Below are 72,089 nucleotides of genomic sequence, written 5' to 3' on the forward strand. Positions count from 1 at the left end.
CCTTACAGAGTTGTTCCTGTTTGTTTTTTGTCTTTCTTTGGGTTCTGGAGTTGGCTCATGTGTGTTTTTAATCTCTTTTCTGTACTCTTGTGAAGAATGTTGTTGTTCTTTTTTCTTTTCCTTCTGTGTTCAGTACTTTCTTAAGTGTTTCTTGTAGAGGTGGTCTGGTGGCAGTGTAGGTTCTTAGGGATTGGATATCTGGAAAAGATTTCAATTCTCCCTCACTAATGAAGCTTAGTTTGGCTGGGTAGGTTATTCTTGGTTGAAATTGTTTATCTTTTAGAACTTTGAAGATAGGACTCCAGGCTCTCCTAGCCTGAAGGGTTTCTGTGGATAAATCTGCTGCTATTCTAATTGGTCTTCCGTGGTAGGTAGTCTGGCCTTTTTCTCTTGCTGCCTTTAGGATTTTTTCTTTTATAGCTACTTTGTTTAGGCAAATTATTATGTGTCTGGGAGTTGGTCTTCTCATTTGTTGTCTTGCAGGGGTTCTCTGAATCTCTTGTGTTTGAATTTTTTCATCCTTGATGAGATGAGGGAAGTTTTCTTGAATGATTTCATGAAATATTTGTTCCAGTGTGGCTTCTGTTTCTCTCTCTGCCTCAGGAATCCCAATTACTCTTAGGTTTGGTCTCTTGAAGTGATCATTCATCTCTTGCAGGTTTTTTTTTTTTTTTTTTTTTGAGTTGGAGTCTCACTCTGTCGTCCAGACTGGAGTGCAGTGGCCGCTCCCGGCCACCGCAGCCTCGGCCTGCTGGGCTCCAGCGATCCTTCCGCCTCAGCCTTCCTAGTAGCCGGAATTACAGGCATGCGTCACCACACCCAGCTGATTTTTTGATTTATTGTAGAGATGAGGTCTCACTGCCCAGGCGGGTCTCGAACCCGCGGGCTCAGGCAATTCACTCACCTCAGCCTCCCAAAGGCGCGGGATTACAGGCTGAGCCACCGAGCCCGGCCTCTTGCAGGTTTTATTCTGTCTTTTTGAGGTTCTTTTCCATGCTTTTGACAGTTTGAGTTAGTTCTGTGTTTTGGTCCTCGAGCTCTGAGTTTCTTTCTTCTGCTTGGCTAATTCTGCTTTCCATGCTTATTAGTCTGTTATTCATTTCCATCACAGTACTCTTTACTGCTGTCATTTCTGACATCAGCTCCTTCCTATTTTCCTCTTGTCTCTCCTCAATTTTTTAAATTCTCTCCATTAATATCTTGATGTCTTCTTTTGTTGCATGTGACCAGCCATTCTGGGGGCTGTTCAATGTTTGTGTTCCAGAATCTGTTTTCTCAGTGTCTGATCTCCCAGGGGTCTGTGTGAGACCTATATTCTTCTTTTGGTTTTCCTTCATTTGTGCGGCTTTTCCCCCTCCCTACTTTTTCCTTCCCTCCACATCACTGTCTTCTTTAATTCTGTTATTCAGGGGTAAAGGGATTGGTTTTACTTCTTTTTGTTCAATCTTCTATTCTTTTTGTATGCCCTCTTACTTTGTTCAATTCTGGAGTTGCACTGTAGGTTGGGGGTGGTCACTTTTGCAGTTTTGAGATTTACTTAAGGGAGCTGTGATTCAAAATCTATCTGCAGGTCCTGGTATTTGCTGACAGGTGTGTGGATAATCTGGAACCCACTTCCCACTGCCTTGGAATCTGTCCGTGCAGTGGGGCTGTAGGTTTACTCCCTGAAATAAAATGTGGTTAGCAGGAGGAAGAGAATGGAGCAGACAGTGGGTTGAAAAGGGGGGTGGAGAGATAGAGGAGTAAGGGGGGAAACAAACGTGTGCCAAAAAATGGAGAAAGAGACCTATACTGAAACAGATAAAAACAATAGACCACAACTACTGACGAACCAATTCCCATACAAAAAAATTAAAACATATAGTGATGCTAACATACAAGCTAACCAACCACCTTATTGTTGTGCTGTTCCTCTATACAAAGGTATGGTTTACAGAGAGAAGAAAAGAGGAGAAAAGGAAAGGGAAAAAAAAGGAACAATACAGTAGGAATAGAATTAAGTCATTAAACTAATGGAATCAATGAAGCACACTCTGAGACTTTTCGATTAAGTCCAATGTCCTTTCGGTTCTGATTTCTAGCTTTCTTTTCCAGCAGGTAAATTAGTTTGCAGTTAGGGTCAGTTGCCCCTGGTCTGCTGTGAAGGACAGTTCAGATCACCCTCCGTTCACCACTCTGGCCTATGTCTTTTTCAAGCTTGTTTCTCCCGTTTCGGTGGTGTTACCTTGAATCGTCAGTAGGTGGTGCTATCTCAGCTGCTTGCCCCAGAGGGGGTGGGGCCGGACAGGAACCGACAGAGACTGGAGCTGGATGCCTGCCTCAGGGTACAGGCAGGGGACTCAGGGCGGGCAGAACGTCTGGTTCACGGGAGACGTGGCAGTGATCCCAGCAGATCTTCCTGAAGGGTCTTAAAGGACTGAAGTTATGGATTGCCTCGAGCCTGGGTGGTGTGATGTGCTACTGGTGGCGACTGCAGCGGCTGTGGTTGCGGCGACTGTGGCAGTGGTGGCAGCGGCGGCGGCGTCTGCGCTGCAGTGGCTTTCCAGTCCGCTGTGATGTCCCAGTGGTGAAAATGGCTGAGCTGCAATTTTGGAGTCCGCAGCCCCCGGGGCGAGAGCCAGAGACCCACTGCAGTTCTCTTTTGCAGAGGGTTTCACAGACCAGGTTGCCCCGTCGCCATCTTACCGGAAGTCTCCCAGGTTTCATCTTCTAATTTATGATTGCTAGCATGCAAGATAGCTTCCAATTTTATATGTTGGTACAACTTAGTAAAGTTGTGTTTATTTTAATACTTTTCTAATTGTTTTTCTGTTGACATCAGATTGTTAGCAAATAATGCCATTTTTGCCTTTTTACATTCTATTTTCCTGATGACTTTTTCTTATCTTATTATATTGGCTAGTACCTACTTTTAGTCCTGGAGATTTGTTATGATCTTCCAAGTTATTAATTAAATCTTTATTCGTATCCATTTACCAGTTAGCTCACCTGTTTTAAAATTTTCAGCCACAATGTTTTTAATTTCAAAAATACTGATTATTTCTTTCCTTCCTTTTCTTCCTATTTTCTCCTTGTCCTCTTCTTTTTTTCTTAACAATGTTTTAAAAGTGATGCAATATTTATTCAGTTGTAGTAATTATAATAATAAGAAATAAAAAAATTGCTGTTTCTTTCAGAAATTCTGATTTCTGATGGGTTATTTCTATTTGAATTATTTTTATCAAACTGTTTTCCTTAAATGTTGCCTATTCTTGGAAATTTTTGAAGGACTTAGCTGAGTAGTTTTGATAGTTGGATGGTTGTTTCTTAAGTGCAAACAAGAATTTATGTTCTTTCAGCAATAAGTTTGGTTAAAGTCCAGGAACATCGACTCTAGCAGTATTGTGGTAGCAAGTGGAGGGAATGTCTGCTTCACTTCAATACTCTGAGCCTCTGGAGCAGAAGCTGTTTTCCTTTATAAACATATTTATCCTTGGCATCTGGAATAGCACTAGCTCAATATTTAATTCAAATCCTGCTATATAGGTTAAGCAAAGACTTATGTTAAACTTTAAAACATTCATTATTTTCTCCTAACAGTTGTAAATTTCATAGAGAATAATGAAATGGGAAGCACTGATCTGTAATTAAATCCTGGAGAGGAAGCAGGCTTTAATTTATTCTCTGCTTTAATGCCTATTCTCTCTTGGGCATTTTGCATCAATCACTGTTCGTCCGAAGCTGTGTAGACGGATGAAGAAGAGTCACTGGAATGAACATTCATGACATGTTTTGTAGACAGTGAATATAGAATAGTGATTGGAGTTTAGGATTCACATAAGGAAAGGATTGGAGATGAAGTTGTAGCCAAGCTGTGAAAATGTTTATATTTACATCTAAAGAGTTTGAACCCTGTCAGTAATGTAGTATTGATGGATTTTGAGCTAAGAAGTGTTGTGGTCAACACCTTGTTTACCTGGCTTTATTTAACAGTAGTGTCCATGACAAGTATAAGGAGAAAAGAGGAGATTAAGACTCTCTCACCGTAATCTAGGATGAGATGATGAGGGCCTGAGATAGAGTGAAGGAAGTTGAAATGGATAGAAATTGACATATAGAAGAGTCTGAACATAATTTAGGATTTTGTGATTTGATGCCTGGGTTACTAGAAGAGGTGACAGAATTACAGAACTTAATAAGGAGATCAAAAAGAAGTGCATGCTAGTCAGGCTCGGTGGCTCAGCCTGTAATCCCTTGGCACCTTTGGCAGGCTGAGGTGAGTGAATTGCCTGAGCCCGTGGGTTCAAGACCCGTCTGGGCAACTTGGCAAGACCTCATCTCTACGATAAATCAAAAAAGTAGCCGGGCGTGGTAGTGTGCGCCTGTAATTCCAGCTACTTGGAAGGCTGAGGTGGAAGGATTGCCGGAGCCCAGCAGGTCGAGGCTGTGATGGCCAGGAGCGGCCACTGCACTCTAGTCTGGGTGACAGAGTGAGACTCCAACTCAAAAAAAAAAAATAAAAGAAGCACATTCTATTTATTTCCAGATTTAGCTGTCATTTAAATATTTAGAAACAATCATGTTTTACATCTTGAATTATTTTATCCTTTTTGTCCACTGACCCTAATTGCATTCATTAATTATGAGTGAACAGGGGTAGAGAAGACAGTGCTTGAGCTATGTGCTGGTCAGACTTGGGGGCAATCTGGTTGCAGTGTCTGCCTGCTATCCTCTTTGTCACCAAAACTTTTCAGTGCATCTGACTAGCTGGACTCAGTCCAGCTTCCATTCTGGACCAATGGAACCAATTCAGAAGTTGATTCATGAAAAAAAATGAGACCTCTACCTGTCAGTCTTTCAAGAGAAATATTAACATTTTATGAACATTTTTGCCAGTAAATATTGCTTTAAAGATGTGTAAAAACCCTCTTTCAAGCCTTTCTAGTGTTTTTGACCTCTGTTGCTATTGGTAGATGTGCATTCAGGAAACTCATCTCATAATAGCATTGATTTTTTCTTTGTAAGTTATTTTCACTGTTTCCTGTCTAGCTAATGAACTGTATGGACTTAGTAGTTATAGGGTTGTCCTGAGGATTAAATAGAAGAATATAAGTAATATACCATCAAGAGTGCTTTGCTTAGTAAACCCTCCATAATTGTTAACCGTTAATACTATTAGGATTCATAGCCTGAAGAAGAACGTCTCTATTTTATGTTGATCATGTTATGATGTTTAAGGCAGGGTATCTCAAACTTTAGTATGCATTAAACTCATCTTACAAGTTTATTAAACACAGATTGCTAAGCCTCACCCCCAGAGTTTCATATTCAGTTGGTCTTAGGTTGGGCCTGAGAATGTGTATCTCAAACAAGTTCCCAGATGATGATGCTGCTGGCTGGTGACTAAACTTTGCAAACCAGTGGTTTGGGAGAGGTAGGGGAGGAGGAATGAGATTCCTGTTATAATGGAGCTAGTTACGTTGCAGTTAGGAATTCTTTTCTCTTTTGGCCATATGTTCTGAACCTTATTCTACTGTGCTCTTTGTTTTCTGAAGCAGCAGAAACCAGTCGGCAGGTGACAAATTTCATTACTTGACTTTCTTTGAATTTTCCCAGGGAGTACTAAGTATACCATTGTTAGTACTGGCAATTTTCTGTTATTTTAAGAATTTGTTCATTTTTCCAAGGTAGTTTTTCCTTGATGCCAGATGATGTGAATAGAAACATGATGATGATGTTTGGGTCTACCTTAGTATTTGATATACAGTAGAATGTATATTTTTCACTTAATATCTTAATTTGTGCTTTTAGTTCTTACTTTTTTTCCAATTCTCATTTAATTAGAGTTACAAATGGCTTCGCTTAATAAACACTTGTAAGCACAGCAATGTGGCTTTCGGCATCTCTGTAATGAAAGTTTAAACTACTTGGAACTCTAGCTTACATTCCTTTAAGTCTTTATGATCTAAATATTCTTTTCCATGATGCCAAAAAGGTTCTGTGTGATCATCTAAAGTTTGAAATTCTTTTTCAAATCAAAGGCACTGCCAAACTCATAAGCAACTGTGTGAAGAAAATGTGTGGAAACACCACTCATTACAGGTTGGTTTATAAAAAGAGCTGCAGATTGATAGGTCTTTGAAAAATGTTTGGTGACACAAAACTCTTTCAATCAGTTCCAAATCTGGCAACTCTCTTGTTGCATTAGATTTTCTTTCCCTCACTTTTCTTCTCTTTCTAACAGAGACAGACACATCCCTTTTCCTGCGTCCCATTTTAGATGACTGATGGAAAAGTAAACACCAAATATGAGCATGTGGGGATGGTTTATTTCTTTTTACATTGACTAGAAGGCAGTGTTGAAAGGGAGACACTGCTGTCATTTCACAATGTAGGAAATTTAGAAAAGGTGTTAGAGCTGTTTTAAATAATTTCTATTTTTGGATTATGCCATTCATGAGGGTATGTAGTTTTTCCTTTATAGAAGAAATTTGTTTAAAGTATATCTGAGATCTCTTGGTGACAAATAAACAATGTGTTCAAAAGAAAACCCTGTAATTTTTTCATTAGATGATTCATGCTTTAAAATGTCAGATGATCAGAAATGAAAGACCCAATGATCGGGTCATTAGAAACATATGGTTCTGGGAATTATTATGCATGCCAACTCTAAATATGGAATCTCAGTGCCTTCTTTTGTCCTTATAAAGATGGCAGAGTCTTTTGTGCCTAGTATTTTTCCTTTTGCATTTTAAACTCAGTGCCCTTACCTTTCTTTTACTTATGAGATAGTACAGCATGGCTACATGTAAGGACTATGGAATGAGTTTGCCTAGATTCATATTCCAACTCTACTAATGAATTGAGTGATACTGAGAAAGCTACTTGACATTTCTGTTCCTCCATTTCCTAATTCGTAAAGTGAAGGTAATAAGTACATTTACTTTGAAATATTGTGGTGAAGATTAAATGAGATAATACATGTAACATTCTTAGAACAGTTCCTGGCACATAATAGGTGCTCAATCAATGTTGGTTTTTATTATTTACTTTGACTAGACTTCTGAGTTTGATTTATCATGTCCCCCCCCCCCAAGAAGGAAAGATTATGACAATCTCAATGTAAATTGCTATTTAGGAAATTATTTGAGAATGGTTCAGACTTAAAATGTCTTAAATATTACAAATTTAGGCTGTCATCTTTCTATAAATCGAATATGTGATATTTTGGTCTTGGGTTTAAAGATAGATATACCTCCTTGACTGTTAGAAACTACTGTATATTATAGTAATTTTTCCATACATCAAGAATAGAAAATTCTGTTTTAGAACCGTAGGTTTGGATTTTTCTTTTTAGTGAGAAAAGCTCTATGATTTTTATTTCTGGTCTGTTTTCTCAGAAGCAATGTAAAGGTCATACTGAAAAGGACCACATGTTAATCATGTTGAATCTCTTTAAAATGGCTCAAGTAAAATACAACTTTGTGAAAAATCATTCTTTTGCATTGTGTGTTTGAACTTGAAATGCACATTGAAGACACTATTTTATAAATATTTAAAAAATGTGTCTAGATCACTGCTAATCCCAAATTTCTACTTGTACTTTGATTCCTCCAACTCATTAAATCAATAACATTCATTGCTTCTTAGGGAGGTCAGACCCAGCTGAGCACAAACAATAGAGTCATCATTTGGTTTTGAACTTTCAAGCAGTATTTGGAACATCCACAGCAAGATAGTAGTCTTGAAGCAAGCACCTTTTGTTTGCAAAAGCCATGCTTTTTTGAGATACAGAAAAGAAGGGGTCTATGTTATGATTTTTTTTTTAAACCAGAACTTGAATTGGGAGTCATAGAGCAGAACACAACAGAGAAGAGCACAGGTCAGAACACATGGGGAATTCCCACAGCATAGCACAAAAAAAGGAGCACATTTTTCCAGTACTAGAAAGAATTACTGAAAAGTAAGAAGGTCAAGAAAGCTGACAGAATACTTTTACTTCCCCATCCTGCTGCCATAAGTAGGATCTTAAAACTGGGAGCAGACAAGTAAAACATTAATAGATTTGCTCAAATGCAGAACATTGAAAGTCAAACTTAAAATAGCATGGGGCAGCAGTAGACTCTATATGAGGAAATGTCCAGCATGACTTTGGAGTGGCAGAGGACAAGTGGCTAATGGGAGAGGCTGAGGGTACCTGGAAGGAGTCCTGCACACTGCACTTTACAGCAGAGACGAGCAACTAAACGCTTCTTTCTATGTACCCCCTCTCCACTGCTCCATTTTGAGAGGACCAATGGACCAAGGAAGCAGGTACTAGAGGATGCAGAATGCAAAGCACTCATCCTCAGGGACAATGGCAATTCCATGGTCATCAGCAGTGAGTATATGACTGGCACCATAAAAAAAAACACACACCAGGTCAGACAACTCATTGTCACTGGCAGAAGATTCTCAGATTCTCAGACCAGGCACTGTCTCAACAGAAACCAGTGAGAACCCAGAGAATGGAGGAACTAGATGCTCCCCTTTGCTTCCACAATGCAATCTTGAGAAGAAGGGAGGGGTAAGAAGAAAGTTTTCCTTTTAATTGTAAAGTTAAAGGATTTTTTTTTTTTGGTTTGTTTTTCTATCAGTAAGAAGGCCTGTAAGGAAAGCAATAGCAGTGATAAAAAGTAAAGTAAATAAATTGTAGAATATAAACTTTACGCCTACCACAGAGGTATTAGCTAAGATAGCCATTCTATATTTAAAAGTACATGAAATTTGAGTTTTCTGAGGACTAGAGATGTGGCAGTATAAACATAACTCATTCAGCCCCAGTTTGAAACATAAACCCAGAGTCCCAGTGTCTGGAGATTTTTAATCTAATTGCTCACTTGACTTCAATTTCTCACCTTTAAATTCTGTCCTTTATTTTGCTGCCCAAACAATCATCTGCCTGTAGTCCTCCTCTTTGGCAAGCAATTCCCTAATTTAAGAACCTCAGTGATGCATTTGTTTATACCTGTTAGTACTGTGATTCACTCTTAAGGTTTATTTGTTTTTTGTTTTATTGTTATTTTTTGTTCCTTTTGAACCATTCTAATTATAACTTATGGCAAGTTGGGAGTAATTTGCTCTGTAATTTTTAGCTTCAGAAGATGACTATTTAAAGTCAATTTTCCTTTCACGCCTTAGTGTTACTCTAAACATAATATATAATTTCTGACCTTGACAATATAATTGTTTTAATAAAGAATCAAGCTGACAAACAGCAGGAAGTGTATATAACCCCTCAAATACTACTGCTAAGCTATTGAGTTCAATGACTATGCTGAAACTTGAGAAAAGCATGCTTACAATTTAACTCTGCAGTATATTGAAGTCTTGTATGTCAGTTTGCCTGTTTCATGGATTTGTAAGTTGAAAGACCTTGATGCTAATTTAATGCAAACAAGATAAAATATTCTTCACAGAGTGTGCTGGCCATATGTGGGATTCATTTGAGGATGTTTTTCATTTTCTTATAAAACATATCTCAGGACCATTGGCAGTTATTGTTCAAAAATGTAAATCACACAAATGAAGTGATATTGTGGTGAACAATAGATCCATTGTCTCTAAGGGTTTACATTTCAGATTTAGCTAGCCTAAACTAAATCTTTACTATAAAACAGACACTAAGCTCAATACTTTTGCATATATCATACATTCATTTAATCATTGATTCAGGTTTTTCTCTACCATGGGTTAGGCATGTGCTAAGTGCACATGAGATGGAAGAGATGAAGGGCATGGTTTAGGACTCAAGGAATGTAGATTGTGATAAGAAGATGGGCAAATAAAATAGGGCAATATGGGGAGAATGAGAATTTGACAACCTCAAGGATCTTGGTGTGACCAGAGCATAAGAGATGTGTTGAGAAAGTGGCCAGATAAAAAGTAGGGTTTAAGCCAGATCATGAACTATCTAATTTAAACCTTACAAGAACACTTTAAAGTAGGAAGTGTTCTGCATATTTTACAAATGAGGAAATAGCCCTGGGGAGCTTCAACAACTTGCTCATGGCTACATGATAAGTGGCAGAGTAGCCTTTTGACTCCAAATCCAGTTGCTTGTCTCACTACCACAAGTAGAGCTACTGGATTTTTTCCTTTTTCTTTTTCTTTGGTCTCTTAATGGCCCTTTTTGTTTTTAACCATATAGTCAGTCATTAAAGGTAAGAAAGTATTGAATTAGAATTGCTTAATGGTGGAGAATAATTATTTAGATAATTAAACTACTCAAAAATTATTAATAATAATTTTAAAATTCATTACTCTTAATATTATAGCAGGCAAGAAGTTTCTATCTACTTAACACAGCCATGTGTGTAGAGTTTGCATTGAGTTTAAGAAAAATACTTTTTAAAAAACTATATATTTTTCTATATTCTAAAACTATGTTTTTACCACATGTATGGGGCAGCCTTTAGCTCAGTCCTTCTAAATATCCACTTGTCCAGAAATCTGAGAGATGAGATCAAATAGCTGAGAGAACTGGCCTAATGGATGGGACAGGCGGAAGGGATAGCCTCGTGCATTTTTATATGGGATTAGCTGAAATCGTTTTGTAATTTCTTCTTCAGGAATAAAGATCTAATGCCACTGAATGACTTCATGTCTTAGAGTGACTTATAACAGCAGAAACATTAAAGAATTTAGTTTAGAATCCTTCAAACAAAAGGAATTTTAGCCATACCTTAAGCTCCTTAAAAGAAAATGTATTATTATTGGGCCTATCCTTTCTAGAAGAGGTTCACTGTTAGGCTTTAACTAGGTATTTATGTGTATACCATTTTTCTGGAATGTATGTAACCTATGAATTCTTAATAGGACCCAAGAAATTATAAAGGATTAAGAAACACATCAAACCCTAAACTGAGCAAGTGTATGTGTGTGTGTGTGTGTGTGTGTGTGTGTGTGTGTGTGTGTGTGTGTGTTTGTGTATTCATGTGTGTTTGTGGGTAGTCTCAGATTATTTTTAATCTGTAGTATTAGGTTCTTCAAAATTGATCCCAAGTGAGCAAGCAAAAAGTGTTAGGTGACATTTTAGGTAAACATTGAGCAAAATAAATTTTTGGCTTTTCGCTTTTTCATTTTAAGAGATTTTCATAAAGTAACATATTGATTCATATGTTTTCCAAACAATAGTTTCAACATTATGTTTCACACCAATAAAGTTTTAGAATCTATAACTTAATATTTCATATGTGAATTATAAATAAAATACTTTAATTAATCAATACCATGTCAGTCTCTTAGTTCACAAGAATAAATAGAACTCTTCTCTTTAAGTTCAACTGAATTGCTTAACACTTTCTGCTTTTTAAAATTTGTGATAAGCTACTAGATCTCTCCGTTCTACCCCCAAAATATACTAGATCTCTCTGTTCTGCCCCCCAAAATACTAGATCTCTCCGTTCTGCTCTCAAAATATACGAGATCTCTCTGTTCTGCCCCCAAAACTCTCCGTTCTGCCCCCAAAATATTTTCACATGATGCATAATAGAATATGAGTTGCTATTGTAACTGTGTGAGCTAAAGTAATATGCCTGTAATAGCAATGAAATTCAGAGCATTATTATGAAGTTTGCGTTAAATAAACAATGATCTACTATGTATACAGGTGATAAAACTATAAATAAAATTTAATTTTGTGTTAAACAGTAAAGTTAAAATCTGGGAATAACATCTGCATCACCTATAAAATTTTTGCACCTTCTCAATTGTTTCTTATAAGTATTGTTCTTTTTTAAGCATAGATCTAAAGGTTCTATAATTTTGCTCAAATTATTGGTCTACAGTAATTTTAAGTTTAGTAATACTGTGTCCAACCTAAGCAATACCTATTTTAGAATATCGACAAAATGTTAATATTTATATTTTATGATAGCTATGAGGAAACTTATAAATCTAGAAACTGTAATCTTGCTCTATGTTTCTTTTCTTCTTTGAGAGGAAAGTTTTATGGATTTTTGTGCATTTGGAGAATTTTTAAAATATTTTGAAGTTTAGCTGAAGAAACTGCTAATTTTGAAGGCAAAGAAAATATCTATATTTCTACATTTAACTTCTTTAAAAGAATTCTTTTAACTTAACGTGGTAAAATACATTTTAAACAAAATGTAAATTCAGGTTTTGAAAAACAGTATCACCTATTTGTTTGATTAAAGACTAACTTTCTATAACACCCAATGTTTTAATAACTTATGAAAACTTATCAATTTCACCTTATAATGCACCATGATATAATGCCAACATGTTTAAAAAATTGTGTAGCTTCTTATACATTATGGCTCCCTATTTGTTAAAATATTGAAAAATTGGCAATTTATTTGCAAATGCACATGAAGAATTGACAGTATTGGGAATAGTTTGCAATTCTTTAATTACCATTTCCTCTGAAAACTTTATCACTGCTAAATCCAAAATCCAGGTAATACAGTATATATACACTTAAATTTGGCAGCTATATGTTTGTGTGTGTTAATTGCATGATCATAGTCTTGGCTTAACTTTTTAGGAAAGCCACTTTGAGTTGATGCAGTTAAAAAGACAAAAAAACCTATGTGAGATGATTCCACTATTTTTAAAAAAACTGATGATACTCAATAATCTCTCTTTAAGATGGTTTCTGTATACTGCTTGTATCTTACACAAACAGATCCTGTTGATGTAGTGTGCTATTTGTTGTCACTCTGAGGTTATTGAATAAATGGAAGGACATGGTCTCATTAATAATATTCAGTAAGAATGTCCTCTTTATTTTGCCAATTATTTCCATTGAATTTAGGTATATTTGTTAGAATCAAATCATTAATTCCCAAATTAAAGCATTCTTTATCTTTCATTAATTTCAAAATACCTTTAGTCACAGTTTAAAAATTATGTCATTTTCATGATAAATATGCTTTCAATCAATACAATTTTTTCAATAGTAAGTTTTGCCTACTATGTTTTTCTTAACATATTTTTATAATTTCCCGATGACAGTTGATCACAAAGATTCACTCCAAAGTTGCAGTGATTTCAAATATGTTTATTTGTATGAGTTTTGAATATTTTCAACATTTTATGAGTGCCTATTTCTCTGTAGATTAACTTTTTGATGACAGAACAAATCTGCATCCATTCAAATGTAATAGCCCAATTATCAATTAGCTAAATATTAAGGTGCTTTAAAACATATTCTGTCTTAAAATGTTTATAATTTGGAGACAAATTTTTAGATATGATATCACTTATTTTAATGGATTTCATACTGTGTGAAGAATCCAGGCCCAAAACAAAATTATTCTTTATGAATACATTGACGCTAGATCTATGTTAACAAAATTCCCGTTGTTTTACCATATCACCATACACTATAGCTTGTTGTTCCATTTTTTTGCAAAACATTGAAACATAACATTTTATTCTGATATTATTGTCAACTAAGTAAAGTTAGTAAGAAAAGCACCCAAATTATTCAGAAAATATTGAACTATTGGAGAAGATTAGTTTGCAAATTTGTGTAAGTTCTTACAGATGCTGTTTGTTTCTCTAGTATGGGTGAGGAAGAGTCCCAGTAGAATAAGTTTAAGTCTTCATGGGAGTGAGGAAACCAGTTGAACTGATCTTTCCAGAAGCTTGTCTGTAAAAGGAAGATCAAAGGGATAATTGTAGAGATGTTGGATCAAGAATGGGAGAGATTTGTAGGCTTCAGAGAAGGTTTTAACAACAGGGAGGAAGAGGTTGCATTTGTCTAGAGAAAGAAGAAAGATATAAATTCAGAACCTGGAAAAAAGGGATATGTTATACTTGGAGACAGGCAGGGAGAAGGGGTAGGCATTGTTGGTGTTTAAAAGTACAGGGACAGGAAGTAGAGGGAGTTCATGCATTATTTATTTTCTCAATTAAGTAGGGGGCAAAATCATTTGTGAATTGCAAGAAGAGAAGGCAAGGCAATTTTGAGAGGTTTGAGATGAAAAGTTTTGGAATGATTGCTTTCAGAATTGAAGTGAGATAGTCAAGGAGGGCCAGGCAAGTAGTTAGCAGTGTGATGCTTAGACCCATTAATTTAACAAGCATTTCCTGAATGTTTGCTACATGTTAAGTTTTTGGCTAGCCTCTGGGGAAACAAAGATGAAAGAACTAATCCTGGTCCTTGGGAGTTCACAGACAACGAAACTGCTAGTTACCACGTGAGTGCCATTGTGGCAACTGAGAGGATGAAGGCCTTTCTCAACCTGGGAGGAGAGAGAAGCAGATAAATATTCCCTGAAGGAGAACTTCTTAGACCCTTTTATGCACTTCATATGCATTTCAAACAAGATTATCTAGTTTCCAAGCAAATTAACAACAGAAAATTCTTAAGGTGTAAGTTATGCACGAAATGACATCTGACAAGACAGTAGGAAATTAACAAACCACAAAAATTAAAAAATAAAGACACCAACATGTTAGCCAGATTCTTTCGGTTGTTAGTGACCAAAATACAATTCAAAGTAAAGAGGGAAAAAAATGAAGTTATTAATTTACACCATTGCAAAAACCTGAGAGTTGCTCCTGGTTTCAGGGATGGCCATTTAAGGGTTTAAAAAATATCATCACAATCTTTCTTACATTTTTGAGAAAGGATCCCCCTCTTACTCTCGCAGTTTGACATTGTCCACCTATATTATGCATTCTCCTTGGAGAAGGAAAATTTTCCCTTTTCCTACATCAGTGTGATAGACCCTCAAGTCTCAGGTTCAGGAAAACTTCATTGCCTGTACAATCTGCCCACAAATCTGATGAGAACATTTTGCCTTACCATTACAATAACCAAAAAAAATAATTGTTTATGTTTTTGTTAAAATTTGGGGTAAAACTAGCAAATCTACAATTAAAACTTTTCACGAATTCTTCCCATAGATTGGATTAGTGGAATATATTTTAGGCTTTCTTTGTCTGTTAACTCTAAAAGCTTCATCTTTATTAACAACATAGCCACTAAATACTTGAACATAATTCTGAATACATACCATGTACAACTCGGTGCTTAGAGTTAGTAATTTAAATAGTAGAGAAAAGAAATATACATTAGAATCTTAAATGTGGATGTAGACAAAATCATATGTGCTTGTTTGAGAAAGAATTTTTGAGGTATGCAGCTGTGAACAGATGAAGCATTATAAAACCTTTATTGCAGGGTCCTCCTTAACATTCAAGTGTATTATCCTATTAACAGAGATATTAAAGCTTTTGAATTTAATATAATTCAAATAACTATTAAACACCTTTTCTAATATTGTTTAATACTTTTAGGAAACTATCTGATAGTGAAAATTTAATATTTTATATGTCAAAACCTAGTAGCATGAGGCTAATCTTAGACTATTTACATTATGAGTAAGAGAATTGCTATTTTGGGGAAGTTTAGAAAATAATGTATATGTGTTTTCTGTTATTAATTACTGTGAATCATTTGTGTGCCCTATTGCATGTATTTGAATTTCTATACTCCTTTTTTTGTTAAAATAATGACCAAGTATAGCTATAAAACATATTGTTTCTTTACGTGGTTTACTTTAACTCCTTTATATCCTCATTGACATTCATCTGTAGGTGAGCAATTAACATTATTATTGGTGTTGCTCTTATAATAAGTAATAAAATACATCTCAGGTGAAGCATACCACAATACTGTGCTTTAGGTAGTTCAGTTTTATTGCTATGACTAATGACAATGATAACTATTATTATTTTTGCATCATTTAACATTAGTCTTTTTTGACATAAGAAACTATCACAACAATTAAGGTAATGAATATCCATCCATTTAGCAGTAATAATTTTTTGATGCTTGGATATTGAAGCTATGTTTGAGAGCAGTTATAAGGATGCAGACATCAAGATTCTTACTGATTACCAAATAAATGTCCTTGTATGGAAGATATGTAGTTCAATTTAAAGTTTCTGCACAACCTAGAATAGAAAAATGAAAGCTTTTGACTTAATCTTTTCAGTCAAAATATCTCCTCCCCTCCTTCCTAAAGTGGTCTTAATTAGATAAAATTACAGTTATGGTCTCTGACTTTTGTTAGAGCAGGGCATTCTGCCCTCTAAGTTTTTGGTTAGAGGTTGAAACTATGTAAAACAAAATAAACACCATCGTTATGTGCATTGCAGGTATGTTTAGCTTTGTAGGTAGTTTAGAATATTAAAGATTAGAATAAGAAAGCTAAGAATATGGGGCAATTTTTTGACGAAATGCTTCTAAACAACAACAACAAAAGCCATAGCAAAGATTAAGGGATAGTGCTTACTTACAATACAAAGAATGATAAGCAACACACATTAAAATTTTACCAAAGACATTTTCTCAAGTAAAGACTGAACATCTACGACCCCTTGGCCCTATAAAGTGGTATACAGATGAGGAAAGATCAACTGGAATGTCTTGATATTGCCAAGAGCAAGAGGAAGGCACACAAACAAAAGATGACTGACTTCTAAATAACTGTAAACTAAAGCCCAAAACTCACTCTGTCCTGCTTCTCGCGTGCATTGAGATTGTACTTTTTTTAAAACTTATTTTTAAACTTCTTTACTCAAGATGATAAAAGAACAATAGGAAAATCTAAGCAAAGTAAAATATGGATAGGAATACAAAAATGTATCTAGGGATGAGGTGAGAATGCAGACTCCTGTTGTGTAGTCCAGCACATTCAGAAGTGACTTCAAATTTGGTTGTGAGATCTCTAGCAGTAAGCAAAAATAAGGAAGCCAGATCAGTTACAAGCATCTCTATTTTCATAAGATTAAAATAAATAGTTATTCTAGAAAAGCAAAACTCTTCAGTGGCCCTAAAGGGAGACATTTCTTTTGTTAGTCCTCATTTATGTAGGGAAATGCTGGCTCCTCTTCTTTTGACTCCAGTGTTAAGCAGAATCTTCTGCTTTCCTAGAGTACTAAATAAAAGTTGGAAATCTCTCAGTATATTGTAAAAGATTTTAAGAAGTCAATATTATTTCATCCCTAGAAAAATGTTTCTGACATTTTGAATTATGGTAAGAATAGGGTATTATTTTTTAGAGGCAACCAAGGCATCTGCAGATCAGCAACAGGGTGCAATTGAAGAACAAAGCAGTTGTACTGTGTATGGTTGTGGGAGTTGCCATGAGTAGTAACTCTTTCCTGTGAAGAATCCCCATTTGAACAAGCAAAGAAGGTGATTACCACGTTTGCTCAGCAACAGGTGCTTTCTGAGAGCAAGGATGAGATTGCTTTAGTACTGTTTGGTACAGATGGCACCGAGAATGCCCTTGCCATTTGGAATAATCGGTATCAGAACATCACAGTTCACAGACACCTGATACTACCAGATTTTGATTTGCTGGAGGGCATTCAAAGCAAAATCCAACCATGTTCTCAACAAGCTAATTTCCTGGATGTACTAGTTGTGTGCATGGATGTGCTTCAAAGTGAAACTCTAGGAAAGAAGTTTGAGAAGAGTCATACTGAAGTGTTCACTGTCCTCAGCAACCTGTTCAACAGTGAACAGCTAGATATTATAATTCATAGCTTGAAGAAAGCAGAAATCTTCCTGCAATTCTTTTTGCCCTTCTCAATTGGCAAGGAAAGGGGCAGAGGAGATAGCAACTTGTGCTTGGAAAACCGTGAATCCTCCTTTCCTCAAAAAGGAATTAGTGAGCAGCAAAAAAAAGGTATTCAGGTGGTGAAAAAGTTGATGTTGTCTTTAGAAGGTGAAGATGGGTTGGATGAAATTTATACTTTCAGTGAAAGTCTAAGAAAATTGAGAGAGGTCCCATTCCTGGCTCTGCCAACTGACCATTGGCTCTAATTTGCCTTTAAGGATTGAGGCCTATAAATTGATTCTATTGATTCTGCAAGAGAAAGTTAAAAGGGGTTGGGCAATTGTGGATGCAAGAACCCTAAAAAAAGATGTGCAAAAAGAAACAATTTTTTGCTTAAATGACGATGATGAAATGGAAGTTCTAAATGGAAGGGTTCCACTATGGAGTGATATAATTTCTTTCTCTAAAGTGGATGAGGAACAAATGAAATATAAATTGGAGGAGAAGTGCTTCTCTGTTTAGGGAGAAAATTCTCTTTGAGAAATCAAACTCTAAAGGTCTTTGAAGCAAGAGATGATGAGGCAGCAGCACTTGTATTTTCCTCCCTGATTCATGCTTTGGAAGAATTGGGCATGGTGGCCATAACTTGATATGCTTATGACAGAAGAGCTAATCCTCAAATTGATGTGACTTTTCCTTATATCAAGAATGCCTATGAGAGTTTAGTGTATGTGCAGCTACCTTTCATGGAAGGCATACGGCAATGCATGTTTTTATACTTGAAAAATAATAAGAAATACACTCCTACAGAGGTGCAGTTGAGTACTGTTGATGCTTTGACTCCATGAGCTTGGTAAAGAAAGATGAGAAAAAAGGCACCATTGAAGACTTGTTTTCAACAGCAAAGTTCCAAATCCTCAATTTCAGAGATTATTTCAGTGTCTGCTGCACAGAAGTTTACATCCCCGGGAGCCTCTGCTTCCAAATCAGCAGCATATTTGTAATATGCTGGATCCTTTCACTGAGGTGACAGTGAAATGTCAGATTCCTCTTTCTAAAATAAAGACTCTTTTCCCTTTGACTGAAGCTGTCAAGAAAAAGGAACAAGTAACTGCTCAGGACATTTTCCAAGACAGTCATGAAGATGGTCCCATGGCTAAAAAACTGCAAAACTGAAGAAAGGGATACCCACTTTTAGTATCTCCAGCCTGGCTGAAGGCAATGTCACCTGTGTTGAAAGTGTGAATCCTGCTAAAACCTTCCATGTTCTGGTGAGACAGAAGAATGCCCACTTTGAGGAAGTGAGTAGCCAGCTGATAAATCATATTGGACAGTTTTTGAATACTAATGAAACACCATATTTTATGAAGAGTGTGGACTATATCAGAGCCTTCTGAGAAGACGAAGGCATTCTATTTTTGTAAGAGCGGCACTTTAACAGCTTCCTGAAAGCCTTTCAGAAGAAAGTGGAGACTAAACAGTTAAATCAGTTATGGGAATATGTCCTTCAGGATGGAATTACTCTGATTACCAAAAATGAAGCCTCTGGAAATTCTATTACAGTTGAGGAACCCAAAAGGTTTCTGGCTCCCAAAGAAAAACCAAATGAAGATGCAGCAGCCGTACTTGAAGAAGGCGGTGATGTGGATAATTTACTGGACATAATGTAGTTTGTGGATGTATGAGGAATCTCAGAGATTTGCCATCGCTGTGGTGCTGGGTATTCTACCAGAACAAGCTGGAAGAGACCATTCATGGGAAACCAGAAGCTCTGGAGAAGGTTTCTTGGTGGTGGATCTCTTAATTCTCTGTGAAATGTATACATACCTATGTAAGTGTTATTTAGACCCCATACAAGTTGATAAAAAACCATTGTCATTTTCTGGAAAAAAAAAAGAGTAGGTTATTATTTTTAATACTAACTAAATGCCAATAATAGCCAAAGTGTTGTCAAACTATGGAAATCAATGCTATTTAACATGTTTTATGTTTATGCTAGTTTGCACGTTACAGAGTGTATTCACATTTACTGTCACATCAAATTTTTACAGTATCTCTGGAAGTATATAATATTCTCCTTGTTTATAATGGTCTACCTACTAGTTTGAGGTTAAGGGACTTGCTTAAACTTACAGAGCAAGGAAGTACTAGAGATGGAACTCAAACTAGAACCAAATTTTTAACATAGGATGTTTTTCTCGCTACAGAAGCTACATTTCAACTCTTCAAGAAAAATCCCCCCATGTAATCATTTATCATAGATATAGACATTTATTTTCAATACTTATTTTATTTATTAAGAGCATACTTTTATTTATTTCTATAATCTTGATAATGTGAAATAGATTGGGGAATAATAGCTACCATATTATATAATTTCATTTATTATAATAGCCCTATAAGGTAAGTACCATTGTCTACATTTTGCAGATGAAGAAACTGATGTCAAGAGAAATAAAATAGTTGCAGAGCTGGTATGTAGCACAGCCAAAATTGTAACCGGGTCTGTCCAACCCCAAAACCCTCATTATTGGTCACTATGCCATGTGGCTTAGCAGCTTTCATGATATACATCAAGCAAGTTTCCATGATGGTAGAGTTAATCCGATGTGAGACCATTTCTCTGCCCTTACTAGGAAAACTTGCTAGAAAGCATAGCTTTCCACTCTGGCTACTGAGTCAATGCCTTCTTACTCTGTAGCACATATTAATGTTGGCAAACAGGGCAGTTTTCTTACATTAGTCTTTGTACCTATATTTCAGAGCACTGCGTTGGAGGTTGCCAAGGTAAAAAGCTGCCAGCCTGATTTCCATTATATTCCTAAAAGTGAATACTGAAGTGAAATGCACATCTGACCAGAACCTACACTTTAGAATTCAGTGCATCAGCACCTTCTTCACTGTGGCATTTGAAATAACAAATAGGTGCTGCTGTTTCAATTCAATTGGTCAAGGGAAATAATGATTTTACTAGGAAAAGGATAGTAAGAACAATGTAGTATTTTAGAATTCAAAGCACTCATTTGTTTCTGTAACTTTTCCCATCCATGCATACTCTTATGCCTTCAATTTATTTTTGTGTTCATGTTTTATTTGTTTCCTCAGGTACATGGTAGATGCTGCAGTGAGTACAAAAACATAGCCCCTAACCTTTGGGGAATTTATAATCTTGCTGGGATGAAAAGGAAAGATAAATATTTTAATTTAAAAAATCCCTCTGGTTATATAAGCTAAATGCCCAAGAAAAATAGAACCATGAAGATTAAATGCATTAGTAGGAAGACAGATACAAATGAAAACAGTAATGTCACTAAACTGACAATGAATAAAGTAGCAAGAGTTAGAAGGCTGTATAGAACCAAGTATTGGCAAAACTGTGGGTATACAGGCACCAACATATATTGCTGTTGATAGTGCATATTGCAGGATAATTCAGAGATTTAGGAAAAAAGTTTGGCATTACTTAGGCAATAAGCTTACCTATTCCTATGACCGTGCAATTCTCTGTGGTATACATCCACATAAAATTCTCAAACAGATCTGTAAGAGGTCATGTATAAAGATAATGTATTTTTGGTGGCTGTGGGTTCATTATCAAAAGTATAGGCAGAATGTGGACTATGATTAGAAGTTGCCTGTGGCAACTTGTATCGTGAAAACATCACAGAACAATAAAAGATGCAGAATGAGATCTATCACAGAATCCAGTAACAAAAATTAAAATGAATACATAAAAACAGTATATATTTTGCAAGAACACTTTTTAATAAAAAGATACATATTAAATATATTAGTATGGCTTCCTATGGGAAGAAAGAATTGAAATGAAGATTGGGAATAAAAGGGAAAATAAATATAACAGAGAGACTATCCATGAGCTAATAATTATATTCAATCATTAAATGAGGAATATGCTTAATTCAATACCCTCTATACTAGGAAAACAAAACAAAACATGGAGATTCAAGGGGGTAAGAAGTCACAACCTGAAGACTTCAGGAAATACTTCGTGGAGGAGGTGGTATTTGAGCTATATCTTGAAGAATGGGGAAAATTTTGAACAGATATTGGGGAAGATGGGAAACTGCCACAGGCAGCAGATAGTGGAATACACGAAGAGAGCCTTCCAGGGAGGAGGGTCAGCACCAGCAAATAAATCCTTGACAGTATAACGGCAAGTGGCAAGGTACATTAGTAAGAAGAGAGATAAAAATTGAAACAGTAATGAGCTGTCACTAAACTGATAACAAAGTGGCAAGACTTAGGAGATTGCATAACCTTCCTTTCATTTGAAAGAGAAGGGTTCACTTTAGTTGCAGCACAGGGTAGCTTGATGCAAAGTGATAATAGCCAATAGTTATTTAGTACCAGGGGTCAGGCATTGTGCTGAGTCCTTTATGCACTGTGTCTAATTAATCCTCACAGTGACCATATGACATAGAAAATCTCATAACCATCATCATCATCACCCTCATCCACCTCATGAAGCGGAAATCACATCTCAAAGTAGTAACTTTCAGTCACACATCCTGTAAGTGCTAGAATCATGGCAAAAAGCCAGGTATATCTGACCTAAAAAGCCACGTCTGATTTTACCATGCTAGATTCCCTTTCTCCAGAGACACCAGGACTTCTGAAAAATAGGGCCATGCTCTCTAGATGCAGAGGGACCTGGCGGTGAAGTGGTTAAAGTAAAAACTCAGTCTTAGGTAGGTATGGCTTTAATTACCCCCTACTACTGATTAGTTTGATAGCAAAAAAGGATATGTGAGAAGGAAGCTGCCCATATTTTAACGGGCTTCCTATATTATAAAGGCCTTTCTGCTCATGTGTCTCTCATTGAAATGATGGAGGGCTCTGCCAACATCAAGCTAAATAAGGAGAAAACATTTATAAGCACCCTTTTAACTCTGTTAGAGCTATGCATTCTGAAATCTTTCAAGTAACAAATGGGTAAGAACAAAAGGGGCAGAACTGGCCTTTCAACTACAAAGACTGAGGCTAAAGATTTAGAGAACCCCGTTTATCATACTGACTTGATACAGTTGAACTCCAAGCTCCTCTGCAGTTAAATGGGGAAAATGTCCACATCTACAAGGTAGGATTCTAAATCTCAGCCTACTGAACAGGAAGGTAGGACTTATCATTCTGGTCAATGTAGAAATAGAATTTGGTTCATTGATAATAAATAGGTACGTGAACATTCAGGCCGATCACTATGGCTGTTCTTGTGTCTTGTAAAGTGACATTTGCAACATGAGAAACAGTTAAGTATAAGAGCCCACCAATGGAAAACAAAAACCCAAATGTCTATGTGAACTAAAGTTTCAACAAGTCTGCTTTTTATTTATGCCTTCCTCTTTCTTGCATCTTTACCCATTTCTCAAATTCTTCCCTCGCTATTTACACATCAAAACATCTGGGATTGGGCTTCCAGCACCTGCTATAGGAAGCAGAGATTGTCCTGCTGAAAATATGTTTTTAAATGGCAAAATTTAAATTGGTATTACTTATTTAGCTTAAAAACAATATGTTTTAAAATCTGGTTCTTCTAAACAAATATGAAGCTTAACAAAACAATAGCAACAACAAAACAATTTTAGCAAAAGAAATGTCCAAACCTGAAGATCTTGATAAAAGAATTTTTAAAAATGAAGGATACAACACACAGACTGAAAACAGACTCTTCATAGTTTAGGTCTGGAAGACTCTACAGTACATCTGTTTAACATCTTGCAGTTTGAAGAACTCTGCCTTGAAAAACCTTCTGTACCAATGACACACAAAATAAAAGGTTATGTTATGACTTTCAGATGGAAACCTGCAAAAGTTTATCTGCTGGACTGGACCATTAACTCTTGCTACTTTTGATTCTGTTAAAAACATTTTTTGTGTGTGAATTATAATGAACTTTTAAAGCTTATCAGAGAACACCAGAAAGAATTTTTACTTAGAGTGAACATGCTGTGGAATAAATAGAATGTTGTCGTTGTGATGTTCAAATGGAACTTAAATTCCCCTATTAGAATTTTACAGAATACATTTTAATAATGAGTGTATATGCCTGTATATTGAGTTGGGAACAAAAGCATCATATCTGAAATATGAACTTTTCAGAACTTCGATCACTGCCAACATTTATTGGAAGGTTAGTTGAAAGAACAGGAGTCTATTTGCTTTCAGGTATGGCTACAGAAAAATGTTCTTATTGATGTGACAAAAATCATACTTGGTAAGGAGAAGGTCTAGTTAGAACAATGTAGTAAAAAAAAATTTTTAAATCTTCTTTGACGTCAGTTTGCTGCCAGAATTGCATCGTCTTTGCTTATAATTTACTTGGCTCTGGGGCCAGGGGATGGTTAACAAAAAGGGGGATAGTTCCTATGCACATCAGGTTCTCTTTTTAGCTGTCATGTGGATGTGCATTTTCTTGATTTGTAGGAAGGAGGTATTTCCTTTTCCTCAACCACCCAGGAGACTGGCTGCCAGCCTCTTGCCTCTGTGTCCCCAGTATCCAGCACACATATCACAGATATGCTCTTGAAAGCTTGCTGTGCAGCAAATGGGTGTGTGAGCAAAGGAGAGTAGTGTTTCCCTCAGAGACATACGCACCCTCTGACCCAGACGAAGGAAGAATCTGCTCTGTAGCAGGCTCGCTGGAAGGGATTTTCCATGTGCATTTTATTATGCCGAAGCTGACAGTGGTGACAAGTTCCACATTAAATAACTATCTGTCTTTTCTGAAATTTCACATTCTCTTCTGTTTGCAGGGAGAGTGATGTAATACTCTATTGCTTGTGTAAATATCATTTAATTAGAGAGTATCAGTTTTCCCTTATGTACCAAGAAAGCTGCATGCTCTGGTGCCATCATGACTTTGGTTTTGCTGTGATTACCTGAGCTTTTGGGAACAGTGGATATGTATACAGACACTATTGGTAGCCAGAAGTTCTTACTGGGGAAATAATTTTAGTAAACTGTTATTAATTTGTTTTAGGAAAAGCTGTAGAGTCCTCAGACGAATAAGATGTAGCAGAACACATGGTCTTTGTTATTCAATAACTATCCCTCTGCAAAGGAAACAAGGTCTATTTCCCATCTGAGAAGGGCTTACTAAAACTAGTAAATATGGAAAGAGGGCTACACATGTACTCTAATTTTATTGAATAGTTCTCCTTGTGCACTTATATATCTCTCTCCCCTTACCCCTCCCAGTACACTCACATAACATATCCACATAGATGTATTCCCTGCTGGTATTAGCATAATCATTACCACATTATAAACAAGCCCGTGGAAAAATAGCCTGAGACACTTAGATGACTTGTTTTATAAATGAAGGAAGGTAAGAGTGAAGAACCAGATATTTTTAAAACAAATTCTTCTTTTTCCTCCTTCTTTAGAAATAATAGCTTAGCTCTCTTAAACCTCAACTGATAGCATGGGCTGAGGATGTAGAGTTGAAGAAAGTTGTGACACATTTGGTATTCCTGGGAAAAGTTTTCCATGGAGCCCTCCTGCTGGAAGAAATTCTCATTTGGTGATGGAAATGTTGTCTTTCTTTTTTTCTTTCCTATACTTCTTTTTCTGGTTTAAAATAGTTCCTGTTGGTCAAGGTCTTTGGTTTTTTCTTCCTTTCTCTATTGTACTTTTTCCTGGAGTTGACTAGATGAGAAATCCTGACTTAATGGCTAATTCCAAGTTTGCTGCCAAGACCAGAAATAAAATATGATTTAAAATATGGCCTTACCTGAAAGTTTCAGGACATTAAATGATGCCAGATCCAGGTTTAGTTGTAAAAAAGCAAAACAAACAAACAAAAAAACCCAAAACAAAGGAAGAAGAATAATTTTATGAAGGTAAGAGCTGGTCCATGTGTCCAGGTTCTAAGAGGTCAGACAACAGGCTGAAAAGAGATTTAGTGGGCTGTTCTTTTTTTTCTGTCCTTTTTTCTTTTTCTATTTGATTTTTACAGGAATATAGAGGATAACTAAGTATGCTAAGACATAGAAGAATCATGGGTGTGTTCTTTTAAACTTCTGACTCAGAAAATACCCAGAAAACTGTGTGAAGAGGATGAAGACGGCATTCATGAACGTGGTTGAGGCAGTGCACTCCCTGTGGGCTTATTATATCTTCTGAGACCTAGTGATTTGTTTGTAAGATTGCCTTAATTTGATCAGATAGGCTTAGCCATGTGTGTCTGTAAAAGCAGAATCATATATAATGTGAACCTTATTAATTTTAACATCCAGGAAGTTAATTTTCAAGTACAGTTCTCTAAAGTCTTTCAACTTTGACATGAGATTTCTATTTGGAATAAATGTAACAAGGCTTTTTTTTCCTGGGCTAGTGCATGCTCAGATATAGGTCATTGCTACATGTAGTAAACCTTTGGGAAGGGAATGCGTACATATTACACTGCTGTGGCTGTTTGGACTACTGGAACCTTACTTTAACCCCTGCACAATATCCTCAGATTGCATCAAGTACTGTAGTTACTTAATGTTTTATTACAAATTATCTGATATGAAATGTGCTATTCTCATAAATTGACTTTTTCCATGATTAAGAAAGAAAATTAGATCAAAACAGGCCTATTTCAAAGTAATGTGCCTATTTTTCCATTATATGTTTGCAAAATTAATAAAGTAATTGATATTGCAAAGCCTTTGCCAAAAGACAGGGCATTACCAGGTCTTACAATTAAACCATGATGTCCAAAGGAACTTGCTTAATGTATTATTTATTGAACACTGATGGAACATTCAGCACAGTATAAGCCAGCAAAATTAAGCCAATATATTCACACTTTGAATTAAAGCCTTTAATTATTGTTTTCTATTGATAGTAGAATCTTAGATTCATAGAACAGAAAGGATGCTGGAAGATTTATGGTCTGACAAACTCATATTATGGGTGAGGAATCAGAGGCTTAGAGAGAAGAAGTGACTTATCCAAGGGCATAAAGACCCAGCTCGACACATGTTATCGAGTACCTTCTTTATATAGATTATTGCATTGATCTTGTTTGAGCGTGCAGTGAATATGAGACACTATTTCTACATGTAAGTATACAATTAACAATTCAGGTCATATATGATGGATACCAAATTATTGTCATCTGTTCTTTCTTACTGGCTCCAGCCTAACCCTCATACCTTTCTTACAAAGTTATAATGCCTGTATCTTTTTTTTTCTTTAGGTAGAGCATTTTATTTACTTTAAAACTTTTTAATGGACTTAGTCCTATATATCTTATATATCTTCTTTTGGAAACAGAGAGGGTAGGAGAGAGTGTTGACTTTGAGTGCCAGTTTGCTCAAGGTATAAAGATAATCTTTTAACATTTTTTCATTATGAAAGAAACAAATGGTTTTCATAAAAATGCAGATAATAGAGATAATCAAAGGAAGAAAATGTTTTCCTTAATTAAAAGATCAGTGATAACTTTTCTTTCTAGCCTTTTAGAATTTTATGTGTGTAGTTTTATAAAATATTAGACATAATATTCATTTTGATATATTATCATCATTTTCCTTTTATATATACGTGCATCCTTGGAAGGTTATTTTTAATCATTCCATTGTATTTGCTCTATTTTAAGATTGTTTGTATTTAATACTGAGTTACAGCTTTGTACATGAAACTTTGCACACATCTGATTATACTTTCAGAAAAAAAACTCATACAAGTGCAATTTATACTTTCCTTATCACATCAACTCTGAACTATTTTGCCTCATTTTCACATTATAATTCCAGCTATAATTTCTATAGCTTTTTTCTTTTTTTTAACACAAATCTTCTATTTAGTGATCTCAGCTGTCTTGTAGTCTTTACTTTTTCATGTATGCTAATTTTTGGCCTTTAAATAAGCTATTTATTTTTTCATTTTTTTATAGACTTTACTTTTCAAAGAAGTTTGAGAATCATGGAAATATTAATTGGGAGGTACAGAGATTTCTCATATATATCCTGTCTCATATCTTTCTGTAGATTATTTCACTGATCATGTTTGAGCTTCCCCTGTTACCAATATCTCCCACCAGAGTGGTACATTTGTTGCAATCAAGCTTACATTGACCCATCATTATCATCCAGAGTCCACAGTTTACATTAGGGTTCACTCTTGGTGTTGTACATTCTATGTGTGAGTTTCAACAAATGTATAATGATATGTATCCACCATTGTAGTCTTACATAAAATTGTTTCACTAAGAATCCTTTGAACTTGACCATTTTTCTCTCCCTTCTAACACCCAACTCATACCTTTTCTATCTGTTTATTGGAGAGAAGAATCATATTTTATATTTTTGTGTCTAGTCATAAACAAACATGCAATAATTAATTTGAGTTGTAGAAAAAAATTCTGCAGTTTGTTTGACTATTTTCAGTTCAACAGTCTAACACCTGAAAGTAATTGTCTTGGGTTGTTTCTATGAGCTTTGAAATCTTGACTGCTCACAAGGCAATTTAAATGTGAATGGTAAATTCCTCAATCTTCCCATCAATCAACACATTATTGAGCACTTTCTTTATGTAGATTATTGCACTGACCCTGTTTGAGTATGTAATGAAATATAAGAGATACTATTTCTACATGTAAACATATAGCTAAAAATATAGGTCATATGTGCTGAATACCAAATTATTTAGGGGCATATCTATGCTTGTTTGTGCATGATGTTCTGTGGGGAAATTGTTCCATTTAATTAATGACATGGATGCTGCCTATTGTAAATATGGCATTTGCTGTCATTTTATTGTTTGGACTTCTATTTGATATTTGATCTGGTGATCTAGACTTTTCATAGTCATGACTAATGAGTTATGGATAGAAAATATTAAAAATCAAACTTTTTTTGTAATAATTAAAAATAAACGAATAAGTCTTGGAATAGGGGCTACATTTCCAGTGCTGATACAATCATGCATTAGTATAATATGGTTGAACATATGAGCAGGAGTAACTATCATGACCAAGATGATCAGGAAAGATTCCTTGAGAAAAAGACATTTGAGCAGGGATTTGAAAGACAAAAAAGGATTTTGGTATATGAGTTGTGGAAAGTGAATTATAAGTATGGGAATAGCATGAGGAGGCAGTATAAACATCTGAAAATACATAATTGTTTCTGAAATGTTAAAGAGTCTAGTATAGCAGAAAAATGAAAGGAAAGTGAAAGATAAAATGGGAAAGATAGGTTGGGTCAGATTTTGAGGAATATTCAATGCCATTCTAAAGCAGTTCAGAATTCATCTTATAGGCATGGTAAGGCAGCCAGGAGAGAATGTTAAGAATGAGATGGCATAGTTGGGTTCATCTCTTATTAAAATTACTCTGTCAAAATGCAAATTAAAACCACATTGAGATACCACCTAACCCCAGTAAGAATGGCCATCATTAATAAAACAAACAACAACAGATGCCGGCGAGGATGTGGAGAAAAAGGAGCACTTCTACACTGCTGGTGGTAATGCAAACTAGTACAACCTCTTTGGAAGACAGTGTGGAGATTTCTGAAAGAGCTAGAAATTGACTTTCACCCAGCAATCCCCTTATTGGGAATACACCTGGAGGACCTCAAGTCATTCTACCGTAAAGATACCAGCACACACATGTTTATTGCAGCTCTATTCACAATAGCAAAAACATAGAACCAACCATACATCCCATCAAAGTTGGACTGGATAAAAAAGTGTAGTACATATACACAGTGGAATATTATGCAGCCATAAAGAAGGATAAACATATGAACTTTGCAAAAATTTGGATGGATTTAGAGTCTGTTATGCTCAGGATCTATCACAGAAACAAAGTACAGAATACCATATGTTCTTACTCATAAAAGGATCTTGAACAATTATCATAATACTATAAGAAAGGGATTGGCAGCAGTGGGAAACTGGGGGGCAGGGGATGTGATTGGCAGTTGAGGGAAGGGAGGGACACACCTCATTAACAAAGGTACCTGTATAATGAACATTTGTATACCTAACCTGAATTGTGCCCCACATCTTAAAAAAAAACTAAACTAAAATACAATAAAATAAAGAAGCAGAAAAAAATTAAAATAAATAAAATTACTCTGTCACAAAAGATGGATTGCAATGGCTAGACACTGGAGGCTGAGAGAACAGTTGAGAGACTTTACAAACAATAGTTAAAGATGACTATCAAAATCATACATTGTTATTTATGGCAGTGGTTCTAATACCTGATGAAGAGACACCTTTATTGAATTTAAACCACTCCATGTCCCATGTCTCTGCAGTGTCTTGCTCAGAGGCCTTCATTGAGTTCTCTTCTCAGGCCCTCGTGAATGCATAACAGATTCTTCTTGGACTCCCTCCTGATTGTCTTCTTTGAACACTTGTGTTTTCATGAATTGTCCTCCTATTTCCCACCTCAAAAAAAAGTCTTAGTGAGGATTTTTGGCCTTTGTGTTAAAAAGTTGCTTTCTGGTATAGGAAACTTTTTAACTACATTTCTGCTGAATATGCATTTCTATTTATATTCTTTTGGGATATCCTGTCTCTTTGGAGGGAGAGAATTGGCTTCCAGGCTGAATACTACTAGGAATACTATCACCTCTGTAAACATATTCAACCTATACTCACATATAACTTTAAAACATCTTTAAGCTATCTGTCATAAGGTTTGTAAACAGAGAAGTGGCTTAGTTAAATCATAGGGAAATATACAATCTAAAACAGACAGAAAAGAAATAAATATATATTATACTTGGTCATAATAAACATTGCCAATTCAGGCTGAAGTATACCCATCATTCACTCCATCCACACCCATGGACACCACATGTGCTCAGCCCTATGGATAGGAGGTAGTGGAAGGCATTCTTCCTGTCCACAAAAAGGAACCGTCTAGTTAGAGAGACAAATATAAATACAGATGACTGATTATAATGTGGTAGGCTATGCATTGTAATACCTACAAATAAGAATAATCTTGAGGACACAGTTAGGAGAGTGAATAATTCTGACCAGCACAGGAAGCTGGTTCAAAGTAGTGGTACTCAGTGAGCCAGCCTGAGAATGACAGAATGTGAAATAAAGGAGCCTCCACAGGTCAGCATTATATCTAGTTTGCAAGCTGTGAGAGGCTCCTTTCAGCTCAATTACAGAGTCTATCAGAATCATTAAACTTGAGTTACACCATCTTGGAATGCTTTATCAAACTTTAATGATCCAGATTTCCTAGAGAACAAAAACATCTATGAGGTGTTGGAGAATTGTTCTTGAGAGGTCATGGGTCACCGTTCCCCTTGTTGCTTGACACTTTCCCTTAACAGCATGACAACAAAGCAGTAACATCTGTTTCTGTGTGACTACACTGTGATGCATTGAATGGGACAGGCCGTGGTTTAGTGCAGCCTGTGACTTGTGACGAATTTCATATGGAGAGAATTCTGCTCTGTGGTTCTGAAATCAGGGGAAAGAGGAAGTTGCTTTTATTACTATGGCATAAGAGGCCCCCCTGCCCTCGATGCCTCTTTCTTTTTCTAATTTGTAACCATTTCCTGACTGATGTTCCTATTCCATGCTTTTTTCATAAGTTATCCGATGCTTACATCAGTTAATGGCCAGGGCTGCGCTCTGTGAGCCTGCAGTGGAGTCTCCGCACCTGGGCTCACACTACTAATAGATCACACAGGGCCTGGTGATGGCCTGCGAGGACAGCTGGAACGGCTCAACCCCCGTTCATCTGTCACGATTACCATGCGTTGGGGGTTTGCCTGGCTTGCTCCACTCATTTCCTTTGTCAGCATGACTAAGATCAAAGTGCAAGAAGGATACATAAATGATAACCTAAAACTTTGCCTAAACAACAGAGGCTACGATCTGGGCAACGTCTTCCATCACACTTTCCCCAAAGGCACGGAAGGAAAAGGGCAAATTATGTTTAAGTATAGCCTTTCTTGCACAGCCACTTCCAACCACCCCCCTCACTTTGTTTCCTGAACCCATCATAGTTGTATTAATCAATTGGTTCAGGAATTTGAGAGTTCCTGACCTAATCACAGGACTTGGGAAATCCTGATTTCTGTTTATATGAAATTGTGGCTGTGACTGCAGACTTTGTACCTGGCTGAGCTCACATCGTTCATTACCATTTCATTACTATTCAGAGTTTGAGATGGTTCTGGCTGTTATCCTGAAGAATGGGAGTGAATTATCTCTGCTTGTCATCGTGAGCAGAAGATAATTTACCTCCAGAATGCATTTTGTTTAAAATAATATGTACAAAAAATTATCATAATGGCAACAGTAGTTTATGGAAGTAATTAAGCAGGTAATAATTTGAGGCTTGTTTTCCAGATTAAAAAAAAATACTTTGCAATGTTTCTCTGTTTACTTTTGTCATGCTTATACTTTCTCTCTTCAAAATGAATATTGGTATATTTAAGAAAGGAAGAGATACGCTAAAGTTATGACTGCAAGTCAGGGATAACTGGGAATTAACAAGGAACAATTCATTTAGAAAAATATCATTCAGCTAACACAAAATGTATTTAGTTAGCAAAATTTATATGATGTCTGGATATGATGTCTCTGAGAGGTGCATCGTATAGCACAGGCATGGCAGGCTGAGGTGGAATGATGCAGGCCTTGTTTAATGCCATTGAACATGCTTAATGTTTTCTTTGTCAAGTAATTTGTTATTTTTATAATAAGAGATGAGAATTTCTCCATGGATTTCCAGAAAGCATAGCTAGTCCATGTGATTTTCTCATTCCTTTCTGAAAACAGTTATCTATATATTTATCTATATCTACATATGTGTCTCCACTCTTCCTCCTCCTAAACAGACTGCTAACCATTAACTGACCATGGAAAGCTAAAGTGTAAACACTTTCCATATCACTATCTCCTTCACTAAGCTGCCACATTATGTGTATTTGTGTATGTGTGTGCACACGTGAGCACATTTCAAATGTTCTGTTTTATTTTGCAGAAAATACTGGTGTGTTTTGGAAATATTGAGGATATCCCCATATCATGTGGTATGGCAGCATTGTCCTGGGTATCAGGCAGCTCAGATTAAATCTTCCTGATGGGCTCTTGTTGAACCTGGCCCTCAACATCTCCATGTTTCATGTTCCCCCCAGTAAAATTGTGATAATAATAACTGTCACATTGTTATGAATGTTAAATTAAAATATATAATATGTGAAGAGAAATGGCTTAGCATATTGAACCCTGGCTCTGGGGTCTGCAGAACTGGATTTGAATCCTGGCTTTTCTACTTTAAAATGGTATAACCTTGGACAGTGCATTTAATTTACTGTGTCTCAGCAATAAATGTTATAAGCCATGTAAATAGCATAGTGCCTGCCACATAGAAGCACTCAATAAATATTTGATGTTAGTATTAGATTGTAAAAATTATGCAGATATTAGCTTTTTGATGGTGAGCTGATAATAAGATAATGCATTGCTTCGAAGGTAGATAGTTTCTCTAAACTTATACTAATAACAGATCTGGAGAGTTAAATGTCATGTATATTGACATTTTGTTGATTCATAATCTGCCAGCTTTGTGAGGGGATGAGTGAATTTGTAGGTTTAAGCTAACAGTGTGATCACATGCACTTGCTTTAAATAACCTAGACTCATTTAGCTTGTTCATTTTTCAGAACTCTTCTGTGCTATATGTGAGAGTTAAACAGTATTTTTATAGTTGCCCTACTATATTTTACTGTGTGGATGATTTTAATGGCCATTGTTTGAGGATAAGAATGAATTTGGTGTTTTAGCTAAAAAGCAGACTTTTGCAGAAGAGAGGCATTTCATGTATTGATATCTAGTCTAAGTAAAATTGTTCCCTTTTTTTCTCACTGAACGGGTCTCATGGAATTCTGGATCACCAGAGCCTCAAGCTCATTGATCATAGAAGGCTGATCTCTGGATGACTGTTCCTTCATCTAACTCAAACCCCCTTTTCATTTCTGACTGATTTTTACTCCAGACAAGAAATGTGGGAGTGTGTAGCGGAGCCAAATGTTTGCCAGTTTTATCTCCAGAGTTTGTCCTATGTTTTCCTCCTATCCACAGTTCTACTTCTGAACCTTCTAACAGATTTTTCTTTCTCCAGGATCACTCCTTTCTAATCCATTTTACACAACTTGCCAGAGTTACCTAAAGAATAATCTCTGTTCATTTCACTCCCAAGCCTAATGGCTTCTCATCCTGACCTAGGATGTTTGCCTCCCAAATCATATGCCTTTCTAAACATGCTGTCCCACTAACCTATGCTATTCTTTTTATAACACATACTTTTATATGGTATATATTCTTGGTCACTTCTCAACCATTTCTCTGTAGGAAATATCTGGTCTTCTATATAATAGTTGATATGTGATTTCAGACTATGGTGGTGTGGCCTGCCCTCATCCTTTGTTGGACATTTTCTGAGGCAGTGTGGGTATTTATGAGCCTCTGGAGCTGGCTGGGTTTCTAAAGAAAAAGGAAGATCAAGAACTTACAGGAAATGGAGGGAGGATGGCCAGTTCATGATGGTTCAGGTCCCACCCTCTGATCAATGAAACCCTTCCTCTCTGCCATTTTTTTTTTCCTCACTGAATGGGCCTCATGGAATTCTGCATCACCTGGGCCTCAAGCTTGTCGATCACAGAAGGCTGATCTCTGGATGACTGTTCCTTCATTTAACTCAAACTCCCTTTTCATTTCTGCCTGTTCTTTACTCCATACAAGAAATGTGGGAGTGTGTAGCTGAGCAGGCAGCAGGGCCCCAGGTAGCCTAGTGTACATGGCACTTAGTTGAGCTTTTGTGGGATGACAGTCCTGGGCGTGGTAGAACATTAACTCTTCAACTTGAGTGTGCATTGTAGTCACCTGCAGGGCTTGTTAAAACACAGACTGCTGGACACCTCCCCTGAGTGTCTGATTCAGTAGCTCTGGTGCGGGGCTTGAGAATGCATATTTCTAACACTTTGGGGGGAATTCATTCTGTCTGGAGGTACAATATTGCTGAGCGTTATGTTCATGAAAGTGCTCTGTGCCTTCATACCTCTGTGTAGCTACTTACATAGTCTGACTGATCTTGTAAGGCTTTCCCGAAGTCTTCCCATTTTGTAATTCCTAGATCAAATGTCATCTCTTCACTTATCTTGTTATGACTCCTTTAGCTGGGCATAAAATAGTTGTTGTTATTCTTCTCTCTAACTTCTTAGTAATTTGTTTGCCCTTTGTATAATATTTATCACCATGTACTCTATATAAAGTATGCATGTCCTACCAATATTTAAACTCTTTGAAGGTGAGTGTATTGGTCTCATTCCTGTTGCTTCTTCAAATGCTTGGTACAGTTGCCTTACACACAATCTGTGTTGTTGTTGCTCTGCCCAAACCCCTTGGGCCTACTTGTCTTTATTCTGTGTATCCATCCTCCAGCTTCTGCATACTTTGCTCCTACCAGTTTGAACTTGTAACTTTCTCTAGAGGACTAAACTTGAATAACTGGAGCTACTTCACTCAGACACATGGAGAGCTGGGACTGTCTAGAAGTTTACTTCCCCAGCAGACTGATCTGCAGTCAATGAGTGGTGTAGCAGTGAGAAAGCCCAGCTCCCTTGCCTGAAGGTGAACACACACTCCACAGCTTTCCACAAGATCAGGCTGAGGCTGGGATCTCACCAAACATCGAACCTTTGCTTGGCTTCTTTCCCTTCCCTATCCTGATTTCCTTACTCCCTAAACTGGTTTCTCTTGGGAGCACTTCTTTAATAAATCACTTACACACAAACCCTTGTCCCAGGGCCTGCTTCTGGGGAACCGCAGGTGTGTGAATATTTGTTGAATGACTGAATTCTTGAAAAGGAGTATAGCATAATAGGAGCATGGACTCTGGAGCCAAACTGCCAAGGTTTAAATCCCAGTTCTACCACTTACCAGCTATGATATGACCTTGGACAACTTATTTAACTTCTTTGTGATTTTTTTTCTTTATTCATAAAATGAAGTTAAAATAGTACTTTATATGGGATTATTATGGGGATTAAATAAATTTATACTTGTAAAGCACTTGGAACAGTTTCTGGCATAGAGTAAGTGATAGTTAAGTGTTTGTAAGAACAAATTAAAGGCCAGACTCGGTGGCTCAGCCTGTAATCCAGCGCCTTGGGAGGCTGAGGTGAGTGGATTGCCTGAGTACGCAGGTTCGAGAACCGCCTGGGCAGGGAGACCTCATCTCTACAATAAGTCAAAAAACTAGCCGGGCGTGGTACTGCATGCCTGTAATTCCGGCTACTTGGAAGGCTGAGGCAGAAGGATCGCCGGAGCCCAGCAGGTCGAGGTTGCGGTGGCCGGGAGCGGCCACTGCACTCCAGTCTGGGCAACAGAGCGAGACTCCAACTCAAAATTTAAAAAGTGCATTGAAAAAAGCCAAAGAACACATAAGTAAATGGAAAGACAGCCTGTGTTCATGGATCAGAAGATGATATTGTTATGATGACAGAACTAGCCAAAGTGATCTATAGAATCAATGCAACCCCATCAAAATTCCAATGGTATTTTTTGCAGAAATAGAAAAAAGCCATCCTAAAGGGACCTCAAATAGCAAAAAAAAAAAAAAAAAAAAAAAGCCTGAAAAAGAAGAAAAGTGGAGGACCACACTTCCCAACTGCAAAATTTACTTCAAAGCTATAGTAATCAAAGCAGTGTGATCTGGCATAAGGACAGGCATATAGACCAATGCAATGGAATAGAGAACCTGGAGATAAACCTTCTAAGACCAATCAATGGGGAAAGGAAAGGACAGTTAAAATAGTACTTTATATGGGACTGTTATCGGGATTACACAAAAATGCTGGTAAAACTGAATCTGTAATGCAAAAGCATAAAATTGGATCCTTACCTTATGCAAAATATAACTCAAAGTGGACCAAAGGCCTAAATGTAAGAGCTGAAATTATACACTTCTTAGAATAGAACACAAGGGAAAATCTTCATTGGACTTGACAATGGTTTCTTGGATATGACACCAAAAGCAAAGCCCACAAAAGAAAAAAATAGAGGAATTGGGCTTCATCAAAATTAGACACATCAAAAGACATTATCAAGAGACAATCCACAGAATTGGAGAAGGTATTTGTAAATCATACATCTGATAAGGGATTAATAACTAGAATATATAAAGAACCCTAATCCAATAACAAACTGCTTTATGGCATCAGTAATTAAAAAATAGTCAAAGGACCTGGATAGACATTTCTCCAACCGGCCAGGCGCGGTGGCTCAAGCCTGTAATCCCGGCACTTTGGGAGGCCGAGGCAAGAGGATTGCCTAAGCCCCAGGATTTGCTACCAGCCTGGGCAACTTGGTGAGAACTCATTTCTATACTATATCAAAAAATTAGCTGGACGTGGTAACATGTGCTTGCAGTTCCAGCTACTTGGAAGGCTGCAGCAGAAGGATCGCCTGAGCCCAACAGGTCGATGCTGGGATGGCCATGAGTGTGCCACTGCACTTCAGCATGGGCGACAGAGTAAGACTCTGACTCAAAAAATAAAAAAAGGAATGAAATTCTGATACATGCTGCAACATGGGTAAACTTGGAAACATTATACTAAGTGAAATAAGGCAGGCACAAAAGGACAGATATTGTCATGGTGCTACTTATATGGGTTATGTAGAATAGGCAAATTCATAGAGATTCAAAATAGAATAGAGGTTACCAGGAATTGGGGGAGGGGAAGAATAGAGTGAGGAGATATTGCTTAATGGGTAAAGAATTTCAGTTAGGGATGCCAAAAAAAAATTCTGGAAATGGTGATGATTGTACAATATTGTGAGTATACTTAGTGCAATTGAATTATATACATAGAAATGTTAAAATGGCAAAGTTTGTCTTATGTATACTTTACCACAGTAAAAAAAAATGTGTTAACTCTAGTCTTGCATTTTGCTGTTCCTATTCTGCCTCTGGGATTTTGATATCTGTATCACTAAAGTTTCCTTTCTCACTCATGAGGAAAGTACATGTGAGTTGCCTATGAGCATTAAAGAAAGTGTTTGGATAGCTGTGAATTTTTAAACATCAAATTAAAAACAGAGAAAAAAAACCACTGTGAATAAACATAAATAAATAAGAGAATATGTAGATTATTTGAAAATTCTTAAGGTTTAGTCAGAATTTGTAGTAACCCCCTGAGTGCAGCCAGTCCAGTTTAATTACTGATGCCATAAAGCAGTCTAAGCCTAGAGTTTTCTTCAGTTTTACCATTTATGATTTTATAAAAGCTATCCATATGGGTCCACTTGGTTTGGGCTCACAGGCAAGTTGGTCTCCAGCCAGATGCTCCATCTTCTTACGTATCACACCTCTCCATAGAGCTAAAATTTTCCCCTGAAGAGAAACTTTTTAAAAGCCCACAAACTCTAATTTAGATTTGGCAATCATTGTACTGTGGTGTTTGAGTGTTTCAGAGTTAGCAATAAATAATGTTTTTAAATGTCCAACGTTTTTTGTCTTAGTTGCTGTGCTGTTTGTATCTATAGGCAAAAGCTTAGACGCCAAAGTCTATTAAATATGATAGAATCACCCATTGGTTAAGATTGTCCTTCCTGTCCCATAGCTTCACATTCTCCTCATTTTAAAAAATCATAAATGGTGAAATAAAATGGAAGAAGGGATGGGGAGAGAATATATATTTGTTTATGAGATAGTGTTCCTGAAGGAATCAATTGGCAAGTTTGACTAATCTCTGTAACATTTACTCTGATATACCTTTGAATCTTTATTTTCCATGCTTATGCATCATTATCTTAAAGACTTTTTGGTCTTCATCTGAGCAGCCTAATACTACGGGTCTGTGGGACAGAGAACTGACCCATTCAGGTATTTATTCTTTATGTCAAATTTTATCAGAAAGAATACAATAGCAACAAAAGGCCAAATTTACAACAACTTTGGAAACTTTAGCCTGTACTACACTTACTTCAAACAAACTACTCTAAGTCCATTCTGGAATAAGACAAAGCATATAGAAATAAAGTAATAATATATTAGTAATTATACTAAAAGGTTTGGTCTATGATATGTAATAGTGTATTTTAACCTTTGCTATTTGGATTCAGATCAGCTCTTCTGTTGTTGATCAAGGATTCTTAGGTGAAAGGGCAGTTTGTTATGCCTTATCCTGTTTAAACCATCTTGATATTACCAGTGACTCTGTTCTTGAAGAGTGTAAATATAATACATCTTCCCATCCTCTGTGCATGGAGTTAACTATAACAAGCAATGAGTGGTCCTAAGCATACAAATAGGTTTACCACAGGAGTGTATTGACATAGTGGTTGAGAATCTGAGCATTTGAAAAGTGATACACACTCGTGTGTACACACATGATACATACATACACACATACATAAATACATACATGCTTTTCTCCCTACTTTTTGGGTGGAGGGCCTTGCAGACAATGACGTGGCTTATGGACAGACAGACAGAAGAAGAAATGGCCACAGGGCAGAGGGCAGCATAAAGATGGAACTTATAAAACTATCTCCTCAGGGTTACTTGCTATTTCCTCACAAGGCAGAGAATTGTTTTTGCAGAGAGTTAACAGTATCAGGGCATACTCCCTTATGTTGAGCACAGAACTCCTGGAAAGTCTTTTAGGAGAGGTGTATCTTAAGTGGAAATGCTAAATACTAAGGATATTAGATTCCTGAGTAGAGATTATATTGATAGAGACAAATTGGTTACTTCTACCCAAATCTCACTGTCTGGCTTTGTATTGAAACTCGAAAGTACGTCTTTATTTATTTACCTTTACTGCAAAACTTGTGTGGTAAAAGTTTGTTGATGTGCAGTGAATTCCTGGTGGGAAATTACTAACACTAACAAGACTAGGAATATTTGTTTTCAAATGGATTTTTAAATCGACCTTGATAGTTTTCAATGTTTCCTAATTAGTGTTGCAAATCTGCTGATTTTACGAAAAATCTGTTTCTTGCTGTATTAGAGTATAGCATCACAACAAAATTAGCATTCCATATGTTGTTTTGTTAAACATACTTGGTGACTTTCTTTAAAATCCTTTGGGAAATGTTTTGAAATTTGTTGAAACAAATATGTAACACTTGAAAATAAATGCTGATTATCACCACATTGTTCTTTCTTTAAAGCATTGCTTATGTTTGGACTCAATAAGAATGCTGTCATTGAACATACATCCTTCAGAAATTACAAGTGGGTAAAACCTAGATACAAGCCTTTTTACCTAGGATAGGAAGAACTACTTACTACAGAATTCTAGCAATATCATGATGTCATGATGAAGCACCTCTGCATTACCAAAGGCTGCAGTGGAAAAACCATGTATGAAAGCCTTTATTGTTTTTTTTTTTTCTCCTCTTTAAATGGAATGAGAATATTCCACTCCCTTTTCCTAAACTCTCCTTCAGTAATCATAAATAGAAACAGAGGAATAAATTTCATCTGAAATTGTAGAACTGCGTTGTATCCCACTTATAATACCAATTATTTGTACTATTTGTTGAAATGGATAGTGGAAAAAGTCATCGTGTGTGTCTTCATTTCAAATTTCAGATTTCGTCAACAAAACTATTAAACATCTATAACATGCCAGCCATTGTGCTAGGGGCCAAGTTACTAATAGGTATAAGACAGACACAGTGACTTCAATGGACCTACTTTGAGGGCATCCTGGTTTAGCATAAGACATAACTTGAAGCACCTTGGGAGGCTGAGGGACAGTTTCACAGAGATGGAAATATTTAAACTGAGTTGTGAAAGATGAATTCCAGTTTATTCAGTAGAAAAGCAGGAAGAGATATTCCAAGATGAATGACTATCCCAGCGAAGGCACTGAGGTGTACGTTGGTGCAGGATGTGGTCAAGATGGCATACAGGCACATATTCAGTGTGGCTGGAGCAAGAGGTTCAGGATGGGCCAAGGGGTTGGGGAGCTAATGCATTTAGGAAGGTGGATTTTCTGCTGTGTTGAGATTTCATCTTCAGATTTCATCGTGTAGGATGTGGAGAGACTGAAGAATTTATTTTTGTTTTTTGTTTTTTTTTTTTGAGTCAAGGTCTCTGTCACTCAGGCTGGAATGCAGTGGCACAATCGTAGCTCACTACAGCTTTGAGTTTTTGGGCTCAGACAATCCTTCTGCTTCAACCTCCCAAGTAACTTGGACTATAGGCATGCACCACCATGCCAGACTAGTTTTTTGATTTTTTGTAGAGATAGAGACTTGCTTTGTTGTCTAAGCTGGTCTTGCTCCGGGGCTCAAGCAATCCTTCCACCTCAGCCCCCCTAAATGCTGGGATTATAGGCATGAACCACTGTGCCCTGCTGAGACTGAAAAATTTAAAGAAGGGATAGAAATTGGTCAATGTGAGGAAGATGGAGAGGCTGAAGACAAAAGGTATTAATTAGGAAGCTATTCTAATAGTCTTGGAGATGATGGTAAGGGCCTGAGATCACTCACAATTAAAAAGCTCTCCTTTTTAGGTCAATGAGATAGGAAGAGGGACCAGTTGCAGTCTAAGGAATTGAGGGATCAGACAGAGGAGTCATGGTGAACTCCAAAGTTTGTGGTATGCTAACTGGGTGGGTGGCAGCACCATCCATTGCTAAGGGATATATTAGAGGTCTTAGGAGGAATAAAATGAGTTCCGTTTTGAACATGTTGAATTCAAGTTTATAGCAGAACAAATTGGAAGTATGGATCTGATAGCTGAAGAATTTCCTGCCCTCTCTCAGAGACTTAGGCCTTTACTTTCTATGAGGAAGGGTTCAAGGAAATGGGTAGGGTTTAATTTCTGCCCCTTAGTAGCAACGGATTACCACTTGCATGCAAGTGTCACTGTCCTGTTTTCTCATGAGCACAGGGAAGAGAAGAGCTTGTCAAAGGCTTCCCATTTGTTTGCAATTTCCAGTTTTCAGCAATTTCAGGCTGTCCTATCTTCAGACTTTAAGACTTTGTGAAAATGCTAGCTGTTTTCTTCTTACCTGCTTTTATAGCAGTCACCTCTTCTTTCTGTGCTCTGACAAAGGTGAAAATAGTGCATATCCTTTCTTTCTGTAGACAGGCATGTCAATTCCTTGAATTTGGTTTACCTTGTTACCTTGCTGCATTAGTCTGAAGACGTGCTCAAGAAAATTCATTATTTGTAGATTATTTGGCCTTTTTGGTGTTAGGGTAAGAGCCTCTTGTGGCTTTTTACATTTAAGTGGAAGCAGTACTCCCTCTGTAGAAAGAATTTTGATAATTAAAGAACTGGCAATTACTTTAGGACATGATTTACAAGGCAGACTTGTGGACAACTGTTGGCAAGTAGAGCAAATAAAAAGTAGTCCCCCCAGGGATGCTGGGGAGACAAACATGGAGACAGCAGTTTTTAAAGGTTCTTAGCAGAATCTGTGTAGCCTTTGTAGGCTCTTCTAGATTATTGCCCGAATCAGAATTGTGTTCATTAAGCCACCTGTACCCTCTGTCTCTTACCCCACAGCATCCTAAAGATACCACCTTGCAACTGAGGACAAAACCAGCAAAAAGCAAAGCAAAACCAAACTGTAGTGTGTCCTCAAACCTGCATTGTTCAACTGTGTTCCAGAAAAACTTTATTTACAAAAACAGGAGGCAACTGAATTAGATCCCAGGACTGTAGTGTGCCAACCTCTGAGTTAGAAGATTGATACAAAAGATTGATACATTTCAGCCTTATGCCAATCTATATTACAAACTTTTGTAGATAAACTCATTGAACCCAGACCTAACTTAATATAATGAATTGGAATTGAGATATTTGCCTATGAGACATGGATTCTACTTTGTGCAATAATGATATTTAAAAGTATTAACAAAAAAAATTTTTTTAAAAGTATTTTACAAATGTCCACTGCATGGCTTCCTCAAGTTATTTGTGGAACAAGAGAGGGAATTGAATACATAAATAGTATGAGTGGGTATGTACACAGGGAAAAAAGTAACTAGAAGGAAACATCAAATATTAATATTTATGTTATCTGGGTTGTTGAATTGCAAGTGATTCATTTGTTAAAAATATGCAAACCGTAAGTCTGTAAAACTTTTATAATCAAACAAAAATTATTGTACAATAAAAAAACACTTTTATATGTGGGATAGAGAAAAGAAATATAAAAAATTGTTCTGTATAAGAATTTATTTCAATATATACTGTTTTCTGTTAACAAAATCTCAATTTCTTTTCTGCTGAAGATAAGTCCATCCTTTACACCATCATTTAATGTCTTGTGAATGAAAATAATTGTATAATCTAAAAAGGGCTGGATATTGCTAAGCCCTAGGTCAATGGTACTTGTTAATATGCTCTCTTATTGGAAGGGCTTGGACTAACTTCCTGTACCCAAGGATGGAAGGAATCAGATTTCCCTAATGGCCGATTTTCCTCTCTGCTAGTGAACTGGGCCCTCCAGGAGGCATATTTATTACTTTATAGCGGCTTTTGTATACTGAGGAAGACAATAATTCTTCAGCTTCCAAAAGGCTTACTATTACTCTAAGTAGCATGGGATCCAAGTCTCCGGGAAGAATGAATCCAGGACTGATAACCAAACCTTTCATCTGGAAAACTGAATTCCAAAGAAGTAGCATGGGCACTGGAGATGTGGATGTGGGCAGGTGTGGATGTGGGCAGGTGTTATTACCAAGGCTGGTTTTTGGGCAGTTGAAAAATAGGCAGAATTCATCATTATTGAATTTCCCTTTCAGTAACATGTTCCCAGTTTTTTATTACTCATTCCCTCTTAAGAATCAAATACACAACTATTCACCCCCTAGGGTCTCTTTTCATCCAGGCTCTAAGAAATCTGCTTTGTACTTATAGTCATGCTGGGCCACATTTGTTAGTCAACTTATTCATGAAACACATTGATGACTTGATGTAGCTAAATTGGTACAGCTCAGGCATATTCTGCAATGTAAAAGAGAACATGATTTTGATGACAGGAATGAAGGTCTAATGGTGGATATGTTTTTGTTGGGGCATAGGCTACCGCCATTATATTTTATATTCATTCATCCTTTATTCAGCAAATCTTTATTGAGCCTCTAATACACACTAGCTACTCTTTTAAGCATTGTGCTGATAATTTCATGGTTCAACTTTAGGTAGAAGCCCTAATCATTTCATCTTCCCGGGTCATTGGACACCATAATCACTGTGCCCCTCTTCTGCACCTTCTTCTGCTCAAACCCTCCGATGGCTTTCCATCATAATCAGCAAGAATTCCAGGATGGGGGAATGATCTGGTTCGATTTGCCTACCTCTATACAACTTTCTGACTTGCTTCAGCCCACTGACCCCTTTGATGTTCCTCAAGTATACTAAGCAAGCTCATGCTTTGGTGTTCTTATATTTCCTGTTCTATCTGTATGGAATATTCTTTCTTAGATTTTACTGCCTCATTTTATGTCGAGTTCTGCTCAAATGTCACAACAGAGAGTTTTCACTTGACCACCCTATTTAAATATCACTTCTCATTTATTCTGTTTTCTTTCCTTGCTTCATCAACACATGGCATAATAGATACATATAAATTATATATATTATACATATATACAGCATATATATAACATAATATGTATGTGATTTTTTTCTCCAGTAGAATATAAATTTCATAAAGTCAAGCATCCTTGGCAATAATGTGTATTCAGTGAATATGTGTACTTGTTGAATGCCTCTGCTTCACATGGAGCATCTACCATGCAGTCCTCTTAATCTTCAGTTGATGTCTTTTACCCAGCACATAATCAACTATACAAAGAAGGAATAACATTACCACACCAAAAATATTCCTTAAGGGGGTCAATCATAAGTTCTAGTTAATTACAAAATATACAATTAATATTAGGTCTGCAAGTACCTTTCCTAGAGCTTTGTTTTCAGGACATTTGGCTGTTGAGAGTTTGCTTTGGCTCCGCTGTAATTTTTACATAGTGTTAATGTGTTCCTGACATATTTCAGAGACCAGGCTTGTCATTTACTTTGAGGGGCACCATGAATTTCTCTCTTACACTTTTGAAATGAAATTTCAGAATTGAGTCAAATTTATTGTTTCAATCAAAATGGATTTGAATTACAGATGTCTGATCTCTTTTAAAAATCTAAAAAAAGAAAACATCCATCAACTTCAGTTCTTATTTTCTTGTTTTCTACAAATAAGAACCAAGGACTTTCTATATGACTTTTAAAATCTTTATTGTGTTTTTTAAAAAGTACATATTAAGCTAAGTACATAATATTTGCTTTTATTTTAAGTTTTGTTTCATCGGGGAAGTGGTATAATCCATGAACAAGTTATGGATGCTTTTTCAGAATGTGATTATTGCTCATAAAAGTAGTTTTAATTGAAAATTTTATGTCATGAATAGCCTGTAGCAATCTTATATGCGCATACCTATATTTATGTCTATAATTTGTTTTTTAAGATTCCCTATACAACACTATTTTGAAATTACTAAAGGATTTTTCTCCCTTTTTGTTAGTCATCTGGGTAACTTTAAAAAAATATTGCTGTTATGTTCGACTGTTGGCACCATTGCAGGCAACTAAAAGCTTAAGAAAGTTATTCCCTCACCCATCCTCCTCAAAGCCACATCTAAAAAGGTCACAAAAGGAAACACACAATTCAAATAATCTTCATGCTGTATCTGAGATTAACTTGGACACAGATGTTTTAACTTACAATTTGATCTGGCGTAATATATACATTTAACAAAATCCTGTTTCGTATTGCTTCTATAAACACTGAAGTCTGATAAAAGTATATTGATTTTTCTGCTATTTAAGAGCTTTTGAACCAGTGCTTGAAGCAGATTTTCTCTAAGACCTAAATTAACTATTTCAGCTTTTGACTTTGGTTTCCGTGTAGGGGTTTGTGTGTGCATACAAGTATGTGTTTGTTTATGCTTGGAATGGATTAGAATGGCAAACTATTTTGTGGTCTGCAATATTTTACTTGCTAGGGATAATCATTAGACTTTGTTCTTGATTTTTTTTTTTAGGAGATGAAATGATTCAACACTATTCATTACTGCTCATTTCCTAACCACACTGTTGTCATTATAGGCCTAGATATTATCTGAAAAGTTACTGAAAATATTAATGCAACTTGAGTAGGGTTTTCTTCTCACACTCTGGGTATTTAAATATGGACATGATACTTCCTCCTCCCAGTCCTCAGGCCTTTTGTTCAGCTGACTTTAATGTGAGGGCCATCAAGGAAGTATCTTAATGTGATGGCCGTCAACTGGAATGGCCATCCAGTTTTAGGATGTCTTGCTTTCAGAGTTATTATGACACTCTTCTTTGTCGGCCAACATTCCAACACATCACAGTATCTACTTCCTACCTTGTATGGGAGCTCAATAGCCACACAATTGCAAGTAGCCTTCTGTAAGTAATCGGTGTCTTCAGAACGGAATCCCAGCCTAGGTAACTCCTAGGGAAAAATGATATGTCCTAATTTAAAATGTTGAAATAAATTTCAAATTCAGCAATACCACAACCTTTTGAAGCTCCAGAGGTTCCTGTTAAGTGGAATCTCTTATGATGTTATGAAAAGGCAAGTCACTGTGTAGTATGAAGGCTTATTGGACTTTGCTGTTTTAATTCCATTTAAGCCTTAATATAACTTCCTGAAGTAGGTATTTTATGTATCTTCATTTTGCAAATCACGGTACAGTCTCAGAGGATAAAAAGTAGAGGCAAAAATCTAAATTCTGCATTTTCTTTTTTTTACTAGGCAGAAAGATCACATATCTCTGGATATAATGGACAAATAAGCATTCAATTCAGTGGAAAGTAGCCAAGTGTCTATTTTGGATGCTGTACTGTATTTCTTAATTTTTAGATTCATTATTCATATGCGAAGAAGACTAGCCTATAGCCTATACACGGATAAGAATTTATCAGTCACACACACACACACACACACACACACACACACACACACACACACAACACACACACAAAACCCTCAGGGATAGAGGACAAAAGCAAATGCAAAAATCCCAAACTTTCTAGAAGCCTATAAGGTTTTCTTGGAAAGAATTCTCACCTTAGGATCTTTCTTAACAAAATTTAAAGAAAAAGAAAATCTAATTCAGTGATAGCCATAAAAACAGCTTTAAAGAGAATTTGTTCTTCAGTTTCCAGAGGTTACCTGCTTCACTGGAATAGGACTTCCAAATCCACACTGGCCCAGGCAGAGGTCATTAGTGGCTACCTTGCCTTTGCAGAGCATGAACTTGAGGCATATCTTATTCAGGGATCTGGTTGGAAAAATGATAATGTAGAGATGTTTTGCCTCTCAGGAAACCCAGGACATGTTGGTGTAGTCTGACTGGGTTCTTATGCCCACTGCCCAGAAAGATTATAACTGATAGCAGCTGTTATAGTAGAGAAAGATTTAATATCACAAAGCAACCGAACAAGAAGGGTGGGAGATACATCTCAAATCCACCTCCCCAACAAATTTAGTCTAAGGTTTTTAAAGAAATAATTTAGCAGGCAAGGGACTATGAAATAGGCGCTGCTAATTGGCTGGGGATAAAGTCATGGGCGATGTTGAAACTATCTTCATGCCCAGAGCCAGCTTCCAGAAGGAGATCACAGGACTGATGGAGCCAGCTCCTCGGTATGCGTCCCAGGTCTGGGTGGGGCCATGGGTCCATCAGCATGCAAAGTGTGAAAATCATCTCAAACACCATTCTTAAGTCTTATAGTAGCGAGGCTATCAATAAAGCAAGTCCTGCAACCATTGGCTACTAACCCTTGGGCAGAAAGCCATTATAAAGGTAGTTTAGGAGAAAGGTATGTAGGAGGAATGGTCCTCAGAAGTGAAAACTGCTTGTACCCTTCTGCTGATCAAACTTTAGGATGCCATTAAGGAGCTGTGAATCACCTCAGGCTCATGGTTTAAGGGAAAATATGCTACCAGTCTCATGGGCATCTTCCCCCTCCCCAAAAGTCAGTGAAGATAAAGATAATCAATTACTCTCTATTGAAGTAAAAGCAAATTTATAAACAACAGATTTGGTTATTGTAACCATAACTGCAACTTGGCAAGACTCAGGTCTCTTCTACAGCTTTTACCCTGTGGCCCTATATTAATTTTATTTAAGTGGTTTCAAATTCTCAGGTAAAGTTAATATTTATCAGTATGAAGATTATAGAGGTGTGTTACATATGTTTGTAGAGATTTAATTTAATTTATGTTTAAGAAAGGAAAATATCTTCCTTTAGCAGAAAACACTTAACAACTTTCTTAGAATGAGGGGTTGTGTGAGAACAGCCTAAGTCTGAAGAATGTGGGTTTGAATCCTGTCTCTGCTATTAACTAGCTATATGGCCTTGGGCAAGTCAATATTCCTCTTCAAGTCTTGGTTTTCTTTTCTGTAAAGCATAAATAAAACACCTACCTTGAAGGGTCATTTCAAAGATTGTAGGTAATGCATTGGCCCAAGGTGACTTTGAAAAAGCAGGTACTTAATTTATGTGAGGAATGGACTTTGGATCATTAAAAGCCTCATTGCAGGACATATCTACTGCCAAGTTCATTGCTTGAAATACCAAATAAGAGAGAAGAGATTTAGGGGGCAGGAATTTTAGATTGCAATGAGATGCAACCTAAATGTAAGATGTAGGGGATTCCTAAGGAGGCACTTAAGCCCCTCCTTTTCCTCTGAGGGTTGCTGAATCCTTGACAAAGACACTGCTCACTGGATCAGTAATGTATGAATGTCATCCTTTTGCTCAATAGCTCTTTCCATGTGTCTTTGAGTTATATCTGCTCATTTTATTCACCAAACTTGCTGTTATTATCTTCAGCTCTGTAGAGCCAGCACATCTCTGCAGGAACAAGCTGAATCTGATTCTGCTTCTCACATCCCTGACAGAACTGTCAGCTTCATTTCCATCACAAAATCTTGGTAGCTCTTAAGGGTGTCAGAACTCAATGTTTCCCATTCTAGGTTGAATTGACACAGCTGGGGCAGAAAGGAACTGTCTTTAGACTTGTGAACTGAGCAACTTGGACTGACAAATCATTGAGAAGATACAAATGTGGGTCTGAATTTCTACTGTAAAATCTCAATTATCTGAAATGTGGAAGCATCATCAAAAATGAACTTTGAATTAATTCAGTGATAATTGAGAGTTATGTTATAAAAAACAATCAGACCTTTTGATCGCCCTGACCTGTGGATAATCATTGCATTAAAAAACTTTTAATCTTATTAACCCTCCATTCCTGACCTAAATGATGAGGTTCATATTGATTTTCATTCAATTAATTGGAAAAATTGGTAGGCAGAAAATTATGCAGTTATTTCCTTACCAGAATATGAAGTATGGTATACAAAGTTGATGATAAGCAGCTTGCTGCCATTAACAATGAAGCCTGTGTTGTCACATAGTTATAAAACTTTGCTTTCAAAGCAAGGAAAATGTGAGTTTTAAGAACAATTATTACATTAGGATAGTAATTCTGTGATTGCATTACATTCCAGGAAATAAGAATTTTTCTACTTACCTGAAGTTGCCACTGCTTTTTTCCCTTAAGACAGAGGTATTTTAAACACATTTGGTTTACGTATTGTATGTATTCTACTCTTTGCTTTTTAGTTAGAATATACTACAGATCACTTTTTCTGAAGGACACAGATATATGCTTTTTCATTTATTTATCCAACAAATATTTGCCAAATATCTATTTAGTACGGGTTACTGTATCAAGTGAGTCTTAAAGAAAGAGGACATAGCCATGTGAAGAGTGGGGAGAACAGAGCTGCGGGCAGGGAGAACAGCGTGAGCTGTCCCCGAGGTGGGAAAGCACTTGGCAGGTTTTGCAGAACTGAAGAACAGTGTGGTTAGAGCATAGAGAGTGAGAAGGAGACTGGAACAAGAAGAACTGGAAAGCAGTTAAACCTTGAGGGGCTGTTAATGTGTATGGATCCATTGCCCTTAAATTTTCACCAGACCGTTGTATGTTTTGTGATACATGTGAGGGATTATTTTGTGATTTTTCTGATTCTTTTCCCCCAGATTCTTTCTCCACTGTTGTTAATTCTTTGAAATTGTGGCAGTTGTCACATCTGCTTCTAGTGACTCTACCTTATTTTCTTTCTAATTTGCTTTTCCGTTGGGTTGCAGAATCAGATAACCAAGCTAATTAGGATTATGACTAAAGTAAAACTGCTACTCATTTGAGACAAAGACTCTCTCCTCTGGGCAAAAGTTATTAACTTTTATAAATGCACCACTTTCCTTCTGGGCCTCAGTTTCCTCATCTGTAAAAGCAAGCTAATGATCAAAACACCATTTAAGGGCCCTTTCGGTTTCTAATTTGACTTACAATACAATATCTTTAAAGCATAATTGAATTTTATTATGTTTTGCCTAGTTAAGCTTGCTTCATTTTAATTATCTGTCAGCTTTAACTACTTTTCAAAATAAGACCATCCCCAATACATTAATATTGACTAAGAGAGAGTAAAAAAATAAAGTGTTGAGAATCACTGTCTAAATGAAATTAACATTTAATTATAAATCATCTATTCTGTTACATTTTTTTCTTTACATGACTACAAAATACATTATGAGAAAATGCTAACTCAAGTGCAAATTATAGTTTTGGATTCCTTGTCTAAGATTTCTGCATTTGGAAAATACATATCATTATTTTTCCATTTCAAAATTCTAGATTTTAAACTTTATATACACAGAAGTGTACAGTTGTACATAGACGTACAACTATCAGCTCTGAAGGGAGAAGCTGTCACTTCTATTTTGATATCAGCTACAGCATTGGCTACAGTATTTTGAGCAAAATAAATGCCCAAGAAAATGTTTATTAAATGAACACATCAATGAATAAAATCTATTCACTTGAATATGACTTAAATCTCTGCTAAATGGATCAAGAGCCATCCCAGCTACTTTTCTGTCTTCAGAAAAGCTTTTGTCAGGCATCAGCTTCTTACAAATAAAGTGTGAATATATAGTGTTCTAAAATTCTCCAGGATTATGTAGGAATGTGTAAGATGATGTTCAAGTGTCTCAGGAGAAAAGGCTTAGTAAGTGACACTTACATAAAAATGAAATCGTTTCAGACAGTGGTCAACCTCAGCAAAGTATTTGCAAAGTAGCAATAAAGTGACTTCTTTCCCTTGCTTTTGGGGTCAGAAACTGTCCCTCACCTCCAAACCTCACTCCTTGCTAATTGCAGGGAGGGACGAATGGAAGGCAGGGCGCTAGAAGAGTGCTGACAGCTGTCCGGAACGTGGCATCTTGTTTCCTGCAGGCCTAGCTCTGCTTAACATTACACAGTGCTTATCTTTGGTCAGGATGTGGTCAGTGTTTGCTGGAAGGTGTATGAGAAACTGGCTGCAGGAGAAAAGCTCCTGAAAATTTACACCATGCATGCAACTTTTAGTGTAGAAAATTGCCTGTAAAAATTCAGGGGGAAAAATAAAATCTATTGGTTTGGCAGCAAGGAAAATATTTATTTTGCCTCTCCACAGATAAAAAAATTCTCAGGGCTTATAGTCATAGTCTATATTTGAAAAGTGATAAGCTCATTCCTAGAAATATTTTAGGATCATAATCCTTGAAGAGCCCGAGTAGTAGAAATTATGTATTGGATTAATCGGTGCCTAACAATAATGAGGATTATCTTTAGTTTAAAGAACAAAGGTGGAGAAATATGTCTGAGAAAAACCTTAGCACCTCTGGAAGAAATTTATGATTTTAATCTCTTCATATTACTGTGATATTTGAAGTATTAACTTTTTTTTTTTTTTTTTTAGAATAAGTAGCTAAATAGATGATGTGTGAGGTCCGTGCAGGCTTTAGATTTCAGTGATGATGAAGAATGAAGGAGAAAGGGTGTGTCTGAGAGAAACTTGGCCGATCTCCTCATTTCCAAATCAAGTGGTGTCATTGGTAGCCTCCATTATGGCATCAAACATCTGTGAAACAAGAGAAGACAGGATATACGCATGTGGGCAGGTGATTCATCTTGAAGACATCTGCCTCTGGGTTTTTTGGAGAATGGGCTGAGAAGGCCCAGAACTGAGGATGAGGTTAGAGTAACAAAAATGCATCCCATCACAATGTCTAAGCACACATTTTTGCTTTGTGTTTCAGCTTGAGCTGTGACCTCTCAAAATTGCTTGCTCAGCCTTTCTTAATACCAGAGCAACTTAAAAACAAATCCTATCTTTTGCCAAAACTGCATAAAGCAGCTCCTTTGGGCCCCCGGCTTTGACAGGATTCATTTTGAAATGGTCCTGTGTCATACAACCAATATAGCAAATCTGTTACTTTTATAACAGAGGAATCAGACAGGATTTTCCAGAGTCCAGCTGTGGATCTTTAGATTGTCGTCATGTTACTCAGAACAGAACAACTGTTTGAATCAAAGCCAAAGATGTCCTTGAGTCATTTGGTATCAGGGCACTAATGAGTTCTGCAGACATTTCAAATTCCTTTTCCGTCCCTTCTTCCTCCCTATCCACCTTAACCAGGTGTGACTTAATCCAGTCTATTTTCCCCCCTAAGTAATAAACTATAGCACACACATACGTTCTCACATGCACACATTTAAACATATATGTATATAGTTTTTTGTATTGTAAAGTGTTTTTAAAAGTGATTAAAAAAATGAGCACAAGATGCTTTGCTGATCTGTTTTATTAATAGATTTATAAAAGTAGAGCTTTGATTTTCATTGTGTCCTGGGGTTTTTAGAGATGACAGATACCTTAATGATCTGCTAAGCCAACTCCCAGTTCTTGGAGATGAGAAAACTGAGACTCGGAGGTTGAAGAGATTTACCTAAGATCCCCCAGATAGCATCTGAATGGAGCAAGACTTGAACCAGGTTATGGAACTCCCGTTGTTCATTCCTCTAGAGCGCACAATCTGAGAGAGCCTTAGCCATGTTTTTTCTTTCTCCATTTTCCTCTACTTGAAAATTGTTTGTATAAATGGTTGATTTTTATTCACCTATGATGTTTCTTTCCCTTGTTTTGCATGGTGAACTTATGAAATTATATTATTCTGAAGTCATATGTTATATAAGCCCCTATAATTTCAGCCAGCCTGGTATGCTCATTGCTACTTCCCATCCTTCACTACATCTGCCTGATGAATTCCCACTTACAACCAAGGCTGAAGTCCTTTCTGAGTTTCTATGCAAAATAAAACCTCCTCATCCTTGGTAGCTGGGCCTGTCTGTGTGTTTTGTATATGTGAGCATAAACACTTTTACATTGCATCATGTTTATTTATTCATTCATTCATTTATCTTCTTTATCCCCAGTTCTACAATATAGCAAATGAAATTATTTATTCTTTAAAATTCTTTATAGAACAGAGATCTATTTAAAACACTTTCAACCTTTATTTCTAATTTGTTTTCTGAAGATGTTTGTCACTTGAAGGGTTTTATGAATCGGCTTTCTACTTTCAATTAACTGACATTAATTGAGCACTGAACACTGTATTACAAATAACCATTAGGAGTTGCCCTGGTGGACATTATCCCATTTGGTCTTCACAACAATCCTGGAGAATTAAGCTGGCATAATTTATGGAAACTGAGTAGCAGAAAGAGGGCAAGACTTGTCTAAAGTATACTGAGTGGCTGAATCTGAGATTCAAACTCAACCATTTGAATCAGTGTTTAAGATTTCTCTCTCCCCTTTCTTCCCCACATCTATTCTTATCTCATTAAGCATTTTCCAGTATGCCTATACTTCAACAAGATATAAAGTAAGACTTGAGGGGGCAGGGGATGTTGGGAGAAATTTCAGAGTAAATTCTTTGAATTGTTTGCTTCATATAGACGCATTCAAAAGTCACTGCCACCAATTTGAAAAAAGTATAAGTGGTTATATTTTTGAAAGAAGGGGGCTTAGGATCCCTCAATCCTTTTTTTATTATTGTTGCCTTTGTTTCAGTTTGTAATGTATCTGATTTAATTTCTTATTACCATTACTTTTTTTTTCTCTAACCCCTGATAGTTCTTAATCATCTAAGGATAATGGAGAACAGGAGATAGAATATTTAAATTACCAGTTGATTCAAAATGTAAAAGTTGTTGTCTAGTAGCTTCCTCCCCCTAAATTATTTGTCAGAACTTCTAATCGATAGCAGTGATAAACTCCAACGACATGATTTTTTCATCTTTTAATCACAGAAGTCCTATTGGTTCATTAAGTGGCCATACATAAAATGATAAAAGAAGAAAAGCTGAAAATCTCTTAGGTTTTCTGAAATTAAATCACTTGCACCTGATTTATGTGCAGTGCTTCCACAATGTTATAAAAACTAGACAGTATCATCCAGTCTCTTATAATTCACTGTTGCTCATGTTTGACATCTATCAACTAGTACTGAATAGTAAAAGATAGGCCCTTTTATTTACATAAAATAAAAAATAAAGCTTATGAAGCTTAGTTATTTTTGTTTGTTTTTCTGAGTTGGAGTCTCACTCTGTCACCCAGACTGGAGTGCAGTGGCTGCTCCTGGCCACTGCAGCCTTGACCTGCTGGGCTCTGACGATCCTTCCGCCTCAGCCTTCCAAGTAGCTGGAACTACAGGCGCACGCTACCACACCCAGCTAATTTTTTTTATTTACTGTAGAGATGAGGTCTCGCCAAGTTGCCCAGGCGGGTCTCGAACCCATGGACTCAGGCAATCCACTCACCTCAGCCTCCCAAAGCGCGGGATTGCAGGCTGAGCCACCGAGCCCTGCTAGTTAGTTTTTAAAATAACTCTCCTATAGTGGCAGGAATGTGTTTAAATAATTATTAATAATAAAAATAAAAAAATAATAAAAAATAAAAAAAATAATAAAAAATAATTGTTAATAATAAAAAATAATTAATAATAATAAATAATAAGAACAGAGCAACCTGAAGGTTGAAAGCTACTGCAGCTTTGCAGCTTTTGGTTACTAACTCTTATCTATTCTGTCTTCTCTCTTGCAACTGTCAAATCAGGGGACAGGTTTCAAAAAGGCAACCGAGAAAAAAGAGAAAGGGGTGTGTCCTCACCAGAGGAAAATACTTAGATATGGTTTGCTTAGAAGCTATTTCAATCCACCAAAAGGACAAAAAGTCTGTCCAGTGTGTTGAGAGCAGAGAACTTGTGAGTCAGGGAATCAGAAAGCTCATGGAGCCCTAAGTGTTATTGCAGATCTACATACGTGAAAGTTGTATAAGGGCATAGAGTGTGGCTGTTCAAAATGTAACTACTGGTCAGTGCAATCCAGGTGGTCTGCCAGGCCAGAAAGAAGGAGTTGCCAGATTATTTTGCTTTTAGAGTTCCTTTTATTATTTTTGCTTTGGCTGAGTTTTGTTAGAACCATTGTTTTCAAATAACTTGCTGATCATTTGAACTCTTTTATCCAATAAAATATATAAAACAGAGTAGCAGAGATGCTCTGGTTGAAGGGGGGGAGAAGGCCTGGCTCCTGCCTCCTAAGCTTTACCTTTCCTCTGATACCTGATTCTCAAACATCAGATTTCCCTACCCATATGAGGAAATGTGACTGGTGAGATTCCTTATCATCCTGGGGCCAAGAAGAGTGAAACTCAGACTAGTGATTCTCAGAGTATAGCCTAGACAAGCAGCATTAGGATTGCCCAGGAACTTGTTACACATGCAAATTCGGAATCCAAATCTCTTGAGAGGAGCCCAACAATCATTTCAGTAAGACCTGCAAGTGGCAAGACCACCAAAGTTTGAGAACCATTACTAGAACTTTGGTTCAGAATTTTAAAAATTTCTCAGATCCTTTGTGTAAACTGGATCTTCAGAGAAGCAGACACTAAGATGTGCCTGAACTTGTAAAGATTCTAGTAGAGGTAACACCTGTGAGAGAAAATGAAGAGGAAACTGGAAAAGACTGGGAGAGCTGCTCAGACACAATGTGAGTCTACTCTGAGGGGAGGAGAGAGGGAAGAAGATGGGGTGTTAACATCCCAAGATGTTAATTCTAATATCTGGGAATCTTGTGATTAGTCTCCACTGCTTGCCTTTTCTTTTGCGAGTGTCATGTTTTCCTGGGTGTGTTTTATTTATATTTTTTATTTTTTTGTGGGGAGAGTGAGGGGGAAGAGATATTTTGAATACATTTGAATTGCTTTCTACTCATTTTGATCTGTTGTAGGGACGCTGTATTTTAATAAACTCCCCTGAAGAGTGCTGCTTTTTTTTAATAGGCACTTAATTTTGCTGGACTCAAACTACAACCTCTGTCTCTCCCACACCTCAAATTTTGGTTCAGTTCTATATTAGCCTTAGCTATCAGTGACTACTTGCACATTTCAAGTGTCAGTCACAGTTTGGGCAAAGTTTGTGGTCTCTGCTTTTCTGACTGTCTCCTTTCCAGGGTTTGCTCTTCACTTTCCAGTAGCTATAGTTTCCTTGATTATTGTTCCCTGATTCTTAAGGCCAGTAAGTTTTATTTTCTAATGAATCTGATCTTTTTTTTTTTTTTTTTGAGTCAGGATCTTTGTTGCCCAGGCTAGAGTGCAGTGGCACAATCATGGCTCACCACAGCCTTCAATTCCTAGGCTCAAGTGATCATCCTGCCCAGGAGTTCGAGGCCACCCCACACAGCATAGTGAGACCTTGGCTATAAACAAAAAATAAATTTAAAAAACTAGCCAAGAGTGGTGCCCCATGCCTATAGTCCCAGCCACTAGGGAGGCTGAGGTGGAAAGACAGCCTGAGCCCACGAGGTCAAATCTTCAGTGAGCCGTGATTGCACCATTCCATTACAGCCTGGGTGACACAGTGGGATCCCAACTAAAACAAAAAATTAGTTTTAAATTATTTTCTTGATGCTTCTGTTCATATATATTATTTCAAAAGATGTGTGGGCTTTTTTGAGTATTTTTTAGATAGATATATGGGTCATTTATTATCTGAATATTTGAAATCTAAAGATTTTTTTTTTTCAAGCCCGGTTATTGGTGGAGGTTCTTTTGCTTGCAATTCTTTACATTAGATACTCTACAGATATTATTTTATTACATTCTAACTTTCAAGTTTTCAAATGAAAAGTTTGATATGTTTCCGAGTCTTTTTTCTCTGAGGAAAGAAATTGTGCTTTCAATCTGGAAGATTGTAAGATACTATTTTTATTTTTAATTTTAATTTTTTAAATTTTTTTTGTTTTTGAGTTAGAATCTCACTCTGTCATCTAGGCTGGAGTGCAGTGTCATGCTCCGGCCACTGCAGCCTCGACCTTCCAAGTAGCTGGAAGATACTATTTTTAAATCCTTGAATTTCAATTATTTAAAAAAATCATGTGACCAAATGTATTTTGTCATCAATTTCATTTAAAACTCAATATCTTTTAATCTGCAGCCTTAGACTTCCTCTTGAAGGAATTTTCTTTTATTATTAATTTAATAATTAGTTTTCTTCTATTTTTCTTCCTTATACCCTGGATTTCCATTGTTTAGATGTGAGGGCTCCTGTATTTCTCTTAAGGTGCCTTATCTTTCTCTTGTTATTTCTATCTCTTTGCATATTTTCTTTTTATTTTCAAGGCTACTAATTTGACTCTCAACAGAGACCAATCTCTTCTTCAGTTATACCTATTTTTTTTTAATAAAGATTATGCTGTTTTTTATTTCTTCAGTCTTCTGGTTAGGGTACCATAAGTGGTTGTGGTAAGCGGATGGTAGACGGTTGGTTGTCTGTGACCCCAGTGCAGCAATAAGTAGGTGCTGAGTTCTGTTTCCAGACACCAAAAAGCCTTTCATTTCCCTGGTTCCCACAGCATCTCCCAGCCTCAGCAGGAGAGCACTCAGGTCACTTATTCAGTACCCCTTAGTATCTTGGGCTCCAGGGATACCAGGCTCAACTTCTCAGAACAAATGCCCAAGTTTAGTCTCCAAAAAAGGCCAGAGGGTCCAAAGGGAAGGAATTGCGATTGCAATTGTGTCTGTAGTGTGAAAATCTTCTAGGTTCTGTTTAACCCAAGAAATGTATTTGGGTTGGAGTTGGGAATGGAGGGGAAGAGAAACATGTTGAGCCACCCCATTTCCAGTTCTAAGTTAACCTTTATGGTAGGACAGAGGACTTGCCAGTTTTTCATTCTTTCAGGGGAATATAGCAAAAATACTTTTTTTCCTACTGTAAGTGGTTTTCTTTTGGCATCATATTTACAAAGTACTCTTTTCCAAGGAGTTTCACAGCAGTTTGAGCCTTCTGCTGATTTTTTTTTTAACTTCTGATTGTTTAAAAACTATAAACATTTGTTTTATTGCTTGAGCAAAATATGCATTTCTACGAACTTACACATTCATAAAATTATAAGAGACATTAATATTCATTCCACTGTACAGACATCAACAAATATTTCCCCATTCATTCATTCATTCTTCTAAGCAATATCTCCCTCTCTATCTTTATGTACACTGTAGGAACAGATTTATCTGCTGCCCTAACACATTGGTTGTCAAACTTTAGCCTACATGAGAATCATATGGAAGGCCTGTTAAAACACAGATTGCTCGGCCCCACCCCAGAATTTCTGATTCAGTAGAACCATTCATTGAGAACCACTTATCTAACTAGGATGACAAGTGGTTTTCCAGAGACAGCCCCAGTTTTTGGAAAGTTCCACGGCCTGGAAAAATCAGGACGACTGGTCACCTTGTCTAATACACTTAGCAGTATATTGATCTCCGGAGTAGTTTTTAAAAATAAGGTTGTTCGCGCCCTCCCTCCCCCACCCTGAAGGCTTCCCAGAGGCATATTTAATGGATTTGGGGTGTAGTACGGGCATCTGGTTGTTTAAAAACTCCCTAGATGATGCTAAGCAGAGGTTTGTTACCCACTGCTTTACTCACAAGCCTCACTCCCATAGTAAGACTTTGTTCTAGCTATTTCTTCACCTGAAATGTTCCTCCTCTTCAGTGGTTCTCAGTCCTGATTGTCCATTAGAATCAGCTGGGAAACATTTAAACAATACCTATGCTCAGGTTCTACTGCCCAATTCTGGTGAAATCAGAGTCTCTGAGAATGTGACCAAGGAATTGATAGTCCTTAACTCCCCAGGTGATTCCCTTCAGCAGTCAGGAATGAGAAATATTGTCCTCTTCTCATGGCTGGTTCCAGTCGATGAAAAAGACACATCCTTCCTATCCATTCAATTTAAGTTAGCTCTCCACCTGCTTTCCCTAACACTTTGTAAGAGGACTTACCACTTTCTGATATATTCTTCTTTATTTATCTGTTTATTTTTTCCTGCCTCCTAAATAGAGTGTGAGCTCCATGAAAGCGAAAGCTTTGTCTTGCTTGTCACTTATCTGCAATTCTCATAACAGTGTCAAGAACATGGAAGCACTCTGTAAATGTTAGTTCATGCTGCAATGTGCTGAGCTCTCTGCTTAGCTCCAGGGACAGTATAATAATAAACCACAATAATAACAAAAGCAGACAAAATAGTAGTCCTTTCTGCCTTCATAGAGCTCACAGTCTAATGGATTACTTCATTTGAAAAATAATATTTTATTTAATTCCATGAGAACCTCAGAAACATAAATGATTAAATGAATAAAGGGGAAACATTTTACCTCTTACAGACCGCCACTAGCATCTCACTTTTTCATTTAGTTACCAGCAATGTATTTACGTGGTTTAATGAGCTTAGTGAGTTAAATAAACTGGAATGACATTTCAACTCTGCCTTATGACATCCTGAGCCATGATTTCTGAGTTTTTCTTCTGCTTTCCCTTGGAGCTGATGAGAAACTGTGAGACAGTGCAGCTTCCAACCCCACATGCCAGGCCCGTGGTGGGATCCTCCTGGTGGTCCAAGGACAGAGCTGAGTCTTCCTGCTGTGGTTGCACTGCAGGAAATACTCTGCAGTCCCTCAGTTCAGTTGGACAGACACATAAAAGGCCCAAGAACACACACAGAGAAAACATGTAAACAAGTGTACGCTCATCCATTTTTATGGAAATAGACATAAATGATGTGGGGTTGCTGTAGTACATAGAGAGTCTAGATTCCAGAGGGTTTAGTCAAGAGACAGTGACAATCAACAGCAGAAATGTAAATGAAAGGAGAACTCCGTGGAGGAGATCAGGACTAGGGCAATGCAGGCCAAGTTAAGGACACATGCAAAGTCTCAGGGACTTTAGCTAACATACCCAGTGTGAGACCCATGCGAATAGTCTCTGTACTGATCCCAGGGAATCCTGCCTAAACTGGAGCACGATGGTTTAGGGATTAGGTAGAGTCAGCATTTCTCCATGTTATCTTGCCTTCTGACATAGTTCATCCATCTGGTCGTGTTTATTGTAGGATTACAGAGATAACTGTAAAGTAACTTATCCAGCCTTATAAAACAATCTGCTTAGCCACTGTGGACACTATAAAGAAAGAAACTTGAATTTTGACTAGATAATCTAGATTTAATTATTAAGTCACTAGAAATCTTAAATTGGAGCTTTATTTTTGCAATGCAAAATCATAGTAACCTATTAGTTGATTGAAACATGAGCGTGAACAAGATATTTTTGTATATACAGTATGCATAGTATTTACATATATGAATAAAACATTGTTTCTATAGTATATACGTTGTGCATATGTGTGTTTATCTATTGATCAGTCAGCTTGTCTGTCTTTCTGTATAAATGAGATGACAAACTCTTTGCTGAAAGGTAGTGACCACTTTACTGAGAAGATACGTTTAAACCACGTCCTATTAGCATTTAAAATATTTGTGTTCTTAGTGAAAAAAGTTTAACAAAAGTGGTAGAAGACATGTAGCTTGCCTGGGCATGAAATCTACTTAGTAACATTGTCTTTTGAGTTGCTATCCTTTGAACTTCCAAAACTCCAAGCCCACTGTCAAAGGCCAAACCAGTACCCCCAGGAAATCTCATGTTGTATATCTGGTCCTGTGTTGCACTTTGTTTAGAGCATAAGAGTTCAGTCTACCATGACTCCACAAAGCAGAGGCATTGTTGTGGGTTAGGAGGAAGGCTCAGGACATTTCTTGATTAATTTTTATAGTCATATGCCACATATGACATTTTAGGTCAGAGGGTGATTTCATAAAATTATAACCATGTTTTACTGTACCTTTTCTATGTTTAGATTCATAATTACTTACCATTTTGTTACAGTTGCCTATAGTATTTAATACTGTGATTGTGCTGTACAGTTTTGTAGCCTAGGGGCAATAGGTTATGCCATATAGCCTAGGTGTGTAGTAGACTATACTATCTAGGCTTGCGTAAACATAGTCTATGATGTTCATACAATGATGAAATCACCTAATGACATATTCCTCAGGATATATTCCTGTTGTTAAGCAACACTTGACTGTAACTGTTGATTAGTGTGAAAGTGTACTTGAACTAGCAAAGCATAGTGTAATTATTTTATGACACTGTATTTTACTTTATGAAACAGCTTCATAAAAAACTCTGTCTTTTGTTGTTTATGTAATCATTAATTCAGTACATATTTACTGAGTGTCTCTTATGTGAAATGGGCACTAAGTATATAATGGCTAAAATAAAATGAAAAAAATTACAATTAATTTGGGGAGGTAGAGCATTAAAAACTCTATAATTGCAGGTTTGGTAGTACTTGAATGAAAATGATGCTATGAGACATTGATGTGAGGAACATAGTTTAAATGGGGGATGGGGTAGCTAAGTGCCATTTAAGCCTAGAAGGAGTTAACCAGCAAAAGACTACCTCACATTTTAGGGTTCCCAGAAAATATGCAAGCTTGATGTTGTTTTACTTTTAGAACTAAAGGAAGAGGAGGGGGCAGTAACTTGTTCTAGTCTGTATTGTGTTCTTGGCAAAAGAAATGGCAATTAATTTTTCCCTAAAAATATTAATCATGGAGGAAGCCATGTGGAGTAATCGTAGAGAGTTATTTTATTTTTTTAAGATTGTGATTTTATCATACATATTTAACACTCTATCTCCCAAATGATATGTGTGTGAATATTCTTTTTTCTGATATATATCAGATAAAAGACTATTTGCACAGGAAATAAGAAATAGGAACACCCACAGGCTAGAATAGTTTAATAATTTCTGCAAGATGTAGTATAGCTAGGACCTAATTATGGAGGTCCTGCTCAGCCTGCCATTTACAGCAGGAAAAGAAAAGTCCACCTGGAAAGTAGCCAGAGAGACTCTTGAGGAGCCCAAATCACCTCTGTATTTGTAAAAAGTGGCCTATGAAGTTAAAGACAAGAGACCATTGAGCATAGAAGTAAATGTTCCTGCTCCTGCATGACTAATCTACGGAGGTAAAAAAAGGAAAGGAAACATAAGACAAGGAAGGAAATATAATCTTCCTCCTTTACACTTTGGTACTGAAAGTGTTGACCAGGGGCATGCACATTCTCTCCCAGAACTATTATAAATTACAGTCCTCCACAAACATACATCACTTTCCATGGCATTAACAGGGGAGAGTCACCAGGAGAGACTGCTTTCAGGGGCAATAAGCAAATACAAAAACACTTCATTTTGTTCACATGGAAAAGAGGGTCATTGCAAACTACAAATCCACACCTATAGTAAAGTCTGACAGTGGGAGTCATCCCCTTCAAAATGGTTTTACTTGCAAGATTGTGAAGTGCATACTTCACTGGTATAATCTGTATGCTTTTTCCTAATTGAGGGCATATTAACAAATTGTGTCATGGTTTTAGTGTCTCTCATTATTACATTTCACAGAGACTACTAAAGTTAGTCAATACTCTGCCACCAAACACTTATCACTGAGGCACAATTATGAATGTTTTTCATAACTAAAAGTGTCATCAACATAATTCATAATTTGAGTTTTTTGATAGCTCTCTTTTTGTAGACACTAGTTTTACCTGACCTGCAGTCAAGCTTGTGGCCCAAACTTTGAGATGGAGTCCCTCTATGTGCTATAACAAAGGACTTTTATTGAAGGCCTGCTCCTCCTCTGTGGATCACTGCTCCAAACACCATCATTAGTTTGCTGGTGCAGAGCAAGAGCTCTGGAGTCAGATGACTTTGGCATTCTCTGATCACTTTGCCTTAACTTCCTTCTTTATACACCGAGGAAACTAATAATAGCTACCTCACTGGTCAGGTCCTTAGCCCATGGCTGTCACAGAGCACATGCTCAGTATATTTTAACTCTTTATCCAAAAAGGTAGGGAAGGAAGGGTTTAATAATGTCAATATATGGCATTTTCTATAACAGTAATGCTGATGTTATTAATATATGAGGGAGGACTCCCCCAAAACTGGAATTATCTTTTAGAGGGCAGGCACCTTGTTGTACACTTGAAATTTGTTTCTCCACATCAAAGTGTCAACCAAAATTTTTAATCTGGAAGTTTTGAGAAGGTTACATCACGATCTGTGGAAGGAACATCCCGGATTGTGGCAAACAAGTAACTGGTTCTTCCACCATGACAATGCACCTGCCCACACCACTCTCAGTATTCAGCAGTTTTTGACCAAATACAGCATGACCACTGCGCCCCACCCTCCCTATCCACCTGATCCTGCACGAAGGAGGATCAGAAAGGATATGGAAGGATATGGAAGAGGTGAAACAAAAAGCGGCAGAAGCTCTAAAAGGCATCACAATTGACAAGTTCAAAAACTGTTTTGAGCAGTGGAAAAAGTGTCTCGATAGGTGTATTGCATCAAAGGAAGATTACTTTGATGGTGACTGGTTTCAACATGCAAGAATAAATACACATTTTTTTATAAATAAATTTTGGGTTTTTTGGGGTTCCTCCTTGTATTCTAGATATTGTCACTTATTTTCATAAAAGGACCTTAGGTTAGTTCTATTACACACACACACATACACACACACACACACACACACACACACACACTACTTAAAAGTAGTGACTAGCAGGTCATCAAAGCTTTTGAAAACATAAAATTAATTACATGGGAGGTACATCTGTAAAGGAAGATGTACTTTAAAATAGTTAAACTCAAATAAAGAGCAAAAGTGAAAAAACAACCTTTTTGAATTCCTGTCCTAGGCAATGTAAAAGTCTGAACCTTAATTGTTAATTCCAAGTGAAAGAAGTGTTTTTCTTGAGTGTAGAAGGAAATAGTTTCTTTTTTCCTTTTTTAACTTTAGAAACTCTTCTGTCCTGTATTAATAGATCTTCCCTTGACTTTTTAATGATTACATTTTAGCATTATACTTTTCTCTTAAAGTAATCATTGAAAATCAAATAGCCTTGGCATTGATAACTCCAAAATGTCTTCCCTGAATTGTCTGATGATCTTGAGTGACATTGAGACAATGATTTTACCTAGACAACCAGATGATTAAGTTTAAAATCAATTCTTAAACATAAAGAATAGAAAAAAATTATTTCTAAATTAAATCAATGTCTCTTTTGGTATCTACAGCATGTCTTAATTTCTACTACATATGCATAAATTGACAAAGTACCCAGGTTATAATAATCCTGATGACTTTGAGCAAATGTGTTATCATCGTAGAGTAAGTCCTGAGTTCATCTACCCTGAAACTTTGGACAAAGACAAAACTATCCTGCCATGCACCTGGTCAGTTGTGCAATGCTGACCAATGCACAGCTGCTAACAATAAGGGTATTGTGCTTATGTAACACAGTTCAGGATCTGATGGTTAGTCTCTCGATACATGTTGAAACACTAGGGAATTTTTTCTTGCCAAGATGCCTGCTTCATGGAAAATATTGTGTCTATGTTGAACCATACACTTAAATCTTCTATCTATATGGGTTGGTGGACTTGAATTCTGTAAGATTCCATTAGCCTTCCGAGTAGGTTTTGAGGGGATTAAGGCTCTCTCGGTCAAGAAATGGCCATGCAGTGTGGCGATGAGTGTAATTTTAGAAACTGTTTTCTGTAGATTTGTTTTACCAAGTTAACAAAACTCTGTATTATGTATTTTCCCATTGATGTGGGTGTGTCCTTGTATGTGTATTCAAGAGAGGCTTCCATTTGTTGAGTGATCTTCATGCAAACATCTTGGAGTGCTTTACAAAAGAATTTTAAAAATTAACCAAACAGGATATGATACTGTGCTGCCAAACAAGTTAGTCTTTAGGCATGATTTAAATTTAGTTAATGACATAAAGAGCTAAATCTGTGAAAGGAAGCAAGTTCCTTGGATCCGAAAAAAAGCAGAAAACAGACACTCATATTTTGTCTAAGTCTTCATTTGAGTTGCTCCAAAAATGTTCTTTTAGAAGTGTAGTTGGAAAACCCCAGGATAAGTGAACTCCAAGGACCAATGTTTTAGGGGAAAAGACCAGATAATAGTTCCCATGTGCATAGTGATCTACAGATTGCAAAGTGTTTTCCCAGCTATTATCTCATTTGACTGTCACAACACTCCACCAAAGTAATTAATGAATGTGTTATCCCATTTTAAAGGTGAATAAACTGATGACAACAGAAATTAGGGATTAAACTAAGGTCACCCAGATAGACAGAGTGTGATAGAGCTAGGGTTGGAAATAAACCTTGTTCTAAATCTGGTGTTCTTTTTATAGTGCGATACATCTTCACCGTGGCAGTCCATTCCCACTGGATTCTTTTCTCTTGCTATTTTATCTGTCTGTGGGGTAGACAGTAATAATGATCTGGCATAGTAATAATGATCTGGCTTTCCCAGGATACACTTGCATTCTGCTTTCTCTCTGGAGGAACTCATGACATTCTTGTGTAAATGAAAAATTAGAAAATCAGGATCTTCTAATGTAAGTGCATTGTAAATGATAGTTTCATAGCTTAATCTTTTCACAACATTTAAATTAACTTTGATGGTCTGCCCTTCTTTTTTTATTTTAAAGATGAGAGGTACAATTCAGGATTAGGTAAACAAGTGGTCATCGTACAGTTAATGTTTGGGCCTCCCTTTGGTCCCTACTTCGCATGGTTTGAGATCAGGTACGCTTATTGATATTATGTGCCACCACCCCTCCCTTGGCAGTTTCCCGCTACTGCCAATTCCTGTCTTATAGTATTATGGTAAATGTTCACGGTCCCCTTATGAGTGAGAACATGCAGTACTCAGTTCTTTGTTTCTGTGATAAATCACTGAGTATTATCGACTCTGAATCCATCCAAGTTGCTGTAAAGTCCATAATTTTGTTTTTCTTTATGACTGCATAATATTCCATCATGTTATGTATCACATTTTAAAAATCCAGTCCAGTTTTGATGGGCAGTACAGTTGGTTCCACTTTTTTGCTATTGTAAATAGTGCTGCAATAAACATGTGTGTGCAGCTATCTTTTTTGTAGAGTGATTTAAATTCCTCGAGGTATATACCCAGAAGGGGATTGCTGGGTTGTATGGAAAGTCAATTTCTAGTTCTTTTAGGAATCACCCCACTGTTTTCTATAGAGTTTGAACTAGTTTGCATTCTCATAAACAGTGTAGAAGTGTTTCCTTTTCTCCACACCCTCGCCTGCATCTGTTGTTTTTTGTTTTATTAATGATGGCCATTCTTACTGGAGATAGGCAGTATCTCAATGTGGTTTTCATTTGTATTTCTCTGATGATTAGTGAAGCTGAGCATTTTTTTTAATGTGTCTGTTGCCTGCTCATATGTCTTCTTTTGAGAAATGTCTGTTTATTATGTCTTTTCCCCACTTTTTAGTGGGACTGTTTGTTATTTTCCTTTCAGCATGTTTGAGCTCCTTGTAGATCCTGGATGTTAGCCCTTTGCCAGATATGCAGCTTGCAAATATTTTTTCCCATTCTGTGTGTTGCCCTCCTCCCCCCTACCCCCATTTCTTGATGGTTTCTTTTTTTTTGTAGAAAGTTTTTCAGTTTGATGAGGTTTCACTTGTCTATCTTATCTCTTATGGCATGGGCTTTTGGGGTTTTGATCAGGAATTCGTTGTCTATTCTGATTTCCATAAGGACGTCTCCTGTGTTTTCTAAGATTCTTAAAGTTTGAGGTTTTATATTTAGGTCTTTGAGCCATTTGGAGTTGATTTTTGTGTGTGGTGGTAGATAGGGCAGGAGTTCTGTTTCATTCTTTTTCACGTGGTCAGCCAGTTTTCTCAGCATCATTTACTGAATAGGTTCTCCTCTCCCCAGTGATTGTTGTTGGAGGCTTTGTCACTGATGAGTTGACTGAGAAATTGAGGTTTTGCTTCTGGAATCTCTGTCCTATTCCATTGGTCTATATGCCTGTTTTTGTACCTATACCAGGTTGTTTTGATTATTGTAGCCTTATAATAAAGTTTAAAGTCTGTAAGTGTGATACCTCTCACTTTGCTTATTTTGCTAAGGATTGTTTTGGCTATTCATGGTGGTTTATGTTTCCATATGAATTTCTGTATTGTTATTTCCAGGTCTGGGAAGAATGACCTTTCTAATTTCATGGGTATTGCATTGAATCTGCAGATAGCCTTTAGTAGGATGGACAGCTTAACAATGTTGATCTTCTAATCAGTGAGCATTGGAATATTTTTCTATTTGTTTGTGTCATCTTTGACTTCTTTGAGCAATGGTTTGCCTTTCAAGTCACCCTCCAATAGTTCTCAGAATCATCTTGAGAGATGCTATTGAAATGATTAGAGCATATGTCCTGTGGTTGTAGGTGACTTCTTGTGGTAAGGGACTGGAATAGAGAAAATGGGGAGTTATTAATGCTCTTTCTTTCTGTTGTTGACGTGGACCAAGGAGTTATCCTTGAACCTCTGAGGATTCTGTGAGGATTGTGGTTTCAGACAGTGAGTCATGACCTTGTGCCAGAGGGGTAGGTGATGTATCTGGATTGGTTCATAAGAGGTATAGCATCACTTTGAGGTAATTCTGAAGTGACTGTGCTGCCGGTCAAGTTTTGTTGTCTTTTTTTGGCCTTTTTCTCTAAAAACACATGAATTTTCTCATCCAAGGTTTGGTCTTTAAAATGTTTACTTTTCCTTGATATTCTTTTATCTTTAGAGAAGTCTGAGAAGAACAGTGTTTTTTGACTCTGTAGATCTTTTGACCAAGTGTACGGGTGGAACCCAAGAACAAGCAGTTGAAATTATGACTCTATAGCCAGCTTTTTGAACAGGTCATTCAACCTGAATATAAGCTCAAATAAGGCAATGAAAAAACAAGGGACTTCATTAGGGCAGTTAGGACCTTGCAGAAAGCCAATAAACTTAAGGAAGTTACTTTTTACCTTACATTCTGGTGTAGACTTTGCAGATTTTTACCTTTATGTTTAATTTTATAATATTAATATAAAGACTTCTGCTGTTTTGCCTTTGGCCAAGAACCACAGCCTATCCAAAGATGCATATGACTTTCATGTGTCGTTTGAGCACTTGAGACAGGTACATAGAACCTCCCATGTGGAACTATCAAGGATAAAAGATAGCTGGAACTGTGTTCCGAAATAGACTGCATTCTCCACTCTGGCTTCCTGTGTGGGCACATGTTCTCTTATTTTTCAGTCACTCAGGTGATGAGTTATTCTGGTTGTATTGTCCTAACCTTTAGGCACTGCCTTCTTCCTTAAACCTGTGTTTATTTCAGCATCACTTTGATTGCTTGATCCCTATTCATTTTTTTTAATCGCTTGACTTGTCTTGGCTTCTTTGCCCTTTCCTCTGGATTTGCTTTACATCTACCTTTGCCGATCTGCATTTAACTTGATCTACTGAGTACTTGTTTTTTTGATCCTTATCACCAGAATGTCTGCCACATGTCACCCTCTGTCACATGACCATCCATATTGATTCCTGTTCCTGATCATTTGGTTCCTTCATGTCTCAATAGCACTATGCTTGATGCTCTGGAAGTTACATATAAACATGTAAAATAGGATTTGACTGCTTTTCTACCTATCTGGGATATTTCTTTTCACATATGTCCTAAGGTTTTAATGCCCCGCCCCCCCTTTTTTAACCAGCCAGACCTTAGTAATCATTTCATTTTTAAAATTCCTGTTATATTGTTGTCCAGGAGGCTCAGGATACCCTAAAGATGCCATATCAATTGCTTACGTTGTCCCTGGCAGAGGGTCATGTACAGACTAGTAATTCAGTCAATGTCTGCTAATTATTAGTTTTCCCAGTTCTAAATGAAACTGTGTAGTTTTAAGTGTTTAGCAGTGTTGTCCAGTAGAAATTTCTGGGATCATTGAAATATTTTATATCTTCCTTGCCCAATTTTGCAGCCACTAGCCATATTTTGCTGTTGAGCACTTGAAATATGTCTACTGTGACTGTGGAACTGTATTTAAATTTTATTTAACCGTAATTAAATTTAAAAAAACATTTGGGGGTAGTAGATATCAGATAGGATAATGCATGCTGTAGGAATGTGGAGAATGTAAATGTAAATGTGGACTATGAGTTTGGGAGGAAGATGAACTTGGGTCTTGAAGAAGGGAAGTAGAGAGGATGGGTGAGATAATATTAGTACAAGTTAATATTAGACCTGGGATTTGAACTGATGTCTACCTAGCTAAGAATCCTAAGCTCTTAAGCACCATACTATGCTACCTCATGCTGTGCTATGTTGAGAGACTTACCAGTAGGAAATAGCTCAAATATCTTTCAACTGGCAAATGGGTAAACAAATAATATACTCAGTCAATGACATACCACTTAACAATATAAAAAGGAACAGAATGACAGATACATGGATGAATCACAAATGCATTATGCTAGGTGAACGAAGCCAGAGGTAAAAGGCTACATACTGTATAATCTATTTACATGGCATTCTAGAAAAGAAAAAATTATAGGGACAGAAACAGATCAGTGGCTGCCAGGAGCTGAAGGTGAAGAGCAGTGATTGACTACAAAGAGACACAAAATATTTTGGGGGACACTATGGAAATAGTCTATCTTGATAGTAGTGGTGGTTACATGGCTATGCATTTGTCAAAACTCATGGAAACTGAACTAAAAAAGATAAATTTTACTGTATGTAAATTGCATGTCAATAAAGTTGATGAGAAACAAAGAAAGACAAGTAAATCCATGTTTATTTTCACAAAGTCGGGTGAGAATATGGTTAATTATTGCAACCAGGCTATTTTGAAAAATAAATATTTCAAAAATTTTTTTGTCTAAACATATCTCCATATTTATGGGAGATACACACACACACACACACACACACACACACACACACACACCACATATAATAGAAAAATGATGTAGAAATTTAAAACTCTTAAAAGAGATGTTTGTGTGTTTCTAAAGCAGTTAAATTTGTATTTAACATGAGTTGACACAGTGAATGTTTATTCAATTTGGTATTTATTTGCCATTGGCATGAGAAAGAGGGAGGAGGTGGAAGAGGAAGAGATATTTTAATTAAACATGAATGGTAAGATGTCATATGACTTATCCCATTTTCCTTTTATTTTGTTTAAATGAAAAATAGCAACCATATGAGATCATCAATCCTGTTGAAAGTTTGCTTTAAAGTTTTCCAATCCATAGTGAAATTCTCATTTTGAAAATAAACCACTTATATGAGCATGAGACTATGGTATAATGGATATCTTTTTAGCATATACTGATTTCCTCCTTATATATTTCCAAGAAAATTGTCATGTAGAATTAATTATTTAAAAGTTTTACATCACTTTGTCCTCACTAATTTTGTTGTGCATTCATAAAACTGTAGATTTATATAATTTTCAGGTAGAAGAGACCTCAAAGTAATATCTGGCCCAGCCCATTGTCTACAAGCAGATAAGAGATTGTCCCTGTTTTATAACTGAAAAGGGGCATGAAGAATTGTAACTTTGCCTTGGTCACATTTCTAATTATTAGGGTTTTAGGCTTAAAGAGTGATTAGTCATAATAAATAACTATAAACAATATTAATTAATGTTTATTTTACTTGATTCTCTGCTTTAATCATTCTTCCAGGTTCTAGCTTTAGTAACATCATATATAATAATACTTCAATAATCCTGGTTAACCTTAGAATAGTCTCACTAGAGAAAATGTACATTATAGGATATGTTATTCTTTGAATGGATTGCATTTACTAATGTGGAATTTGAAGTAATGGATCTGAATACACTTTGAAGGCTATGAAGCACTGAACAAATGTTAGTTTTTTCTCCCTATTTTTATCCTTCAGTCATTTGCTTGCCATTTTCCCTAGAATCTTGAGTAGTAAAATGCATACATTTGCAGAGAAAACTGTTATATGATATTTTTGCTCACTAGAAAATAATTCTAGTCTTGTACAAATAAATACATAATTAAACATGCATCTACATATAGCACATTTTCAAAATATGACCTAATTAAAATAATCTAAAGAAACTGTCTTTATTGAACTAATATAAAACCAGTAATTGATTTCATAGTGACTTGTCACTCTGCTCAACAATCTTGTAGCATTATTTAGATATAGACATACATTTATGTATATGTTTATGTATGTATCTTCAGGACCCTGATCCTAGGCAACATTTCCAAATGTATCCCCTTTATTTTTCTTCTTGTAATTTCACTTTAAGATGTTGTCTTAGTCTGTTTTGTGCTACTATAATAGAATACATGAGATTATTTATTCTCTCACAGTTCTGGAGACTGGGAAGTCCAAGATCAAGGCATCAGCAAGTTAGGGACAGTTTCTCTGCTTCCAGAAGATGCTGCCTTGAACATGGCATCCTTCATGCGGGAGGAATACCCTGTCCTCACTAGTAGAGGAGCCAAAGAGAGAAAAAGAGGAACTCTGTGTCTTCATATGGTAGAAGAGCAGAAGAGAGCAGACCAACCCTCTCCTGAAGCATTCTGGAAGTATTTGTAGTGGCATTCACCCATTCATGAGGGCAACACTCACAAGACCCAAACACTTACCATTAGGCCCCACCTCCCTACACTGTTGCCTTGGGGATGAAGTTTCTAACACATTAATTTTGGGGGGGCACATTCAGAGCCTAGCAGATATATAGGAAGAACAAAATTAGACATAAGTAAGGCCAGAGAATTTTGTAGCTGTTAGTTGTGTTATGCTAACTTTAATGTCTCCAAAAATATATTTCTTTCCACAGTGAACACCTAAATTGAAGAACAAAATGGGAAATTTGTTAATGTTATATTTTTTCCAATCTCCTAATGTATTTAAGGCATCCTGGATATTTTCTTTTGACCTTTGCATTCATTTCTAATCATAAAGCGTGCCTGCTTTTATTGCACCTCGCTTTATTGTACTTTGCAGATACTGTGTGTCTTTACAAATTGAAGATTTGTGGCAACTCTGTGTTGAGCAAGTCTACTGGTACCATATTTTGAATGGCATGTGCTCACTTTGTGTCTCTGTGCCACATTTTGGTAATTCTCCCAATATTTCAAACTTTTTCATTATTATTACATTTGTTATGGTGATTTGTGATCAGTGATTTTTGATGTTATTATTATAATTGTTTTGGGGTATCACAAACTGAACCCATAGA

General features: G+C 36.7%; 1 pseudogene; it reads left to right on the forward strand.

Moving 5' to 3' along the window:
• Positions 1 to 17,112: 17,112 nt before the first annotated feature.
• On the forward strand, positions 17,113 to 19,234 carry LOC103262321 (annotated as a pseudogene).
• Positions 19,235 to 72,089: the final 52,855 nt, after the last annotated feature.

This window comes from Carlito syrichta, unplaced genomic scaffold (assembly GCF_000164805.1).
Source record: "Carlito syrichta isolate Samal-C Ts95f unplaced genomic scaffold, Tarsius_syrichta-2.0.1 Scaffold304448, whole genome shotgun sequence".
Taxonomy (NCBI): Eukaryota; Metazoa; Chordata; class Mammalia; order Primates; family Tarsiidae; genus Carlito; species Carlito syrichta.